At 37.5% G+C, this 72,089-nt stretch overlaps 2 long non-coding RNA genes across 2 annotated transcripts; both read right to left on the reverse strand.

Moving 5' to 3' along the window:
• Nucleotides 1-32,355: 32,355 nt before the first annotated feature.
• LOC110880633 lies at nucleotides 32,356-32,831 on the reverse strand. Its single transcript, XR_002559400.2, has 2 exons — nucleotides 32,656-32,831; nucleotides 32,356-32,555 (listed from the first exon to the last, which is right to left on the reverse strand). It is a non-coding gene; the product is annotated as an uncharacterized LOC110880633 (long non-coding RNA).
• A 30,613-nt stretch (nucleotides 32,832-63,444) lies between these two features.
• Nucleotides 63,445-63,815, reverse strand: LOC118483354. Its single transcript, XR_004870498.1, has 3 exons — nucleotides 63,717-63,815; nucleotides 63,537-63,619; nucleotides 63,445-63,463 (listed from the first exon to the last, which is right to left on the reverse strand). It is a non-coding gene; the product is annotated as an uncharacterized LOC118483354 (long non-coding RNA).
• Nucleotides 63,816-72,089: the final 8,274 nt, after the last annotated feature.

The raw sequence follows: 72,089 nt of genomic DNA on the forward strand, positions 1-72,089 counted from the left end.
AATAGCTTCCAGACGTGCAACTGGTGCATAGACTTCGTTGTAGTCGATCCCTTCTATCTGACGAAAACCTTGAACGACTAAACGAGCTTTGTTCCGAATAACCACTCCACGGTCGTCTTTCTTGCATTTGAAGACCCATCGAGTGCCAATCTTCTTGTAGTTCTCAGGTCTTTCAACAAGCTTCCAAACACCAAGCTTGTGAAATTGCTGCAATTCTTCCTGCATGGCTTCAACCCAAGCACTATCTTTCAATGCTTCTTTCCACGATTTTGGTTCTTCTTGTGACACGTAACACGCGAAGGACCAGTCATTCTGTTGACCAGATTCTCTTATAGCTGAATACAAACCAGCATTCCGGTTGTTTCTCAGCTGATTACGCGTCTGCACACCGCGATGGACATCTCCTATTATATTCTGCTGGGGGTGGGTATCATGAATCCTCATCTCAGGATTGTCTGGTACTCGTGCATTGATACCCAAATTGGTAAGATTAAGATCAACAACCAACTCCACACCAGGAATGTGGGTAGAGGTGGATGCATTCCCTTCAGCAGTGTCTACATTCTGCATATGAGGTGTATCACCAGAGGCACCCTGAACAGGAGCAGCTGGAGCTGAAGATCCTTCAGCTGCATCATGATATTCATCATCTTCAGAAGAATCATTATAATCAGCAGCATCTTCATAAACCTCATTTTGAACCATATTGTTGACTGACGAAGAAGCTTGAGGGTCAACAACAATAGGTCTAACCAAAGGCGAGTCAGTAGCGTTGTCACTTTCCAACAACATCCTAGCCGCTGCTGATTCTTCGTCAAAGGTTGGCAGATTGAAGGAGTCGAATAGCCCATCATAATCGAACATCCACGGATCACCCGGAGCCCTAACAGGACTCGTGTACCTTTGAACCCTAACTTCGCTCCAAAGCTAGATCTTTTTGGTAGCTAGATTCCAAACACGAAAATTCGGAGTAGCATATCCAAGGAAGAAACCCTCGATAGCTCTTGCACCAAACTTTCCATCCGGCTCAATCATAGTACATGGAGCACCAAACGGTTCAAGGTAAGAAAGATCCGGTTTCCTTTTCTGAAGGAGTTCGAAGCAAGTCTTGCCATGTCTCTTTACTGTAAGAACTCTGTTTAACGTGTAGCATGCAGCCGATACAGCCTCCCCCCAGAATTGAATAGGGAGTTCCGACTCTACTAACATTGTTCTTGCAGTTTCTATAATCGTCCGATTCTTCCTCTCTGCGACACCATTTTGTTGTGGAGTATAACGAGAACTGTACTCATGAAGAATGCCTTTAGAGGTACAAAACTCATCCATAACTTGATTCTTGAATTCAGTTCCATTGTCGCTTCGGATCCTCTTCACTTTCAACGAATAGAGATTCTCTAACATTGTAAGAAGATCCTTGAGGATGCCAGGAGTTGCACTCTTGTGTGCCATGAAGGATACCCAAGAAAATCTAGAATAATCATCAGTAACAACTAGACAATAGGCATCACCGAACGTTGTCTTGTGCTTCATAGGTCCAAACAGGTCCATATGAAGACGTTCGAGAGGCATGCTGACAGTGTTGATTTTCTTCAAAGGGTGAGACTTCTTTGTTTGCTTCCCCTTTTGGCACGAGACACAGATATCTTGTAAATGAAAAATTCTCACAGGCACACCATTCACAAGATTATTTTTCACCAAATGGTTCATCTTTCTCAAGTGAATGTGTCCCATTCTTCTGTGCCAAGATATAGACTCCTTCTCCGTGGCTTTTGAGACAAAGCAAGTGACTTGTGCAGATGTTGTAATCGCTTGGCTCATGTCGAGAATATAAAGATCATTAACTCTCGGAGCCGATAAGAGAATCCATTCTTGTGGAATTTTGAATCCAGGTTTCAGCACATAGCAGCCGGCATCATCAAAATGCACGGTGAATTTCTTATCGCAGATTTGCGACACACTGAGAAGATTATGATCAATTTGCTTCACATAATTGATCTTATCAAAGCACACGATGCCATTGGAGATACTTCCCTCTCCAGTGATAAAACCTCCTTTGTCACCCGCAAAAGCAACATACCCTCCTCTAATATTTCTCACGTCGTATAGGAGCCGTAAGTCGCCAGTCATGTGCCTGGATGCTCCACTATCAACAATCCAATGACTATTAATAGTTCCTCCTTGTACATCCTGCACATGTCATTTAAAACATCAGTTGAGAATGGGGACCCAAGCCTTAGTGGTCTTGGGTCGTCCCTGAGCATCACGAAACGTGATATCAATCTCTTGATGGTTTTCAAGAACAACTGCTCCCCCTGAATTGTCACCCGACTTAGGTAACCAAGTTCGCTTTTGCCTACCAGTTTTTGAAGATTCTGGTTTTACAGGTTGTGACACACTTGGTTCCCTTCGAACTGTTTTAACTTCAGATTTTAAAGCCTTTTCAACAGTTTTCATGTTCTTACGTCGTTGTTTAGTTTCTTGTTCTTTTACAGTTCGTTTATCATGTTTAGGTGAAACTGACCGACGTTGAGGATGAACTGTTTCAGGTGGAGCTTTCTCAACAAATTTACTCTTTGGAGCATTTGGGCAGTTTCTGATGATGTGCCCAATTTCTCCGCATTTAAAACATGTTCTCCTTTCAACAGATTTTGGAGAACTTGATTGACCACAAGATGTCGAACTCGTGGAACTCGAGGTACTAGCCTTTTCATCACACCCATTTGTGCGTTGAGTGTAATTGTTATCACTGTTACGCTTTAAGATTGTTACTTGTTTTACAAAATCTGTGTTAGATTTGTTCTCAAAAGTTTCAATCTTATCAGTACCCTTGGATGACACGAACTTGACATCTTTTGCTTTCTTTTGAAAACGAGCTCCTTTTGTTTCAGACTTCTTCTGAGAGACTTTATGCTTTTGAACTCGTTTGACTGGTTGTTTACCATTAGAAGCAGTAGGTTGTTGAGTGGTTGAAGATTTTTGTTTACCAAACTGTTTTCTAATCTCAGCCTTAGGAATTGGATCACATTGTGTTACCACAATTCCCGGAAGTGTTTTTCCCAAAAATTTGTTTGTGTTGTCTTCAAAAACTTTGTCAATCAAAGATTTATTTACATTTTTAATTGGGAAAACATGATCTGAGTAGATTTTATTATCTCCAACCAATGTATACAACACGTTACTGCTTTTAACAGTAGACACACATGTCTTGTCAACTTTGACAGGATCAATCACTTTCTTCTTAACAGATGGGACATCAGGAGTATCAGGATCACAAAGAATGTGATTCTCTCGTGGAATAACTACTCCTTTCATCTTGTTAAGTGATTTATCCTGTTCACCTACATCCACTTCTGATTCATCATCCGATGTCTCATAGTCCTCGATAATTGGAGGACTTTGCTTCACGGATGATGAAGTTTCCGGTTGCTCAGAAGATGTGTTTGTAGAATTGTCCGGTTTGAACCCTAGTCCAGCTGCAAATTCCTCAACATCAAGAGGCACACTGGGTTCATACCGAGGCATTTCTTCCTCATCAGGCATGTTGGTATAATTGTTCATCAAAGGGGGCGGACATTTCTTGTACCCTATGCCTTTCTGATTTCCCTTTGGTTGTTGAACATCGATGATGTGATCAAGCACAAATTGGGAGTTAGAATAACTATCCAATTTCTGTTTGATCGCATCATGCTCGCATTGGGCAATGGCTAGTTGCTTTTTAGTTTCTTCCACAATGTTAATATATTCATTTATACTTACTTGCTTGTGGTAAACTACTTTGTTAACCTCGGACACATTTTTCTTTAATGTTTCTATTACAGATTTAAATTCTTTTTCATTCCGAGTTAAAGCCATGTTTGCCTCTTTGCATTTCGACAGTTCAATAACCAAATTCTGATTATGACTATGAAGCTTTTCTGATTCAAGCTTCATATCAGCACATGATTTACAAACACTAGGAGCAGGAGGCTCAGAATATACCTGACTAGAAGAGGCTGAACCGTTTGCCATAAAGGCAGTTTGAAAAGAAAAAGCTCCATCTTCATAAAATAGCTTCTCCATTTCCTTTGATGCAGTAGCAGCCTTCCTAATCAGAATTGATTTCTGACATTTAAGCTCATCAGCTTCATTTAGTAGATCTTGAATATCATCATCTCCTTCCTCCTTCACATCAGGCTCTGAGTGATTATCCCCAGAAACAGAGCCTTCTTCATCTGAGCTTCCAGAATAACCAGAACTGTCATCACTTCCAGAAGACTCTTCTTTATGAACATGCTCGATGATCTTTGCATAACAAGCTGTTCCACTTCTCTGATCATCATCACCAAATTGCACAGACCAGTCACATCCCTCATCTGCTTGAACAGCCAGAGCCCGATTGGGATTTGAAGTTCCAGGCTGACCCTGATTGTTATTAACTGCCACCATCCTCCTCTCACGGTTCTCTTGCTGGGCATTCACATTTGTAGTACTCGTCTGGTTTCTGAAAGGGTTGTGATTGCCATGTTTTGTTGGTAGAGTGCACTCACGTTTGAAGTGCCCTTTATTACCACAGTTGAAGCATGTCACAGCGTTGATATCAAACCCATACTTCGTATCTTTCTTTCCTTCCAACGAAGTTCTACCAGTACGAGCCATAAAGTCTTTGGCCCTTCTAACCGCACTTGCAAAAGCCCACTTAATATCCATCAACTCCATTTCTTCCTTGTCGATATGTTGATAATCTTCATTGGTCATGTTGATGTTTCCAAGCTGACCTGCTACCAAACCACAGTAAGCACTGACCATTGTATTAATAATTTCCATGTGCTCCTTAGCAACTTCAATGCTAAGGTGTGAAAGGTTTGAATTGTCGACTCGGATTGTGTGAGGATTTTGAGGTTGAGGATTGTTTGTATAATGAGCCTGCTGTTGTTGTTGTTGTGGGGGTTGGACTTGTGGCTGTGTTGGGACAGGAATGTAAGACCTCGGATCGAATTGAGGTTGTGGTGGAGCAGCTGTTGACTGAGGAAACGGAAAGGAACTTGTGTTGGACACAAAAGCAGTTTGCAGTTTAGGTTGCTGTTGCTGAGCTGCAGCGGATCTTGCCAAAGCATCGAAGCCTGGAAGGTACATTTCTGTATTCTGAGGAGCTGGAGCACGTCTTGCTTTCCTGATTTCTTCATCATTTTTATGTTCTAGCTTCTGAATGAACTCGTAGATGTTAACCGTGTCTAGAGTTCCAGTGTGCTTCAACAACTCAATAAATGAACTCCATTTTGGAGGCAAAGCGTCAGCAAACCTATTCACCATGTCTTGTTGAGTAGAAACAACCCCATAAGCACACATTTCACTGATCAGATGATAGAAACGGGTTGTCATATCATTTAGAGTTTCGTTTTCCAAAAACTGAAACGATTCAAACTCTTTCTTCAACAAATCATGACGAGACTTTCGAGCAGCTGCATTGCCTTCTCCTCTAGCTACTAAGGCATCCCACAACGTTTTCGTGGTCTTGCAGTAGGAGAACTGATGATAGATATCTTTGTTGAGTGCTTGTGTAAGTGTAGCAAAGGCCTTTTTCTCCAATTCATAAGCCTTCTTGTCTTTTTCCAGCATGTTGGCATAACCTTCTGAAGTGGACGCAGCAGTTTCAAGATTAGTATTGAACGCATTGATGAAACACGTCCAAAGATCGGTGCTTTGCCCTTGGACATACGTGTGAAAGCGGTTTTTCCATGATGGAAAATCATTCATATGATTTAGCTTTGGTGGACGATTGTTGCTGCCAGTTTCGCTCTCACTGATCAAAAGGTTTTGAATGCTTTGACTTTGATTGGATACCAAAGCCCATTGACTTGGACTGATTGATGGCGGTGGAAACATACTTTTTGCCCAAGCATCAGCAGAAGTTAGTTCTTGACTAGATTGTGAGTTCAAACTCCAATCCCAAGGACTTGTACAACTCATTTTGATCAAATATTAATAGATAACCTACACAATCACAAACTGTTAAATGTAAACAGACCCGAAATGAAAGATATAACCTTGTTCGAAAGATCAATGATTGTTCGAAGGATCAACAGTGTTCGAAGGATCACTGTTGAGTTTCGAACAATAACTTCGAAAGATTGACTTCGAAGGATTGACCACACGAAGGATCCTTATCTTTCGAAGGATGATTTCGAAAGATTCTCCTTATATTTCGAACACAGATCTCGAAAGATTCACCAATACGAAAGATCCTTATCTTTCGTAGAGTAACAGTAGCTCGAAAGATGTATCCTACGACAAGATTCCTTGGCTCGAAAGATAGAACACAGGCTTCGAAGGATATTCGAAGGATGGGTATCTGTCGAGCCTCCTTGATCGAAAGATTATCTTTCGATGTCGAAGGATGTCTTTCGAATGCTCTGACACAACTGAAAAGGTGACAGGTTGGTGAAAAAGGTGACAGGTTGGTGTACCAACTTTCGGCAGAAGGGATGTTCTGCACACGATTTTCTACCAACTTTTTGACTTTCAAACAAGATTTCCCAAAAAGGCAAATCTTATCCAACAAGTCCAGTCACCGGAGATAACCGGAATCTTGGCCGGAAAATTCAAAGTCACTTAAAAACAAGTTTTCAAGTTACCCAACCCAACCTAGAACACTCCCGAAAGGTTTAGAACACGTTTTCCAGTTTAAAATGCAAGAAAAACTACCAAAAACGAGTGCTAAACCAAGTGTTCAAAACACACCAAGAACTTGAACAAACCCGGTTTTAAACAAGGTAAAGAGCCACGGCTCTGATACCACTTGTAGGTCCCTTTCCGGAGGATGACGAACCTAAACCTTGTTATACAAACCCACTAGCGAGTGCGGAATCCAAGCTAGTAAGCAAACCGGGATGAAGCAAGTATAAACACAACACACAAAGTTCACCGATTAACACCACTGTATTAATACGTATGAAGGTTTCGGTTACAAGCACAATGTTTACAAATCTAACTTGCAAACTCTCAAAGTGTGTGTGTGTGTTTCGGACAGAATGCTCTCAAGCTCTCAAGTCTATCTTTCTGTCTGTGTGTGAGTGTCTAAGTCTGTCCTCAACACACTGCATGGATATATATACCCAGCATCTGATGTCTGGTCCGAAGGATCCGACAGATGGTCCGAAGGATCATCTATCGAATACATGGCTTTCGAAGGATCAGCAGGGACCTCGAAAGGTGACCTTTCAAGGTCCATCATTCGAAACATATCGAAGCATATCTTTCGAGGAGATCAAAAGATCTACATCATCCTTCGATCTCTTATCCTTCGAGACAGACAAACAACAAACATATTCTAACTGTTGGCCAAGTCAATCCGGAGGATGGTTGACTTGGTCAACTTACAGACTACCAAGGACATCGTTTACATACAGACCGAATACAGACAAAGTACAGACACAAGTGCACCAACATTAATCGCCACGTAGGACCGTTAATGGATTGCTACATCATCCCCTTGGCTCATCCACCATGGTTCTTGTGGATTAAACCACGGCAATCACGGGTCTCCTTTTCCTTTTTGCAATATTTCCTTTTCCTTTAGACAAAAATTAATTAAAATAAGGGGATAATGGTTTAGGTAATGATCACATCCGAGGATAATAGTTTTGGATAATAGATTAGAGGTGGATGATATTACCATTTTAGTAAAGATGAAGTTCATGGATACTTATCTCAATCTTCAAGTCGATTTTTGGGAAGAAGATAAGTGGTTTACTTTCATGTGTGTTCTAGTGTGTAAGTGGTCCCAAGAAAGAACCAAGTTGATTTATTAAAATAAGATGATGGAGTTCATGTATAGTGTTTATCTTCATCATATTTTGTTGATTGAAAGGGATAAATCATCACTTGATAAGTCTCGTCCCTTGTTTCCAACTTTAGAAACTTTCAAGTAGGATGTTTAACCCAACATCCTATTTTTGAAACTTATGATGTTAAAATCATCCAATAGCATAAAAGCATCATAAATAGTTAAATATTAACTAAAACATCCAAGGTAGATTTCATTAGAAATATGTGGCTCATGATCCGGGTCATCTCATACCAATCAATATTGTTCGCTTTGCTCACTAGAAGCTAGCGGATTAGCTTTTTGTTACCCGACTAAAAACTTCTGAAGAGGTCATCCATCCAAGGATTGCCCCTAATGAAGCACGCTTAACTATTGGGCTCTCCCCCTCATCCAAAACCCCCACTGTGGCAAACAAAACATAGTGAGGGTGGCTTTGATACCATTTATAACATCTAATCTTTCATATCAACCAATATTGCGTGTTTTGCCTATTAGGGAGCTCACAAATTTGTTTTTTGTTGCTCGGTGAAATCTTTTAAAAAGATGACACATCTATGGATTACTCCCACTTAAGCACGCTTATTGTGGAGTTCTCTTCTCATCTACAACCATTAAATCTATAATACAGTTACTCATATTGGAAGTGAGGCATTCTATATGGTCTGATATCTCTCCTATCAACAAAAGGACATGAGAGATGTCACACATGGCATTAAACTGTTTTGGGTGTGGGTAAGACTCTTGATTTAGAATTTTAAAAATGGTTGGGGTATGTGATATGCAGGGATCACATGCATGGTTATGTTGAGGGAAAGCACATAACTTGTCCTATATGATCTGAAAAATGATTTTTTTTTTTTTTTTTTTTTTTTTTATAAAATTGAGCACACATCTATTTATGATGACTAACATAATCGTGTCCTACAAAGCTAAAAACAATATTTGGATAGTAAGCCGCACAACTGCGTAAGTCACAACACATAGGCTTTTACTTTAGTGGCATCATATCACAAGGTTATGCAATGAGGTGCGCATAACATGTGTTGCTGCAATTGTAAAAATAAATGAAATTTAGGTGTCACACGGCTATGTTGTGTAAATACACACAACCGTATGATGACATGTTTTGTTGAAAAATGACAATATATGTCGTACGCCCATGTAAATTTATATTTTCTCATAACAAATGACATGCCTATACAAGCTTGGAATATTACAAGTTTACCATCGTTTTGGTACTTAAACATTGACTATATAAACCAAATAAAAAACACGTGTATTGGTGAGTAAATTATGTCTTCTAGACCAATGAAAACGTGATGTGAGGATCAAGTGGGAACATATTGTGCCTAGTAGAGCACAAAAGGGAGCAACTAGCGCTTAATCTGTCTTATTTAGACTCGGTTTGCACTAGGTCTATTTACTCTCAGCAAAATTTGCTCTCACTACTCTACTCTATTGCATAAATTGCTTCCAAACATGGCTCATCCAACTCATTTTACTCCCAATTTGTCATGTGTCATAACTTTTTAGTTGACGGAGAGTACTACTACTATGACGTATTTATTTTTTGTTAGAAATTTATTGTCATTGGAGTGAAAATATTTTATTGATAAAAATAGTAAGTTAGTAGCATTCCTATCAAAAGGGCTTGTACCCTCGTTCAAAAAAAGAAAGGGCTTGTACCCTTGTGTTACCAAGAAGTGTAATAACTTGTTGCCTCTTCAAGTGATGTGTGTTCTAGTCTCATAATAAACTTTAGTGTAAAATTTATGGGTGGTTTTGATGAGTGCGAATTCAACGTTACATAAGAACAAAGAGTTAAGATTGGGGTTTTTTTTCTAAATTTATTGGGTTTCCTCCTGAATTAGTGTGTATGCATTATTGTATAGTGGAGATAAATATGATGAGATGATTACGCTGATGATAACGTGCTTCGTCGATCTAAATTTATTCCTATTTTTGTGTTTTTTACACTTTCCAAAAGTATTCTAAAGCTCACATGTTTCATATACATGCCAGAAAAGGGAATCTAAATCATTATAAGAATAGGTTTGACTTGGGACATATGTAGAGTAGAAAACAAGTTTAGGGTAGGTGTCATCATTAAAGTCAAAGAATGTGGTAAAAAGAACGGAGGTGGCCTTTTTCATTCACAAAGGGCCGAAAGTGTAATTTCGTATTAGTATTTATTAAGAGTGTGCCTATTGGCACACTAAAGTGCCTGTTGGCACATCAAACCCTAGCAAAATTAGGGTTTATCTACGCTGCGTATTGGTCAAAACGCAGCGTATAGGGTTAACCTTATACGCTGCGTATTGACCAATACGCATCGTAGATAGACCATAGATCTCAGTGCCTGATAACCAATCATTGCACAGAAAACAAGGTTCGTATACGTTGCGTATTGGTCAATACGCAGCGTATATAAAACAGCTGCTTATTGAGGGTCATTTTGGTAGGTTTGAAGTGTCAAATTTTTGCCAGGTTTGTATACGCTGCGTATTGACCTATACGCAGCGTATACAAACCTGGCAAAAATTTGTAACTTCAAACCTACCAAAATGACCCCAAATTTGCAGCTGTTTTATATACGCTGCGTAGCGGGTAACAATTACGTAACCATACTTCTTTTCCGTTTCTTGTACCCAATTCTTCAAATTAGTTAGAGACATGAAACGCTAAAAAAAAGTTACGTTAATATTTGGTCATTTTATGAAACTCATACTTCAGGGACTAATATGGTCATTATTGAAACTATTTTAACTGAATGTTTTAGCCAGGTTAACTTTCATATAAAGATTTCTTCTTTAAACACTAACTTAGTTAGCATACTTAACTGAACAGTACAGGGACCATTTTTGTCAATTTTTCAAAACTTCAGGGACCATTTTTGTAAATCCTGGAAACATCAGGGACCATTTTTGTAAATTTATGAAACTTCAGGGACCGTTTTTGTCAATTTTCGAAACTTCAGGGACCTTTTGTGTAAAAATTGAAACTTCAGGGACCAAAGTGTAAATATATCTAAAATCTGTAAAAAAGGGGGTCTTCTTTAAAGAGCCGGCCCTTGCATGGATCGAACTCGTGACCTATCGTTTAGAACCGCAACGCCTTAACCAGTTTATCCTCCGTCTCGGAGCTGTTAGAATATGAAACTTAATCCTTATATACACTAGTTATCTTATACGCTGCGTATTGACCTATACGCAGCGTATATGAACACGTTATATACGCTGCGTATAGGTCAATACGCAGCGTATATAACCTTCTGAATTTTATTTGCACACAGAACCTGTTAAATAACCTGTTATATGTAAACTTTCAGAACTTTATCTATACAACAGAACATGTTATATAACCTGCCAGAATTTTATATGTACACCACAATATATATATATAACCTTTCAGAATTCAGAATATACAAGAGTTTGATATATACAATAAAAGTTTGTGCATACATAACAAAATGATTGAATACTACTGCTGCTGATCCCATTCCGCATCCGTAATGAAGGGTAGTGGAGGTAACCCGTCATGCTGTTGCTGCTGCTGCAGCGCCGCAGCCACCGACTCCAACAGATACTTGTTCCTTTCAGCTGCCGCTGATGTGATGGGTCAGGACCGGGCCAAACATGGCGTGGGAACTGAGGCGCCCCTGGTGGTCCACGCGGCGGTGGTGGCTGCGGAATGACGACGGCCGGCTCATACGGCTCCGGCGGCTCCGGATCGTGCGGGGGATAATACGGAGGGAACTCTGCCGGCAGCTGTTCAAGCTGATATTGCGTGTCGTCCTGCTTCTTAAACCGCTTCCCGTCTGGGAAGTCTTTGGTAATGTGCATTCCGGATATGACGTTCTTCCCCATCCGCTTCGGCCGTGCCGGCGGGCCTACATTGTCGCGGTCAGTCTCCAGATGATAGCCCAACGAAAGGGCTATCCTAGTCACGTAGGCGCCGCCAAATAACTATCCGCGCTCCTGTCGATGATGCGCGGAGGCGAAGTATTGCGCCAACCCGTAGGCGAGAGCGCACGGCCTCTTGTATAAGAGGCAATATAAGAAAAATAAATCACCACTGGTGCACCACTCCCGGCTTTTGTTTCAAGCAGTGATCGAAGTGGAAATCATTTTGTGCAAATACCTGCACAAAAGGAAACCAGTCAGTAAATAATAATCAGACGACATCGACTAAGATCGTCGTTAAATAATATTTTTTTATTATTTAGTCGACGTCGCCCGTAACGCGCGTACGGGCCTAACGAGCGTCGAAACTAAGTTCGTCGTTAAAATATATATTTTTTTATTATTTAGTCGAAGTCGAACCGTAAGGCGCGTAGGTCCCCAACGAGCGTCGACACTAAGATCGAAGTTTTATATTTTAACGACGATCTCAGTTTCGACGCTCGTTACTCCTACGCGCCTTACAGTTCGACTTCGACTAAATAATAAAGAAATATATATATTTTAACGACGAACTTAGTTTCGACGCTCGTTAGGCCCGTACGCGCCTTACGAGCGTCAAAACATTTCTTTATCGTCGTTAAATTATATTTTTTTATTATTTAGTCCATGTCGAACCGTAAGTCGCGTAGGTCCCTAACGAGCGTCGAAATAAGTTCGTCGTTAAAATATAAAACGACGAACTTAGTTTCGACGCTCGTTAGGGACCTACGCGCCTTACGGTTCGACTTCGACTAAATAATAAAAAAAAATATTTTAACGACGAACTTAGTTTCGACGCTCGTTAGGCCCGTACGCGCCTTACGGACGACGTCGACTAAATAATATTTTTTTATTATTTAGTCGACGTCGTCCGTAAGGCGCGTACGGGCCTAACGAGCGTCGAAACTAAGTTCGTCGTTAAAATATATATTTTTTTATTATTTAGTCGAAGTCGAACCGTAAGGCGCGTAGGTCCCTAAGGAGCGTCGAAACTAAGATTGAAGTTTTATACTTTAACGACGATCTCAGTTTCGACGCTCGTTAGAGACCTACGCGCCTTACGGTTCGACTTCGACTAAATAATAAAAAAAAATATTTTAACGACGAACTTAGTTTCGACGCTCGTTAGGCCCGTACGCGCCTTACGGACGACGTCGACTAAATAATATTTTTTTATTATTTAGTCGACGTCATACGTAACGCGCGTACGGGCCTAACGAGCGTCGAAACTAAGTTCGTCGTTAAAATATATATTTTTTTTATTATTTTGTCGAAGTCGAACCGTAAGGCGCGTAGGTCCCTAACGAGCGTCGAAACTAAGATCGAAGTTTTATACTTTAACGACGATCTCAGTTTCGACGCTCGTTAGAGACCTACGCGCCTTACGGTTTGACTTCGACTAAATAATAAAAAAGTATATATTTTAACGACGAACTTAGTTTCGACGCTCGTTAGGCCCGTACGCGCCTTACGAGAGTCAAAACATTTCTTTATCTTCGTTAAATTATATTTTTTTATTATTTAGTCCACGTCGAACCGTAAGTCGCGTAGGTCCCTAACGAGCGTCGAAATAAGTTCGTCGTTAAAATATAAAACGACGATCTCAGTTTCGACGCTCGTTAGGGACCTACGCGCCTTACGGTTCGACTTCGACTAAATAATAAAAAAAATATATTTTAACGACGAACTTAGTTTCGACGCTGGTTAGGCCCGTGCGCGCCTTACGGACGACGTCGACTAAATAATATTTTTTTATTATTTAGTCGACGTCGTCCGTAAGGCGCGTACGGGCCTAACGAGCGTCGAAACTAAGTTCGTCGTTAAAATATATATATTTTTTATTATTTAGTCGAAGTCGAACCGTAAGGCGCGTAGGTCTCTAACGAGCGTCGAAACTAAGATCGAAGTTTTATACTTTAACGACGATCTCAGTTTCGACGCTCGTTAGAGACCTACACGCCTTACGGTTCGACTTCGACTAAATAGTAAAAAAAATATATATTTTAACGACGAACTTAGTTTTGACGCTCGTTAGGCCCGTACGCGCCTTACGAGCGTCAAAACATTTCTTTATCGTCGTTAAATTATATTTTTTATTATTTATTCCATGTCAAACCGTAAGTCGCGTAGGTCCCTAACGAGCGTCGAAGTAAGTTCGTCGTTAAAATATAAAACGGCGAACTTAGTTTCGACGCTCGTCAGGGACCTACGCGTCTTACGGTTCGACTTCGACTGAATAATTAAAAAAATTATGTTTAAAAAATAAATCTGTTTAAAAAAATTATGTTTAAAAAGCAGTTTTCTGTTAAAAAAACAATTTAAGTTTTAAAAAAAATCTATTAAAAAAAACAGTTTTCTGTCGACGCTCGTTAGGGACCTACGCGCCTTACGGTTCGACTTCGACTAAATAATAAAAAATATATATATTTTAACGACGAACTTAGTTTCGACGCTCGTTAGGCCCGTACGCGCCTTACGAGCGTTAAAACTAAGATCGTCGTTAAATTATATTTTTTTTATTATTTAGTCTACGTCGTCCGTAAGGCGCGTACGGGCATAACGAGCGTCAAAACTAAGTTCGTCGTTAAAACGACGAACTTAGTTTCGACGCTCGTTAGGGACCTACGCGCCTTACGGTTCGACTTCGACTAAATAATAAAAAAAATATATATTTTAGCGACGAACTTAGTTTCGACGCTCGTTAGGCCCGTACGCGCCTTACGGACGACGTCGACTAAATAATATTTTTTTATTATTTAGTCGACGTCGTCCGTAAGGCGCGTACGGGCCTAACGAGCGTCGAAACTAAGTTCGTCGTTAAAATATATTTTTTTTTATTATTTAGTCGAAGTCGAACCGTAAGGCGCGTAGGTCCCTCACAAGCGTCGAAACTAAGATCGAAGTTTTATATTTTAACGACGATCTCAGTTTCGACGCTCGTTAGAGACCTACGCGCCTTACGGTTCGACTTCGACTAAATAATAAAAAAAAAATTTAACGCCAAACTTAGTATCGACGCTCGTTAGGACCGTACGCGCGTTACGAGCGTCAAAACTAAGATCGTCAAAAAAAATCTGTTCAAAAAAATATTCTGTTTAAAAAAAAATCTGTTTAAAAAAAGTCTGTTAAAAAAAACAGTTTTCTGTTTAGAAAAAAAACAATTTAGGTTTACAAAAAAATATATATTTTCTATTTAAATAATAATAACTATTATTAAAATAATAATAACTAACGTACCTGTGAAGCGGATCCTTAATCGTCGTAACCCTCCCCTTGGATTGGTGGTGGTCCCTGTAATACCCCGAACCTTAATGTTTTGGTTATAAACGTGTGAAATATGTAATTTATATTTCATATATTGTTAAACGAGTAAGATGATTGTGTGAAAGGTGAAATATCTTGACAAACCTTGGCTTATATAAGAGACCGTTAATATTAATAATTAAATATATTATTTTATTTACCTTACTCCGTTTTTAATGAAACTTAGGTTAAAACGTAGATAAAAATATGCTCGTTCTAATGACATATTCGTCGTTTTATAAAACGACATATTTTAAAAGTTATACAAGAAAAACGAGTTAAGCAGCTGAATTAATATATATAAGCAAGCAAGCTAGCAGGTCAAGCAGGTAGGTAGGCACGTCAATGAATCCCACATCTACCAGAAAAGGATTTGAGGTGCCTGCTTGCTTGCTTTAAATAAGAGTCTCAGTAGTTTGTTTAGGTACCAGTTTCTTTAACAGGAATGCTCTAGTATAGAGAATCCTGAGTATACAATACCCCGTTGGGTGTTGTTAGTAGTCGTTTTTGGAGCGCGGGTAGGAGCAGGAGTAGGGAAACTCTACATCAATGTGCCGTAGATAGTTTTGAGGTATACTCTCGTTTAAGTTTATGTCTAGTTATTTATTATTTATTTTTAGTAGTTAATATTGGTTTTATTATTAGTAATATTATATTAGTAGTAGTAGTGTTAGTATTATTTTTAGGTACTAGGGTTATTGTCAGGAGCAGGTATTGGGTAGCCTAGCCTTAGTTAGGCATGAACTGATCACCCATGCTTAAACAAGGCAGTGCTAACCAATATCCAACCATGATAATGACTAGTTAGGTGTACCATTACCTAACCTAGGATTATGTAATTGTGTCAGGACCTTGAGACATAACCCAGTATTACTAGCGGCTGTTAAGCAATTGCTAATCAGGTGAGTCATCATACTTGTCTTTTAAACTGTGATAGTATACTCGTCCATAACTGGTAATAATGAGAATGCTGCAGTATGCATGTGTCAGTAGGGGTATATGGGATCCTATTATGCTTAATGAGGTGTATCACTCTGGGAAGGGTAATAAGGTGTTGTACCCACAGACACTTCGTGCTTATAAGGTCCAGCGACACACACTCATACCTATGTGACGGCCGTAGGGGGACACAGCTGGAGGACCAGTATGTCTCTTGTACGGTGGTTTGTGACAAGTCAAATGTGACCTATAAGGTTCAATGAGGTCCAACCTGACTATAATGTGGTCACATGCCCATATTGTATATGCATATAATGTAAACTGTGGTCTGTCTTTATAAAAATTGTATAGTATGAGCTCACCAGTATATATCTGACGTCGTTTTGAGTATACTTATCTCAGGTGAGTCGTGAGGAAAGCTATAGGAACTACTTGATAGTTGTGGAGTTTTAGAAGATGAAGGAGTTCTTAATTGCCAAAAGTTTGTAAATAAATAAAGTGTTGTACTCAGACTATTATAAGTTTTAATGAAAGTTTAGTTTGTTTCCGCTGTAAGTGTATCAATTGTGCACAATCACCCGGGTTACGGGGTGGGTGTTACAGTTGGTATCAGAGCCCGAGGTTTTAGCGAATTAGGTATTGCAGGAATGCCTAAGCTTTAACCTGTAGTTCTCTAAAGATTAAATAGCACACTCAGACTAGGCCAAATAACATGTACTCAGGAAAAGTACTTGCATAGTCAGTTGAGTGACGCTAGAAGAAGTAAACTATGTTGTGCCATTCTATGTGCTATATATATATATACACGTATATATATATCTCTATGTGATGTATATAGTTGTTATATTATAATGATGTATCATACATACTAGTAACTCTTTATACTCATATTCCTATAGGAAAGAGACAATGTCTGAACATAGAGATGAACAAGGTTCTAGAAATAATCAGAATAATAGAAGGAGAGAGGAAGATTCTTATAGGACTCGAACTCCCTCTCATAGTGTCAGGTCCCGGTCTAGTACAAGCATGCGTCTAAATACTGAGGATATCCACAATATAGCTGTGGAAGTGGCTAAGGTAATGAAGAATGCACAAACCGGTAATGTTAACCCATCTGGAGAACGACATGAAGAAAGCTCAGCAGCCTCCACGCCAGTTCAAAGGGAAGGAATGGGCGAAAGGAAAAACACTATTGCAACCATGCCACTAGAAGGAAAAGGTGAATATCCCAAATCAAAGGAATGTACTTATAAGCACTTCATGTCCTGTAAACCTCAGTCCTTTGACGGAAGAAAGGGAGCACTAGAAGCTCAAGACTGGCTCAACAGAATGGAGTCAGTATTAGACATATGTGAGTGTGATGACCGCAACAAAGTACGGTTCGCGGTACATATGTTTGAAGCTGAAGCCCTTCACTGGTGGAACATTGTGGTCTGAACAGAGGGAAAAGAAAAGGTTAAGGAGATGAAGTGGGAGGAGTTTATTCAAAAGTTTCTTGCTAAGTATTGTCCTCCCAGCGAGACTGAGCAACTGGAAGTGGAATTCTTTCAGTTAAAAATGGGAAATAAAACCTATCGAGAATATGTTTCTCGTTTCAACGACATATCTCGACTGGTTTCTTATTTAAGCATTGACCGAGGAACAACTGATCAATAGCTTTATTTGGGGTCTACCCTCTGAAATGAGGGTGTTTATCAAATCCAAATCCCCCAAGACTTTTGCAGAAACTGTTGAGGCTGGCGCCGTCATGGCTGCCGAGATGATTCTACGGCAGGCTGAATCTCCCGCACCAAAAAGAAAGTGGGAAGAAAGAAAGGGGGACACCCGGAATAACAACTTTAAAAGGCCTAAAACATTTCCTCAATGTCAAATTTGCAAACGTTTTCATACGGGGGAATGTCGTTTTCCTTGTCCAAATTGTAAAAAGACGGGTCATGCTCTTCAAGAATGCAAGGAAAAGAAGAAGTGTTTCAAATGTGGAGACCCTAACCACATGAGATCTGAATGTCCCGAACTTAAAAGAAATGATAGGACACAACCAAATCAGCCAAAAGGGCGGGCATTTGTACTCACCACAGAAGAAGCCAAGACCAATACAGACGTTATCACGGGTACGTATCTCATAAATGATGTATATGCACGTGTGTTATTTGATATCGGTGCAAATAGAAGTCTAGTGTCGACTACCTTTAGACCTTACTTGAACCAGGCGTCCCAAACCCTAGATCATGCCTTTACAGTAGAAATGGCTGATGGAAGTCAAAGAGAGATAGTTGACATAGTTAAGAATTGTAAAATAAGCTTAAACAACCATGTTATCCCTATAGACCTAATGCCTATGGAACTTGGAGAATTCGACATAGTCATAGAAATGGACTGGTTGACACCATATCATGCGGAAGTTATATGTGACAAAAGGATCGTCAGACTCCGATAACCCAACGGCAAACAACTAACTGTATCGGGAGACCGCACTGACAAGACTAAGAATCTCATCACGATAGCACAAGCACATAAATGCCTAAGGAAAGGGTATGTTGCTTTTTTAGCATATGTCGTAAACACTACAGAAAAGCAGAAGGTCGAGGACGTGCCAGTAGTACGAGAATACCCCGAAGTGTTTCCTGATGAGCTCCCGGGACTACCATCGGATAGACAGGTTGAGTTTCGCATTGACCTAGTTCCCGGTACATCACCGATTGCTAAGTCGCCATACAGACTAGCCCCGATAGAAATGCAAGAACTCAAGAAGCAACTACAAGAGTTGCTTGACAAGGGGTTTATCCAACCTAGTTCGTCACCATGGGGAGCACCCATCTTGTTTGTCAAGAAGAAAGATGGGACGATGCGCCTGTGCATCGATTATAGAGACTTGAATAAAGCCACTATAAAGAATAAATACCCTTTGCCCAGGATCGACGACTTGTTTGATCAATTACAAGGGGCAAGCTATTTCTCTAAAATAGACATGAGGTCTGGATACCACCAAGTGAAAGTTGCACCAGAAGACAAACCTAAGACTGCCTTCAGGACTAGGTATGGTCATTATGAATTTTTGGTAATGCCATTTGGATTGACCAACGCACCTGCAGTGTTCATGGACCTCATGAACAGGGTTTGTAAACCTTACCTCGATAAGTTTGTGATCGTTTTCATTGACGATATCCTTATCTACTCTAAGAATGAGGTAGAACATGAACAACACCTAAGAGCAGTCCTTGAATTGCTCAAGAAAGAGAAACTCTATGCAAAGTTCTCTAAGTGTGAATTTTGGATACGTGAGGTGCAATTCCTAGGCCACGTGATAAATGAATGTGGAATACAAGTTGACCCTGCAAAGATCGAGGCCATTAAGAAAAGGGAAGTACCGAAGAATCCCACTGAAATCAGAAGACTTCTGGGGTTAGCAGGATACTATAGAAGGTTTATTCAAGACTTCTCAAAGATTGCAACACCATTAACCACACTAACCCAGAAAGCCTCTAAGTTTAATTGGGGACCTAAACAAGAAGAAGCTTTTAACATGTTAAAGCATAAGTTATGTAGCGCCCCAATACTATCACTTCCTGAGGGAATAAAAGATTTTGCCGTCTACTGTGATGCATCTCACTATGGTATGGGATGTGTACTCATGCAAAGAGGCAAAGTGATTGCCTACGCCTCTAGACAGTTGAAGATTCATGAACGGAACTACACAACCCATGATTTGGAACTTGGTGCCATAGTGTTCGCATTGAAAATTTGGAGGCACTATCTTTACGGTACAAAGTGCACTATCTATAGTGACCATAAAAGTTTAAAACACATATTTGAGCAGAAAGAGCTCAATATGCGTCAGAGACGATGGATGGAGTTATTAAGTGATTACGACTGTGAGATCCAATACCATCCAGGTAAGGCAAACATAATAGCATATGCTCTAAGTAGAAAAGAGAAACCTCAACCAATAAGAATTCGTGCAACCAGAATAGAGATTAAAACTAGTCTCTTAGATCAAGTTAAGAATATACAACAAGAAGCCTTAAAAGAGAATCATATTGTAAAAGAAAGAATGATTGGGAGACTGAAGCTATTAACAATGGGAAATGATAATATCCTTAGGTTCAACAATAGGATATGGGTTCCTAATTTTGGAGGACTGCAGGATACAATCTTAGAGGAAGCTCATAAGTCTAAGTATTCCATTCACCCTGGCAGTGACAAGATGTATAAGGATTTAAGGAGAGATTATTGGTGGCCAGGAATGAAGCGATCTGTTGCCCATTATGTGGAAAAGTGTCTTACATGCCTTAAGGTGAAGGCAGAACATCAAAAACCCTCTGGATACTTGCAACAACCAGAGATCCAAGAATGGAAATGGGAGAAAATCACCATGGATTTTATCACGAAGCTCCCAAGGTCAAGTCACGGCTATGATACTATTTGGGTAATAGTGGACAGACTGACCAAGTCTGCACACTTCGTGCCAATTCGTGAGGACTATAAGATGAACAAGCTAGCTCAAATTTACATCAAAGAAATAGTCTCACGACATGGGGTGCCTGTATCGATCATATCAGACAGAGATAGTCGTTTCACATCTAAATTCTGGCAAAGTTTCCAACAAGAGTTGGGAACCAAGCTTAATCTAAGCACTGCATATCATCCTCAGACGGATGGGCAGAGTGAACGGACTATTCAGACATTAGAAGATATGCTTCGGGCTTGTGTAATTGATTTTGGTGGAAGTTGGGACACTCATCTACCACTCATCGAATTCGCCTACAATAATAGCTATCACGCCAGCATCAAAGCTGCACCTTATGAAGCTTTATACGGAAGAAGGTGCCGCACCCCTATCTGTTGGACAGAAGTAGGGGAAAGTCAACTATCAGGACCAGAAATCATTGTGGAGACCACAGAAAGATCCAGCAAATAAAAGAAAGGATGAAAAGTGCTCAAGATCGACAAAAGAGTTATGCAGATCAGAGGCATAAACCCCTAGAGTTCCAACTAGGGGATAAAGTAATGCTTAAGGTATCACCTCTGAAAGGAGTGATTCGGTTTGGAAAGAAGGGAAAGTTAAAACCCCGATATATTGGGCCGTTTGAAGTAACAAGCAAAATAGGACCAGTGGCTTATCGGCTAAAACTTCCTCAACAGCTGGCAGGAATACATAATACTTTCCATGTATCAAATTTAAGGAAGTGCCTAGTGGACGAAGCCCAACAAATACCCCTGGAAGATGTACAGGTTGACGAAAAACTTAACTTCATTGAGGAACCACTACAAATCGAAGATAGGAAGGTTAAAAAGTTACGCAAGAAGGAAGTTAGTCAAAGTCAAGTGGAACGCACGTCATGGACCCAACTTTACATGGGAACTAGAAAACATAATGAAAGATAAGTACCCTCATCTTTTTAAGTAATGACAAATTTCGAGGAAGAATTTTTTGTAAGGAGGGAAGGATGTAATACCCCGAACCTTAATGTGCTGGTTATAAACGTGTGAAATATGTAATTTATATTTCATATATTGTTAAACGAGTAAGATGATTGTGTGAAAGGTGAAATATCTTGACAAACCTTGGCTAATATAAGAGACCGTTAATATTAATAATTAAATATATTATTTTATTTACCTTACTCCGTTTTTAATGAAACTTAGGTTAAAACGTAGATAAAAATATGCTCGTTCTAATGACATATTCGTCGTTTTATAAAACGACATATTTTAAAAGTTATACAAGAAAAACGAGTTAAGCAGCTGAATTAATATATATAAGCAAGCAAGCTAGCAGGTCAAGCAGGTAGGTAGGCACGTCAATGAATCCCACATCCAAAAAAGGAGTTGAGGTGCCTGCTTGCTTGCTTTAAATAAGAGTCTCAGTAGTTTGTTTAGGTACCAGTTTCTTTAACGGGAATGCTCTAGTATAGAGAATCCTGAGTATACGATACCCCGTTGGGTGTTGTTAGTAGTCGTTTTTGGAGCGCGAGTAGGAGCAGGAGTAGGGAAACTCTACATCAACGTGCCGTAGATAGTTTTGAGGTATACTCTCGTTTAAGTTTATGTCTAGTTATTTATTATTTATTTTTAGTAGTTAATATTAGTTTTATTATTAGTAATAATATATTAGTAGTAGTAGTGTTAGTATTATTTTTAGGTACTAGGGTTATTGTCAGAAGCAGGTATTGGGTAGGCTAGCCTTAGTTAGGCATGAACTGATCACCCATGCTTAAACAAGGCAGTGCTAACCAATATCCAACCATGAAAATGACTAGTTAGGTGTACCATTACCTAACCTAGGATTATGTAATTGTGTCAGGACCTTGAGACATAACCCAGTATTACTAGCGGCTGTTAAGCAATTGCTAATCAGGTGAGTCATCATACTTGTCTTTTAAACTGTGATAGTATACTCGTCCATAATTGTTAATAATGAGAATGCTGCAGTATGCATGTGTCAGTAGGGGTATATGGGATCCTATTATGCTTAATGAGGTGTGTCACTCTGGGAAGGGTAATAAGGTGTTGTACCCACAGGCACTTCGTGCTTATAAGGTCCAGCGACACACACTCATACCTATGTGACGGCCGTAGGGGGACACAGCTGGAGGACCAGTATGTCTCTTGTGCGGTGGTTTGTGACAAGTCAAATGTGACCTATAAGGTTCAATGAGGTCCAACCTGACTATAATGTGGTCACATGCCCATATTGTATATGCATATAATGTAAACTGTGGTCTGTCTTTATAAAAATTGTATAGTATGAGCTCACCAGTATATATCTGACGTCGTTTTGAGTATACTTATCTCAGGTAAGTCGTGAGGAAAGCTATAGGAACTACTTGATAGTTGTGGAGTTTTAGAAGATGAAGGAGTTCTTAATTGCCAAAAGTTTGTAAATAAATAAAGTGTTGTACTCAGACTATTATAAGTTTTAAGGAAAGTTTAGTTTGTTTCCGCTGTAAGTGTATCAATTGTGCACAATCACCCGGGTTACGGGGTGGGTGTTACAGTCCCACTGACCGATGTCCGCGATCAGAGCCCAAAACCCTAAAAGCGTGGGTTTATCAACAATTACCAACCCCTGTTTACACGAATGTTTATTAAACGTTAAATTAATATTAAATCTTAAATTTTATATATTAAAATAATAATAATAACAATACAAAATTTGTGTTAAATGTACCGTCCTATATAGATCCGTAGCGATCTCAGCCTCCGTATACAAATCGCTATGCACCGCAAAGTTTGCAAGTGACATAGAACGCGCCTGGCCACCCATGCGAAACGAAACCTCGGCCGGCTGCGCGGGGTCCACGGCCTCATTTGGCCGACGAGGATGAAACTCGAACGACGACAGGAACTTGATCAGTATCTCCCTGTAGCTCGGCGTAAACGCTAGCTCAAACAGTCGATCCCACGGTGAATCACAGGGAACAAACTCCCGCGCCCAATCTTCCGCCCCGAGCTCCCGGAGGGTTTTCCAAGAAACCGCAAAATGGGCACCGACGTGCATCTTCCAAAGCTTGTCGCAACGGAGAGCAGCGTCGGACTCCGGAGGAAACTCCAAATACAGGTGATTCAGGAGAGGATCCGCCGGTGGACGCTTCTGCTTTTGCGGCTGCTCCGGATTAATTTCTTCTATTTCCCTATCAGCATCCATCTTTCTCGTCCTGAAAACCAAAAAAATTATTAGATAAACCAACGAGTGTTTACTATATTTTAATATAAAATAGTTTTCTGCGATTTCGCAGCCGTTTGCGGCTGCGTTTGCAGCCGTTTAGACACCCGTTTGCGTGGTCGAAATAAGTTCGTCGTTAAAATATAAAACGACGAACTTAGTTTCGACGCTCGTTAGGGACCTACGCGCCATACGGTTCGACTTCGACTAAATAATAAAAAAAATATTTTAACGACGAACTTAGTTTCGACGCTCGTTAGGCCCGTACGCGCCTTACGGACGACGTCGACTAAATAATATTTTTTTATTTAGGCCCGTACGCGCCTTACGGACGACGAACTTAGTATCGACGCTCGTTAGGCCCCACGAGTTGGTTATACATTTTCTCCATGTTTTGAGCAGTTAGCTGCTCCACTAACTTGTATTCGGCTTTAGTAAATCTTCGCACAAAAGCGTGGCCCAACAGACTCGTCATAGGTTCGTGGTTATGGTTCGCACAGTCCAGTTTTAACTCCCACGTGTCATTCGTCACGTCCCGAATGGCGAGTAATGAAAATGGGCAACCGTTTTTTTTTGCTACCAGCTTTCCTAACTGTTGCTTTACTACGGTTCTCACCACTACGGTCGCACACAAGCCATACCATCCCAGTAGTACCGCCAATATTTTTTGATCGACGGGTAACTATTACGTAACCATACTCCTTTCCCGTTTCTTGTACCCAATTCTTCAAATTAGTTAGAGACATGAAACGCTAAAAAAAAGTTACGTTAACAATAATAATAACTCTAATAATAATAATAATAATAATAATAATAATAATAATAATAATAATAATAATAATAATAATAATAATAATAATAATCATTGAAACTCATACTTCAGGGACTAATATGGTCATTATTGAAACTATTTTAACTGAATGGTTTAACCAGGTTAACTTTCATATAAAGATTTTTTTCTTTAAACACTAACTCCATTAGCATACTTAACTGAACAGTTCACGGACCGTTTGTGTCAATTTTTTAAACTTCAGGGACCATTTGTGTCAATTTTCGAAACTTCAGGGACCATTTGTGTCAATTTTCACAACTTCAGGGACCATTTGTGTCAATTTTCGAAACTTCAGGGCTATTTTTGTAAAATATGAAACTTCAGGGACCATTTGTGTCAATTTTCGAAACTTCAGGGACTATTTTGGTAATTTTGATTGTTTTTATTTGTGATTATGTGTTGAAAGCTTGAAATTTAGTCTGTTTGCTACATGAAATTTAGTCTGTACAATGGAGTTCATGTTTTAAATGTTTTAGTTGACTACTTTAGGTTTATTTATATGAACTTATTTATTGTTATTTTAACCACTTTAATTCATTTTATTTATTTAAAATGATTCCAAGGCCATAATAATTATTTTAAATCAGTGATATTCAAGTTAAATAATTAAATTGAAATATACTTTTTAACAATAATAATAACAATTATAATTATAATTATAGTATTTTAACAATAATAACAATAATAACAATTAGAATTATAATATTTTTAACAATAATACTAATAATTATACTTATAAATATAATATTTTTAACAATAATAATAATTATTATTTTAATGTGATACCTCATTTATTTGAAACGGATTGCCCGGGGTAGATGGTTCATAAAGTGATGTGTTACGGGGCTCGTAACCATATCCACCATGTTCTTCGTATCCACCGTAGCCTCCGTATCCACCGTATCCACCTTCACCCCCAGATCTATCGTATCCACTGTATCCACCTTCACCCCCGTATCCACTGTAACCACCTTCACCCCCATATCTATCGTATCCACTGTATCCACCTTCACCCCCGTATCCACTGTAACCACCTTCACCCCCGTATCCACCTTCACCACCGTATCCACTGTAACTTCCGTATCCACCTTCATCCCCGTATACCCCATAACCCGGATACGATTGCTGCGTCGGGTAATATGGTTCATCAACAGGTGCATTCTCAGCACCGTATCCACTTTGTTGCACGTACGGAGATTCATACCCGTATATGTAATCTGGATACACTTGATGCGCCAGATAATTTGGTTCATCAACAGGTGGAGTGAGAGTCTTGTTCAAATCTGGCAACTGTGTTTTTTGATCAATAGGGACTCCAGACACAACCTCCTCCTCCTCATTGGCAGCATTTGCTCCCCATGTGTCGTTAGAATAGCGATTACCGAAATAATTATCGTTCCAAAATGATGACATTTTAACAAGAAAGAATAAAAAACTAACAATTGTTTACTGATGAAGAAGATGAAAAAGAAAGAAGGGGATATTGAATTGAATTCGATGGGTAACAGATATGAATGGATGGATAAATAGACTTTCATGTGACACTTCAATACGCAGCGTATTGCTCTCTACTCACCGTATTACTTTATTCACGTGCCTGGACAACATCGTATCGGTGTCAAATCTGTCTGACATACGCTGCGTATTGATCACTACGCACCTTATGTCAGACTGATTTGACATGGTACTAGGTTTGACTGTCTGGTCGTGTACCTACCTCTTACATACGCTGCGTATAGGCCTCTACGCAGCGTATTGAGGTAACCCTATACGCTGCGTATTGGTCAATACGCAGCGTATGCAAACCCTAATTGTGCAGATAGCCTGACTTGGTGTGCAGATAGTGAGAGCCTTTATTAATACTTAAAATTATCCTTAAGAGTAGGATCAAATAGAAACCATATTTTGTATACAAACTTTAAGAATCATTTAAAAAGTGTCATGTGTCATCCAACCAATTATAGAGAAATAGTAAAATGATAACCTAAATAATATCAATTATCTTGAATTCCTTATAATTATGCTAACAAGCAATTAATTCTTTATTTGGATCTTTCTTTTATTTACAATGTGTTGATAAAGAAAGTGCTCATATCATTTCACTTATGTGCTAAAATCAATTATGTTGATTAATTTTCATGTGCTAATATAATTCAAAAGTGCTACTTTTATGTATGTATTGTTTTAGTATGTGCTAATTTAACTTTTTTTAAGTGCTAGAATCTGTTCTTACGGTTTGTAGGATAAATATGGTTTGTACTGAAACCAACCCCATTATTCTTAAAATGGGCATTGTGTGGAATTATACATTGCAAATTTTCCTTATTATTTTACAAAGTAAAATAAAAAAAGGATGTTCATTCAAAGCAATTGCACGCACATGCCTTTTAAAATCTTGGAACAAAAATAAATGAGTTCTTATTTTTGTATCTTTTATTGAGGTTTGCAGAGAATGATAGAACGAGTTAAGTGTTTGGTATGTACGAATGAGAGGTGAAATGAAATGAATTATTGTGGGGAATGAAAAAAATGGTGTTTGGTTGATCAATGGAATGAAATCGCTCATTCCACAAGGCAATCCAGTCCCTCAAAACTTCATCTAACGATTTAACCTCACTAATGATATCTTCAGCCCAAACAACTTTTTGTTGGAAAATTTAGCTTCATTCCTAGCTCGTCATATGCTCCAATATCCAATAACAATGATACCATATAGAGCCTCTTTAGCCACATCCGCAAGACTCGAAGAATGAGGTATGCCAAGTAAATCTCTGAATGAAAAGGCAAAAATATTTGGAACCTTGCACCAAGAACTCACATGTTGCCAAATAACCGAAGCCATGTAGCATGATGTAAAAATATGATCAACCAACTCATCCCCAGAGTTACATAACGAGCACGACGCATCCTCTAAATCCACATTCCGCCTCTTGAGAGCTAAATCCGTAGGAATTTTATGAGTTCCGATCGCCAAGCAAAAATATTCCACTTCATCGGGATCCACTTGCACCATTTATAAACAAACACATTACTATAGTCTGAACCAGTCGAAAGAAGTTTCTTTACTGAACCAACACTAAAGTCTCCCCTCGACTCTCCTATCCACGCCCACTTTTTGCGATCCTGAGAAAGCCGACGTTGACTAGCAGTGCATTAAACGCAAACAACTCGGTTTCTTCATCAGCCGTTAACAACGGCCTACTCCAACTCCATGTCGACCCACCTGTTTCATCCAACCCACCCAATTTATCCTTAACCGGACATTTTTTATCCAACTTAATGCTGAAAAGAGGCGGGAATCTGCAGCGTAGAGGCTCATTTACCACCTACAGATCTAACCAAAAGCAACTGCTTCACCACTTACGACTACCCCTTTACTAAAATGCTGCAAGGGCCGCCCATCGATGATCGTCTTAGAAAGAGCCTTAGCAATATTACCACAACCCCCCCCCCCCAGGATAATATCCAATGAAACTCTAGTATGAATTGTCTCAATAACACGTCTCCAAGGATTGTCTTTTTTTGCCTCATAACGCCATCCCCATTTAGTTAGAAGCGCAATGTTAAATGTTTCAGCTTACTAAGACCAAGCCCTCCAATGTTTTTGGAGTAGCAGCCCAATCCCATGCCACCCAATGCATTTTCTTCTTCGAACTCGATCCTCCCCATAGGAATCTTCTTATCATACCTCCCAAATCCAAAATAACCTTAACGGGCGCCTTGTATATAGAAAAACATGTTTGAAATCAAGCTCGTTTTTAGTAATTTAGTAAGAGTAAACTAAATGGTCCCTGAGGTTTGGTCACTTTTGCCACTTTAGTCCAAAATTCAAACCTTTTGAATCTGGGTCCCTGTGGTTTCAATTTTGCTGTCATTTTCATCCAAAATCTGGTCATATTTTTCAATTAACATCGAGTTTTTTTTTTTGTCTTTTTCTCTCCCTTTCAATGAATGGCAAAATGGTCTTTTAACGTTTTATTATAACAAATTAAAAAATCTGACCATTTTGCCCTTCTTTAAAAGGGAGGAAAAAGACAAAAAAAAAAAAAAACTGGATGTTAACTGAAAAATCTCACCAAATTTTGCTTTTCGATGAAAATGGCAACAAAATTGAAACTACAGGGAGCCAGATTCAAAAGGTTTGAGTTTTGGACAAAAGTGACAAAAGTGACTAAACCTCTAGAACCATTTTAACAGTTTACTAACTAAATTTTATAATCTTGATATTTGTTCAAAGTTGCCTTGTTTAACTTTTTTTAATATTATATATTATGTAATAATAATTGTATGTATAACACTCCTAACACTATATATGTATATATTTAACTAGTTACTTACTCGCGCGATGCGGCGGGAGTGGCAATTTACAATAGTATAATTGTTTACCGTTAGTTTATCCGTCGTCTCATGAAATATTGTATAGTACTTAAGTTAGTTTTCTTATTCGTGATATAATGGCACTGGTTTTTCTGTTAGTTTATCGATTATTTGGTGATCTTCTACAAGAATAGTACAAAACAAGGAAGTAGATGTAATTAAAAACAAGAAGAGTTCAAAACAGTCAAGTAGCTGGACAAAACAATAAAAGTACATCAATTTAAATGGTTACGATGAAAAATATTAACACTAATTTGAGTGAATATTTGCATACTAAATTTAATGTTAACATCGGAAAAGATCTGCAAAGCCACAAACCAAATTAGTTGCCGACCTATAGTTTACATGTATGGTAATTTAAGGGTTATGTTTTCTTGGTTTAAACTGATTTTTTATAAATATCTTTTAAATCATTAGTTCGTATAAAAAAATTAATAATAAAAGATCAAACAATCGGTTCATCTTAGATGATCAGTTTTAAGTTTCAACCCGAATCGACCCGAATCGTTAAATGGTAAAAACCGAATGGTGTGGATCTAAAATGGTTGACTTGCTTCGATTAGTACTGATTTTGTCTGTTTCAAATGTTTTTAAATACCCAAACATAAAATTAAAAGAAAGATTAACCCAATAATCAATAAATACCCAAATAAAAATCTAAAAGAAAGATTAACAACATTATTACAAAACATATACCTACAAAGATGATTCTTACCCAACCCAATTTTTATCACCAACTTTCCATGAATATTTATCCAAACATTTATATTTCCAATCTTAAATCTTCCATAGGTGTGTGTAGGATCATTTGAGAATCAATTAGATGATCAGTTTTAAGTTTCAACCCGAATCGTTAAATGGTAAAAACCGAATGGTGTGGATCTAAAATGGTTGACTTGCTTCGATTAGTACCGATTTTGTCTGTTTCAAATGTTTTTAAATACCCAAACATAAATTTAAAAGAAAGATTAACCCAACTATCAATAAATACTGTAACACCCGTCTAATTTACTTGAATTTAATAATAAATCATACCATTTAAATTATAAAAGATACTTATGTGGCATAGTTTTTCATAAATATAATTTAATAGTAACAAAAAGCTTAATCGACTAACGACTAAGTTAAAACATCCCTAAAGTTATTTAACAATTTGTTTACAATTCAAAATAACAATCCTTTAAAGTTTAGGACATTTGCGGAAGCTTGTAAATAGTGTTCGGTTCTTCAAAAGCTAGCTCGATCATCTTCCGGTTAGTTCCAACAACACCTAAGATCAAAACCACAACAAATGTTAGTTTTGATGAAGCTAAAATGGGTATGAACAAGTTCTAAGGGCCAAACAATCAAGAAGATAAAAATTTCTCGGATCAGGGGGCGTCGCGTGACGCGTAGGGCCTTGGCGTCGCGCGACGCCCTGTTTTTCACAGAATGTTGTGGTTGCTACTGTTGTATGTTCCCAGCTCCAATTATTTTCAATCCTAACTTCAATTTGCCATAACTTTTGACTCGTAGGTCCGTTTTAAGTGATTCTTTTTCCTATGCGTCTATAATTTCATTACCGACATGTCTATTACCAATTCCATTTCGAAAAGTTTGTTTACGAACCAAAAGACTATATGTCCATATGAAATTATTCGACCCATTCTATCTTAGCCATTTTACCACCATTTAACTAGTAAACCTAAGGCGCTTCTTACCCAAACTCCGGGGCTTATTATCACCGGCACTTCAATACCAAACCTATGGCTTCGTGCTCTTGTGACCATTACCGCCACTTCTTTCTACTTACAATATTGACATTACAAAGTATCATTGTTCGACCCGTTTGGTTCATCTACGGATAATCCTACATTTTGATGACTACCAAACGACTACAAACCAATTCTTAATCTACGGAATTAAGTAACGTACATGATTGCTATCACCAACACAATTTTATCAACAACACATAATTTAACAACAATTCATCAATGTAACGTATCAAGTTACATACCTTTAGTGCACTCCCTTCAAACGCAAGTCGCCACCGGCTTGTCCACTTGGAGCTCCGGTATCCTTTCCTATTGAGTTCAACGGAAACGCGTTTAGAACTCTTTTTAATACACAATTCGCATATTTTGCCTAGACATCACCATCATACGGTTTAACTCAAATTTTCAGATTTAAGTCTTCTTTGAGGCATTATGCGAACACCTAACGGGCAGAATTTTATATCATTCATATTTCAAGTTCATAGTTTGCTATTTAGCTATACTTATTTATCACTAAAGCTTTCATGTAACTTTTAAACATCATAATTTTCAGAAATTGCTTTCTATGACCAATTCACACTAGAATAATCCTTCTAAACCCTAGTGTTTACTAGTTTTCCACAAAACCCATGAATCATCTTCATGGTGTTCATGAGAATTTCAGGAATTAGTCATAATTTCACATGTTATTGTCTAGGTTTTTACTCCTAGACACTGTATCATCCCTAATCAAACCAAGTAATCTACATGCATTCACAAATTTCAGAATTCCCAACTTCATGAGAATTTCAAGTAGGAGGTTTTCAACAAATTTTACATACCTTATAACCCCCTTGCTATGAGGATCAATAATCTAAGCTCAGATTTCGTTTTTGATCAGATTTGGACCTTCAATTTGGTTGTTTTGTGATTGTTAGGGTTTTGGAGAGCTATGGTCGCCCTCCCCTGGCTTCTGGTCGATCCCACCAACTCAATTTCTATTGAGTTTGTGTTTTAATAAAATGTTTATTAAAACTAGTTTCCAAGTTTGACACTTCAGTCCCTCTAGTTTCTTTTATTTTGTTTTGATGTCTTTAACTACTCATAAGTGTTAAACTAACTAAGTTAGTACCACTTCTAATTAGATTACTTTACTTAATTTATTCACAACTTAATTGCAAATTTAAAAATTTGTATTTTCGGGATGTTACAAATACCCAAATAAAAAACTAAAAGAAAGATTAACAACATTATTACAAAACATATACCTACAAAGATGATTCTTACCCAACCCAATTTTTATCACCAACTTTCCATGAATATTTATCCAAACATTTATATTTCCAATCTTAAATCTTCCATAGGTGTGTGTAGGATCATTTGAGAATCAATTATGCAATTGAGAATCATGAAATTAATCTGGGTAATATTTTTTGTTGACCCGCAACGTGATGCTTAATCACCGGTTAGAAACACCCAAAAGTAATTCAACACGTGTAATAAAGGTTTTTAAAGATATATTGTTTTATTATTTAGTATGTAAAACCATATTTTTTTTCCTAGTTGACAAATAAACAAATGTAAACAGACAATTAGAAAACAGTTATATCAAACAATCAACCTTTAACCGATAAAATTTTGACAGGATTTCAACCCTTTCAATTAAATAAAAAACAAAGAGGCAGTTAAACAATACATCTGGATTCAACAACAAAAACTAATTAATAAAAAAAACAAAGAGGCAGTTAAACAATACAGATCCAAAAACCACAGTTATTTCAACATTTACAACCTTCTAAAGTTAAAAGCCACAGTTAAAAGTTACAAAAAAACCAAGAAATTTGGAAGAACTTACAACAATGCAAGAGGCAGATGTAAAAAGCCGACAAAAAATGTGAAACCTTGATGTGAGAGCCGAGAAACAACGCAAGATCCAGATGCAAAGAGTCAATATATTCTGAAATCGAAGTAAAATAGAAGTTGTTAGGTTGATGTTTTGAAGGTTTAATTGATGCAAGATTTAAAAGTAGGATTTAGTTCAACTAAGATAAACTTACAATTTGAAAGTTTAATTTGTCTCAGTTGAGTGTTTGTAGAGTGTTGAGCTTGATGAAGTATTTGTAGAGACTGAAGCAAGCATGCTCTCTTTCAGACAACAGTAAAATCTTGCTTTACAGCTGTAGATGTAAAAGCAGTACGTCAGTTGAGTGTAGTTAAGGGTTTGTAGAGTGTTGAGCTTGATGAAGTACTTATAGAGACTGAAGCAAGCATGAGACAACAGTAAAATCTTTCTTTACAGCTGTAGATGTAAAGCAGTACACGGTAAGTAGTAAAAAAAACAAAAAGGACAAAAGTCAAACAAAAGATCCTGACATGACTTGGTTTTTGAAAAGTTTGAGATATATTAAAAGATATTATTCTAACTAAAGACTTATTAAGAATATCAAAAAAGTCTTTGGATTATAACTTGAAGTTGGATTCTAACTAAACTGTTGGATCTGAGTTTGATTTTGATTGTATTTTATGTTTGTAAAGAAGATGAAGATGGATGAGTGTGTAGCGGAAATTAAGATGAAAACAAACTTTGCATACAATCAAACGAGAGTAATACTTTTATCAAACATCTTTACACAATGAACCGAAAGATTGAATTTATTTCAAACACGATTACAATGATTGATGAATGAATGCAAACTCCCCCTCAGCCAGAGCTCAGTAGTTTGTTCGTGCAAAGAAGACGAATGATGCAAAGAGCTAATAGAACAGTACAAAGTACTGAACTATTTATAGGCACTTGCAAACTACTGAGCATCATTGCTGACGTCACCATGAAAGTGACATCTAACCTCCTAACAAACTCTAACCTCTGATATATACAGACACTACTTGTGTTAACTACTGCTAATACATTCTATTACAAAACAGACTTTAGAACAGCTGCTGCAACCTTCTACTGTTGTGAACCCAGCAGCACTTGTCCGGATCAGCAGTGCTTGACTCAAGGCAGTAGATTGAATCACCAGGACTTTAGTCTTCCATCAGATCTTTAGTTGAGCAGCAGTTATGGGTCAGCAGTTTAGCAAGATCAGCAGATAGGAGGTCATCAGTAGTTGTAATCACTTTCAAGGGGAGAGATTTATATATCAACATCTGCTTATTCAGGATCCACTGCTCTGATCCAGTTTTGGATTTAATTATCTGTTCCTCTGATGGGGTTCAATCCCAACAATCTCCCCCTGGAACAGATAATGCCAAACTCTTCATTATTTGTGGACATTTTATTTCCTCATTAACAGCTCCCTTATCTGACCTTTAAATTGTAATTCAAAGTCAAGGGCACCTGTATCTTCATCATCCCTGCTAAGTGGAAGATCAAGGAGATCCTGCAAATCTTCAAGACTCAGGCCAAGAGCTTGTTCCCTTGATATTTTCTCCACTTCTCCACCAGACCTGAGCAAAGTCAATACGCAGGTCTGTTTGTCAGTTTCCCACTTTTGTATTTTTGAGCCTGGTGGGTTTCTTGGGAGATGCTTATTTGCAGAAGTATTTGGAGAGGCTGGCCGATTCATTACTGGCTGGACAGTAGTTGCAGATTGCTTTAATTCAAGAGTTTCTCTAATCATTCTTTGTATGCCTTCTTTCACAAGGTCATCCCCAGCTATTAACTCTTGAATTGTTTCGGCATCCAACTGTTTTTGGCTCTTTCTTTTGTAGATGGCAGCACCAGTAGGAGCAGTGGTTCTTTTGACCTGCAGATTTGGTGGTCTTTTTGAGACTGCTGCTTCAGGATAGTTAGGTTTTTGAGGAACTTTTGGATCTTTCTTTCTTAATTCCTCCAACCTTTTGTAGGTTGTCCTGACCACATCTTCTTTCCATCTAGCAACTTGTCTTTTGGTACCATAATAAGTAGCAACCAGTTCTTCTTTCATTCTCTTTAGTTCCAACTGTTTGTCAGGTACATTCTTTTTGAACTTTGCCCAATCAGGAGGAGTGTGAGTGACTTTACTTTTTATCATGTCTTGAATTCTTGCTGCTTCAATTTCAAGCTCAGGAACAGTCCACTCTTTGTACATGTGTCTCTCTCCTTTGTATCTCTTGTGAAACATAATGCTTTCAATGTAGTCTTTCTTCAAAGTTTCAGCTGCTCTTTCTGAAATTTGTTGACTGACATTCTTTGCAAAACGTTCTAGGGAACTGACTTGTGTGAGCAGATATTGGTAGTATCTTGATACTTCTTTGTCAGATTTCCCTTATGTGTTTCTTTTCGAGATATCCTCTACTTGCTTGGCCTTTATCTTCAAATATTCATCAATATTTTTGGGCCAGGGATATCCTTTGATTGAAGGCAAACTCCTTTTGGCAGGGTCATCCTCAGTATAAAAGGATTTTATTTCTTCTCTAACTGCTTCCAGTTCAAGAGGAAATTGAACACCTGCAGGAGGTAAGGGCTTGTGCATTGGAACAGAAGAGAGTGGAACTGGTTTTGGTATATTGACAAGAGCTAAAGGTTTTGAAGATGTTTGGGATGGTGAAGTGACATCATCTTTAGGAATTAGCCTTCTCCTCTTTATTTGAGGAGGGACTGATGATGTTTTGGATGGAAAGGTGGTTGTAGTGGCAGTGGTGGATGATAGACTAACAGCTGTTGAAACAACTGGTGTTCCAACCACTGTTGTAACAACTGTCACTAAAACCATAATTAGGATGGTAATTAGCTATTAAGGAAACCCTAATTGAGAAACCCAAGTAATTCTGCACTAACCCTAAAATTTCCAGAACAATCAGAATCAGGATCAGGGCCCCTAAAACTCAGGGCGGGCAAAACCCTAGTTACGATTATCTAAATAACTTGCTGGCCGTTTTGAATTTTTACAATTTCATCAACTCAGCAAGCCTAGTTAGGGACGTGGCTACCTATAGAAACTAGGTTACCCCTCGCGTAGCGCGACGCCCATGGGGGGTACCCCTCGCACTACGCGACATGGTCAAATTTCGTGTATAAATAGTAGAGGTTGGGACTTGAATTCTGGCACAAAATCGACGTTAAAAGTCGAATTATACACGGAGTTATGCTCTGTTTACCACAATTAACACACACAAACCTCGAAACACTGCCGCAATCAGGGTAATAACTCGATCGCTATTACGATTCAACGTCCGATCGATTGTAACTATCCAACGATAGTCCAGGTGCTGCTCAATTGAGCTTGTACTTTGATTGTTCGTCGTGATTTCGACTTGAATATTAGAGTGCTGTTCGAATTCGGACTATGCTCTGTTATTCGTTGTGAATCCGATTGAATTATCGAGTATTGCACTGATTAATCGTTGTGAAGGTTTAATCTCGTGAATTGTCGTAATTGCTGTATTAGTTACAAACCCGTTTGTGTGAATTAGGCTAATCAGTAGACTAGACTCTGCCCAAATTGAATCAGCAGTATATCAAGAATATCTGTAGACTAAACTTTGCCCGTAGAAATCTGCAATGTGAGTTCATTTCTCTTTTCTCACCGTTTGTGAGTCTATACTCTTTTATCAAAGTTTTATCACCTTTTTGTGAAACAATTATATTACAAAATGCTTTCTAAAATCCTAAATAGTTACCAGTTATACTTACAGTGATTAAGTTATTATATTTTACTGGTATAGGAGGTATTATACATTATTTGATTCTCATTGCTATTATCCAGAAAGTTAGCATAACCATAATTATTATATATAAATCTAAATGGCAGATACCATAACAAAGTCAAGTATACTGTATTCTATTTGTAGTCAAGTTATTATATCATATTATTACAATTTGTGAATTAACATATTTTGATAAGTTATAATAATTGACATAAAATGTCATTATTCTGAATTGCATGATTTGGTGCTAGAAATAATATATTTGACAAAGTAATAAGACATCATTATGTCCAAAGTCACTAGCTGAAAGAATGATCAGCAGTGACATATCCAGAGACACTAGTTGAAAGAATGATCAACAGTGTTATGAATAGAATCACTAGTTGAAAGAATGATCAACAGTGATAATGACCAGAAGCACTAGTTGAAAGAATGATCAACAGTGCCATGAATAGAATCGCTAGTTGAAAGAATGATCAACAGCGATATGACCAAAGACCTTAGTTGAAAGAATGATCAACAATGATAATGACCAGAAGCACTAGTTGAAAGAATGATCAACAGTGCCATGAATAGAATCGCTAGTTGAAAGAATGATCAACAACGATATGACCAAAGACCTTAGTTGAAAGAATGATCAACAGTGTTATGAACAAGTGATATGGTCAGAGTCACTAGTTGAAAGAATGATCAACAGTGATATGACCCAGTCATAGGAATTGCCTAATGATAGATAAATTGAATAACAGTAAAGTATAGTTATTTGATTAATTCACTATTGGATGAAAGTAAACCAATGAGTGATATTATTGCTGTTATATTGGAATTGCTATTATGTGACAAAATACTGATTGAGTAAGGTAAATGCAAATAAATATAAAACCTTAATACTGTAAGGTATAACAATATATTTGTATAAAAATGGAATGAATTCACTCAGCATTTCCCGCTGACAAAACCTTTTTCAAACATGTTTCAGGTAATTATCATAAGGCTGGATACGGCACTGAAAGGCATCAAGAAATGGCTTATTAAAGAAATATTGTTTTATAAAATAAAACTTATCTTTTTTTAAAATATGGATTTATCCCATCTATTTAAATCAAATCCGGTGTTTTCTAAACTCTGATATTTTTCCTAACTCACGGTCCTGATGAAAATTCCGCTGCAATGTTTTTCAAAAATAATCACCGGTACCACGGGACTGCTCACGGCACCCGATTCCGTCCAGGGTGGGTCGGGGGTCGTGACAGAAGGTGGTATCAGAGCCACTGATCGAGCCATTATTCTGAGCCTATAAGTGTTGTATTTAAACTTAAATAAAAGAGTTAGGAAATTACTATTAACTGGTAGCACATCTGATAATATTCAAAGGTTGAATAAGAAAAGATGCCTTAGTATAAGTTAAGCCACTTGTTTAAGCTAATTAGGTGTTCTTTAATACCTAAAACAATAAAGTTAGAAAATTAATACAAATTAACTTATGTGTTATACATGAATATGTATATGTCAATATGCACATATAATATCCTGGAGGTATTATTTTGTGATATTAATAAGTGAAAATATTTGCAATCCAGATGTCAAATGAAGTATCGCATAATCCAGAAGTTCATGCTAATAATGAAAATCCTTTGGATAAAAATGCTATAGAAAATCTAATAGCTCAAGGAATAGCTAATGCTTTACCTTTAATAATTAAAGCTGTTAAAAATCCCATAGAACCCACCAAAGCTATGAACAGTAAGCATACACGGTACGATAGTTTTAACCGTAGTGTCAATAGTGATAATAATGATATTCCCAAAACCCCATTTCCCAAGAAGAAGAAGGCGATGACTCTCGGGTGTACCTACAAAGAATTTCTAGCCTGTAAACCAACCGAGTTCGCGGGCAGTGAAGGTGCCACGGCTGCTCTGCGATGGTTGGAAAAGACAGAGGCTGTTCTTACGATCAGCAAATGTGCTGAAGAAGATAAGGTGATGTATGCATCTAATCTCTTTAAGGAAGAAGCCTTAGAATGGTGGAATACTATTCTTCAGGCAAAAGGAAGGACCATGGTTTATGCCATAAACTGGGAAGAATTCAAGGAAGTAGTAGAAAGAAAATTTTGTCCTCCTTATGAAAAGGAACGAATAACTAACAAGTTCCTAAATCATAAAATGATAGATGTGAATTGTCGTGAATATACGACAACATTCTTCGAATATGCAAGAATGGTACCAACTCTGGCTTCGCCAGAATCCGTACTAATTTCTCGTTATATTTGGGGATTAGTTAGCGAAATCCGAGACATAGTCAAGGCCGTTAGACCACAGACTATTGAGGAAGCAGTTGAACTAGCTAACATGCTGACAGATGGACTAATCCGCACAAGATAAGAAAATAAGAAGAAAGAATTAGCCTAGAAAATTTCCCAAGAACTCAAGAAGAAAGAAACTGAACCGTCATTGGAGCAACCTATCTGCAGAAATAGTAACAAAACGCATTCAGGACGATGTCGTTTTAGGAACACACCCTACTGTGACTTCTGCAAGATGACCGGGCACATAGAGGAAGAGTGCAGAAGAAAAACTAACATCTGTTACAATTGCGGGGAAACCTGACATATCAAACCATATTGCCCGAAACTAACCAAAGCATCTGACAACAAGGCTAGAACAACAGACGGAGCTAAGAAAAACGCGCTAGCATACGCACTTACTACACAAGAAGCAGAAATGATACCAGACGTAGTCACCGATATATATCTAAGTTAAGTTATTATTTGACCCTAGTACAAATAAAAGTTCATAAATAAATACATTCCGTCAAATATTTCCTCTATTTCAGATCCATACCAAACTTGTTTGGTTTTCACTTTCGTTGAATCATTTATTTGGTCACGATCACCTTGTGGTGACGTTCTCACAAATTTGAAGCTTGTGCTAATCTCGTTGCACCTCTTACATACAGGTTTAATTATTCATTCATATTGAATCGCTTTGATTTATTCTATCAAAACAATCTTAACACAATCGTGTGCTAAGATAATGATACACAAATTCATTTCATATTTCCGTGTATCTATCGAGCACTTCGCAATCTTTATTGCTTTATCATCTTTGGTCATTTCAATTTCAATCCAAAATCCTAATGTATTTATTTGAGACATTCGGATTTACTTCATTTGATTTACATCATGGTGAAACTCGTTTCATTCACCACTACTATGACACCTTGTGGCGTCATAATAAATTTATAGCTTGAACTATTTTCAATTTCACTCCTAATATACGAATTTTAATTTTTGGTTCATATTCTTAACCAATCTTAATACAACTATGTGTTAAGATAAAAGTACACAAATTCGTATCATATTCCGGTGTACTTCCTAAACGTTTCTTCTATCATCGAAAATTTTATAATATTTTATTTTGTCTTTTCATCATCAATTGAAACTCCTATTTGAAATGAGTATCCAAGTTTTCTTCATTTAAACTTTCAGTTGATTATACGGTGAAATTGTTCGAGCACCGTAACTATTGAAATTATTCCAATCATTACGACACCTTGCGAAGTCGTTACAAACTTGTAGCTTGGGCTAATCCTAATCATACGAACCATTCAAAACCACGTATGCCTTCCGTTTGACTCATCATTTGAAAATAGTCTTGATACAATTGTGTATTAAGACAATGATACACTAAACTTTATTGCATTCCAGTGTATCCTTGCAATGTCAACACACTGATTTTTCTCTTGATATGATTCGATAAATAACAATGATCTTCGTGCTATTATTCTGACCTTATTGATTCTGAGTTTTCCTCAGTTGCCAATCAAAGTAAGTCTTCTTTTGACCATGAATTTTATTCTAAAAAGTCATTTCACTAACTGTAAACAGATATCTATTTGATCATATATCTGTTGACTTGAACCTAGTCCCATTCGAAACTGTATCATTTCATCTCATTCAGTTGTCACCAATTTCTTGAACTATTTCAGTTGGATTTTTTTAAACTCTACTGATACAACTAGTATTCACAAAATTTGACTCTGTGTCATTTACCTTAAAAGAATCCAGTTCCATTGACTAAATTATGACATAAATCTAACAGAAATATCATAACCCAAATCTCGAGGACGAGATTTTTATTAAGGTGGGGAGGATGTAACAACTGTCACTAAAACCATAATTAGGATGGTAATTAGCTATTAAGGAAACCCTAATTGAGAAACCCAAGTAATTCTGCACTAACCCTAAAATTTCCAGAACAATCAGAATCAGGATCAGGGCCCCTAAAACTCAGGGCGGGCAAAACCCTAGTTACGATTATCTAAATAACTTGCTGGCCGTTTTGAATTTTTACAATTTCATCAACTCAGCAAGCCTAGTTAGGGACGTGGCTACCTATAGAAACTAGGTTACCCCTCGCGTAGCGCGACGCCCATGGGGGGTACCCCTCGCACTACGCGACATGGTCAAATTTCGTGTATAAATAGTAGAGGTTGGGACTTGAATTCTGGCACAAAATCGACGTTAAAAGTCGAATTATACACGGAGTTATGCTCTGTTTACCACAATTAACACACACAAACCTCGAAACACTGCCGCAATCAGGGTAATAACTCGATCGCTATTACGATTCAACGTCCGATCGATTGTAACTATCCAACGATAGTCCAGGTGCTGCTCAATTGAGCTTGTACTTTGATTATTCGTCGTGATTTCGACTTGAATATTAGAGTGCTGTTCGAATTCGGACTATGCTCTGTTATTCGTTGTGAATCCGATTGAATTATCGAGTATTGCACTGATTAATCGTTGTGAAGGTTTAATCTCGTGAATTGTCGTAATTGCTGTATTAGTTACAAACCCGTTTGTGTGAATTAGGCTAATCAGTAGACTAGACTCTGCCCAAATTGAATCAGCAGTATATCAAGAATATCTGTAGACTAAACTTTGCCCGTAGAAATCTGCAATGTGAGTTCATTTCTCTTTTCTCACCGTTTGTGAGTGTTAGTGCAGTGATGTCTATCGCCTGCGTCAATCAGAACCGTAGCTGAAACTGTAGTAAAATAGGCTTTATATTGTAATTATAAGAAATAGGCAAGGTGGCAAACTTGTAAATAAGAGGGAATCTCTTATAACCTTGTGCCTATAAATAGGAGCCTTAGGTTTAGAGTTAAAGACTTTTGCCACATTAGAGCTTGGAGAAGCTAGGTGCATAGAGAGAGAAACTAGAGAGAGAAAGTGGCAAAACGTGATTCACGGAGCTTGTACTTGTCAGATTATCAATAGAATCACGTCATTCGTACGATCTCGTGTGTTCGGTCACGCACGTTCACGGATTCCGCACGTCGAACGTGTCGTTACGCAATCGAATCGGTATCGAAACCGGACCTAACAAGTGGTATCAGAGCAGGTGCTCGGTTGCGAAGATCAAACTCACAGATTCGTACAAGTTTCGAGCAGATTCAGAGCCAAAAATAATTCAGATTTGTCAAATTTCTTCATATTTTCTTGTTCTTCACGTTTTTAACTGAATTTTGACTGATTGAACAGGTTTTCACGGTCGAAAATTGCTGATTTTTGGATATGTTGTGCGAAACTATCAGATCTATAAGCCTACAAATTTTCAGATCTTAATTCGAAGCCGTTTGAGAGAAATCTTGAATTTTCTGGTTCGAAAAAGTTGAGACGTTTGCTGTTGATGTTGAAGATGCCAACCGATCGGCTAGCCTAACCGAACGGCTAGCCTAATCGATCGAATAGCAGTTTCTGACTTTCATTAAAAACTGTTGACCTGTTGACCTAGCCGATCGGCTAGGACTTCAGTACTGTTTTACCGCCTTTAACATCCAATCGAACAGCTTTATATCTGACATTCATTAAAACCGTTGACTTGTTGACCTAGCCGAACGGCTAGGAATCACCACTTTTGTCAACCAATCGAACAGTTCCACCGATCGATTAGCAAATAATGTTACAACACATCTCAGTCAACATTCTGCAATAATCTGAAAACCTTATCAGTAAAAAGAGTTGTGTCGGCATTAAATCATTGATCATATCGATGCACCAACCGTTCGCTTAGCCAATAAGTTCACCACACATCACCGTTCACACATGCACATGTTTCAAGTGTGATTTGATTTGTTATTAATGCACCGACCCACTTATAAGTTTGGAGAAATAAAATGAATTGTTAAATATATGTGGCCAAATGAGATTAAAGATGAATATAATTGTCAAATGCATGTGATTGAGTGATTCATATTTGCAGGTATTTTGACTTGAAACAGGATTGTCTCTTGATCGGCTGGCATAGCCGATCGAACAGAAGTCTTACGTGTCACTTGAATCGGCTGGTATAGCCGATCGAACAGCAGTTTTGGTTTTGTCTTGAATCGAATAGGAAGTGTCTTTGATCGAACACCCCATTCGATCGGCTAGCAAGTTCGATCGAACACGCCGCTCGATCGAACACCTTGCTCGATCGAACACCCCACTCGTTCGGTTAAGCCACTCGAACGGCTAGCATACCTTTGAATCGAACAGCTGTTCGATCGATTGGCCTAATCGAACGGCTAGCACCTCCTGTTCGATCGAATAGAAACCTCTAACATTCATTAAAAAAACGTTGACTGGTTGACCTAGCCGATCGGCTAGGAATCACCGCGTTTATCAACCAATCGAACAGCATAAAAAGTTGACCTTTTGACCCTGACCGATCGAACAGAAACATCATCTGACATATGTTTTGCTCACCGTTCGAATAAGCTAATCGTGTCATTACACATCATTCAATTCAATTTACTAAGTCAACCTCATTAATGCATGAGATCAAAAGGTGACTTTATCAGAGTAAATAAAATTGTTTGTCGGCCATTTGCTAAGTGAGGTTCAATAGAATTAAAGTTGCACTGAACCACCGCCCACTTACCCAATATAATCTCATTGTCACTGCCCCATTGCATTTAATACCCACATGTGATTCACCGACCCACCGCCATAATCAACCAATCAAAGTTCTTGAGGTCAAATCATTGTTTGTGAGTCAAATACATTTGTCGGCCACTTTATTGCATATATTTTTGAGAGTTGTTTTGATTGCACCGCCCCACTTACCCAATATAATCTCATTTTTCCACCGCTCAAACATATTTTAATGTTACCATTCAACTCAATCAAAGCAAAGTGTTCCATTTAAGTTGTTTGATATTTTTAAACTGATTGTTTGGTTGTTGATTTGCAGGTAACACAGAGGGAATTTACAAGGTAATTCACAAATATAAGTTCATGGCGAAAAATGAACCTATTCCGTGGAAGGATAATCGTACAGAACAACAAAAGTACGAATATCGAAAAATGGTTGCTGAAGCAAAGATCATCCGACTCTCAGGTGTCTATGAGGAAGCAAAACGTGCAAACCGATGGGATCCAAACAGAGAGTGCTACCTTGATCAATATGGCAACATCGCAATTGATCACAAAACGATAGATATCGAAGCCATCATCAAGGAGTACAAAGAAGAGGATGATTATTGGCAGAAGAAATGGTGGGGAGATGAAGAGGAGAAAAAGAAAAAGAAAGAGTTATTAAATGAAATAGAAAGAAACTCAGAAAATATAAGTTTGGATGAGTTTAGTGAATTAATCAACAGGGTTAGAAAAGGAATAACAAAGATTGAAGAATCTAAGAAGGATGAAACTTCAAAATGTGAAGTTGTATGCTCGAAATGCGAAAAATCAGAAGCCGTCAGTGTGAAACTCTTGAAGGATGTGGAGAGTTTGACAATGGAAAACAATACCCTGAAAAACGAGAAGAAAGCTGATGACGAACAGATTCTGGAAGTGAGATCTGATAATGACAAACTCTTAAAGAGTCTTGAGAGTTTGTTATTGGAAAACAACAATTTTAAAAAATTGGAAAATGATTTCGAAAGTCAAATGAAGATTTTACAAGATGAGAGAGATATTTTTGGCAAGAATAATTTAGAAAAACAAAGCGAAATAAACTCTCATCTTGCTAAAATTATTCGACTTGAGCATGAAGCTGGAGATGCTCAAAAGAAAATTGCTGTTTTTGAAAAAGATTTTGAAAGCAAAAGCAAATCTTCAGAATCTGAAGATTTCTGGATTAAACTGGAAAACAAAAATTTAAAAGAGAGTGAAACAAGATTTCAAGAGCAGTTAAAAGTCTTGAAAAATGAAAAATCTGTTCTTGAAAATCTTAAAACTGAAAATGAAAAATCAATCAAGTCTTATCTTGAGAGAATATCACAGCTTGAAAATGAAGCTGAGAATTCCAGGATCAAGATTGATGAACTTGAAACGAAATTGAAAGGTTTTGTGACTTCATCAGACAAGTTGAATTTTCCTTGTCCAAAACCGATCAATTCTGTTCCAATAAGTGACAAGGTCACAAATTTTGACAAAGTCAAAATTGAAGATTGTGATGAAAAATCTGATGATGAAAAAGAAAAGGAAGAAAAAAGAAAAACATTTTTGAAATTAAATGAAATGTTTAAAAATACTGTTTTACATTCTACTGAGAAAGGTGAATGCTCAACGCAAAAACCTGTAAAGAAGAATGTGGAACAGAAACAAAAAGATAAAAATTTGAAAAATCCTAAAAAGGAAAATAAAAGCTCATCAGATCAATCATCCAATCATTTTCAAAAATCACAAAAAGTTAAAAATGAAAACTCACAAAATGTTGGTAATAAGTGGTGCAGGTTTGACCACAGTGCTCCAAAGTCAAATCCAACATTGAGGAGGAATGCAGATTACTACAAAGCCAGACAGTGTTATGATCTGAGCGTTTGGAGTGAAGGTGATATATGGTATGATAACAGAGTGTGTTACTCTTGTGGAGTTAGAGGTCACATTGCTGTTAACTGCCAGAATTGGAGTTATGAAACGCGAAGATGCTTTAACTGTCAAATTCGAGGACACATTGCCAGAGATTGCCCAAGGAGATCAATGGGAAGATCGAGGGCTGAATCTCAAAATAAGGCAAAGAAACCAGTCAAAGTCAAGCCCAAAGAACAGAAGGTTCAACAACCTAAAGTTCAGGAAACAAAAGTAAAACTTTCTCAGGGGCAGAAAGACAGACTGCGTAAGAAGAGGAAGAAGGCCAGAGAATATCTGGAAAGGATTTTGTCCCCGGGTTCTTCATTTGGTAAGAATAAAAGTACTGATGAATCGCTTCAATCGACTGCAAAGTCAAACAGGCCGAGTTCATCAGTTACAAATTTGAGGACAACAGAGAAAAAGGAGAAAAAGAAACGTGTCGGCGATGTATCTGACAGGTCAAAGTCAGACAAGCCACACTCAGGCAATGATTCTGGTTCGACAAAACCAGAAGAGCCAGTTGTTGAGGTAAAAACTACCAAACCCAAGGCTGGTCAGGCTTGGGTGGATCTTTTCAAGTGAAAAACCCTGACTTGCCGGAGTTCCCAGGTTGGTAAGCGTGGAACATGAATCGGCACATTTCTTGAGAAATTTCACTATGGTGATTTTTCGTCTTTCAAAAGATAAATCAGGGACATTAAGTTGTACTTGATTCATCTTTCCTACAAGTGTTAGTATAAAAACAATGTGATGAAACCCCGAGTTTATGAAATGTCACATAAAACTAATTTTCCGGAAAAACCATTTTGATTAAAACAAACTTAAGTGTTTTGAAATCACAATGGGAAAATAGTTTGTTGTGAGGGGGAGTTCTGATTGTTTATGCCAAATGAATGGCGAATTGAAGTGATTCGATATCATTTTGTCATTTTATTTGTACAGTTTTCAAATTTTCCAGAAAATCAAAATTGAAACATATTTTGATTTTAGGGGGAGAAAAATTTTTAAAAAAAAAAAATTAGAAAATTTGAAAATTCCAAAAACATTAAAAAAAAAAAAGCAAAAATGAGTTTTGTTGATAAAAGAGGAAATGATAGTACATCAGTGGACTATCACAGCATGCTAAAGAAATGTAATGTCAAATGTGATAAACGGTCTCACTGATGATGTGACGATAGGTTTTCGTACATTTAGTAGATTTATTCGGGATATAAACCTAAAATTTCAAACTTGCGAAATTTGTGGGGAACACTACTTGGATATATAGGTAACCCCTGAAATCTCGTTTGAAAGGTCTCGTATTCTGATATACTAGGTGCTTGTACTCTATGATGTCTGGGGTATTATTCCGGGACTTCTGCTGGACGGTAGTTCTGACCTAGTCCCTGGCTAATACTTTCACCAAAATGCTTGAAACATAGCATTATAGCCCTCAGATTGATTAGACAATAAAATTGATAATCATCTGTTGTAGCTGAAAAGATCCTCTAAAGGGGACACACTGCTAAGTCGAAGCTGATATCTCTCTGCTGAACGGAAGTTCTGACCTGAGATCCCTCAGTTCTCGCATTTAACCCCTAAATTATGTACAGACATCATTGTAGTATTCTTGCCTGTAAGACTGAATATTGAGATTCTGGATACGGGAGTATATTCAAGAGGTGGGACACATGAATTGAGCTAAGTTCCTAAAAACATCTAAAATCGTATCCTGAATAGATTGAAAATTGTGTGAAAATTTAAGAGGACAACTATATCGTCAATCAAGGTGAATCGTTTAGAACTTAAAATGATTAAAGCTTAACGGTGCTAGTGATTTGTCTCATGAACTGATATGATCCTCTTACACAAACTCACAAAAAATATTATTTGTATATTTTTGTTTACTGCATTTCTTTCAAAAACAAAAATCCAAAAAGATTTTCGGAGTATTTTAGCATAAAATTTTTGAAAAATCCAAAAAGATTTTCGACAACTGATATTGAAGAGCTGATATTCAAAATTTGAGCGCTAATCATGATGAACAGGTTTGGGAGAATATGTTGAAAACTTTGAATGTCATATACAAATATTTTAAAAGATTGTGTATATTGGTTAATCAAGGTCATTTATTTGAACTTGATGTAACTAATATGTTTGTTGAAAATGATATCTACCAGTAAGTTTACGGGAATTAATTGGTTATAAATTTGTGAAACTTATTGTGAGGTAGAGGATATGCAGGTTAACCAGGTTTCAAATCCTGAGCAGATGCATAACAAAGCCAGGAATTGATCCTGAACTTGTGAACCAATGAAAGCCAGACTACGATCCCGACAGCCGAGTCTAAGGGGGAGTCTGAAGACGAGCTCAACGCAAACGAAAGCGTGAATTCAAAGAGACAGGTATCGTTCCTGGAAGAGCTTGTAATCGGAAAGCAGGTGTCGATCCCAAAAGCACGGAAGCTTGATGAAAGGGGGAGCCTGAAGAAAAAGAGTCTAAGCGAGAGGGGGAGCAACGGAAGCTCAAAAACAGATCCACGGGGATTTTGTTCAAGAAAGAGGAAGTCTATGGTTGCTAATACCATCAAACCTTCAAGAAGACTCAGAAAGAGAGAGAAAGTCAAGTCGCTACGAGTTTGACTACAGATTGACTGCGGCAATATCCAAGGGGGAGACTGTTAGTGCAGTGATGTCTATCGCCTGCGTCAATCAGAACCGTAGCTGAAACTGTAGTAAAATAGGCTTTATATTGTAATTATAAGAAATAGGCAAGGTGGCAAACTTGTAAATAAGAGGGAATCTCTTATAACCTTGTGCCTATAAATAGGAGCCTTAGGTTTAGAGTTAAAGACTTTTGCCACATTAGAGCTTGGAGAAGCTAGGTGCATAGAGAGAGAAACTAGAGAGAGAAAGTGGCAAAACGTGATTCACGGAGCTTGTACTTGTCAGATTATCAATAGAATCACGTCATTCGTACGATCTCGTGTGTTCGGTCACGCACGTTCACGGATTCCGCACGTCGAACGTGTCGTTACGCAATCGAATCGGTATCGAAACCGGACCTAACAGTGAGTCTATACTCTTTTATCAAAGTTTTATCACCTTTTTGTGAAACAATTATATTACAAAATGCTTTCTAAAATCCTAAATAGTTACCAGTTATACTTACAGTGATTAAGTTATTATATTTTACTGGTATAGGAGGTATTATACATTATTTGATTCTCATTGCTATTATCCAGAAAGTTAGCATAACCATAATTATTATATATAAATCTAAATGGCAGATACCATAACAAAGTCAAGTATACTGTATTCTATTTGTAGTCAAGTTATTATATCATATTATTACAATTTGTGAATTAACATATTTTGATAAGTTATAATAATTGACATAAAATGTCATTATTCTGAATTGCATGATTTGGTGCTAGAAATAATATATTTGACAAAGTAATAAGACATCATTATGTCCAAAGTCACTAGCTGAAAGAATGATCAGCAGTGACATATCCAGAGACACTAGTTGAAAGAATGATCAACAGTGTTATGAATAGAATCACTAGTTGAAAGAATGATCAACAGTGATAATGACCAGAAGCACTAGTTGAAAGAATGATCAACAGTGCCATGAATAGAATCGCTAGTTGAAAGAATGATCAACAGCGATATGACCAAAGACCTTAGTTGAAAGAATGATCAACAATGATAATGACCAGAAGCACTAGCTGAAAGAATGATCAACAGTGCCATGAATAGAATCGCTAGTTGAAAGAATGATCAACAACGATATGACCAAAGACCTTAGTTGAAAGAATGATCAACAGTGTTATGAACAAGTGATATGGTCAGAGTCACTAGTTGAAAGAATGATCAACAGTGATATGACCCAGTCATAGGAATTGCCTAATGATAGATAAATTGAATAACAGTAAAGTATAGTTATTTGATTAATTCACTATTGGATGAAAGTAAACCAATGAGTGATATTATTGCTGTTATATTGGAATTGCTATTATGTGACAAAATACTGATTGAGTAAGGTAAATGCAAATAAATATAAAACCTTAATACTGTAAGGTATAACAATATATTTGTATAAAAATGGAATGAATTCACTCAGCATTTCCCGCTGACAAAACCTTTTTCAAACATGTTTCAGGTAATTATCATAAGGCTGGATACGACACTGAAAGGCATCAAGAAATGGCTTATTAAAGAAATATTGTTTTATAAAATAAAACTTATCTTTTTTTAAAATATGGATTTATCCCATCTATTTAAATCAAATCCGGTGTTTTCTAAACTCTGATATTTTTCCTAACTCACGGTCCTGATGAAAATTCCGCTGCAATGTTTTTCAAAAATAATCACCGGTACCACGGGACTGCTCACGGCACCCGATTCCGTCCAGGGTGGGTCGGGGGTCGTGACAGAAGGTGGTATCAGAGCCACTGATCGAGCCATTATTCTGAGCCTATAAGTGTTGTATTTAAACTTAAATAAAAGAGTTAGGAAATTACTATTAACTGGTAGCACATCTGATAATATTCAAAGGTTGAATAAGAAAAGATGCCTTAGTATAAGTTAAGCCACTTGTTTAAGCTAATTAGGTGTTCTTTAATACCTAAAACAATAAAGTTAGAAAATTAATACAAATTAACTTATGTGTTATACATGAATATGTATATGTCAATATGCACATATAATATCCTGGAGGTATTATTTTGTGATATTAATAAGTGAAAATATTTGCAATCCAGATGTCAAATGAAGTATCGCATAATCCAGAAGTTCATGCTAATAATGAAAATCCTTTGGATAAAAATGCTATAGAAAATCTAATAGCTCAAGGAATAGCTAATGCTTTACCTTTAATAATTAAAGCTGTTAAAAATCCCATAGAACCCACCAAAGCTATGAACAGTAAGCATACACGGTACGATAGTTTTAACCGTAGTGTCAATAGTGATAATAATGATATTCCCAAAACCCCATTTCCCAAGAAGAAGAAGGCGATGACTCTCGGGTGTACCTACAAAGAATTTCTAGCCTGTAAACCAACCGAGTTCGCGGGCAGTGAAGGTGCCACGGCTGCTCTGCGATGGTTGGAAAAGACAGAGGCTGTTCTTACGATCAGCAAATGTGCTGAAGAAGATAAGGTGATGTATGCATCTAATCTCTTTAAGGAAGAAGCCTTAGAATGGTGGAATACTATTCTTCAGGCAAAAGGAAGGACCATGGTTTATGCCATAAACTGGGAAGAATTCAAGGAAGTAGTAGAAAGAAAATTTTGTCCTCCTTATGAAAAGGAACGAATAACTAACAAGTTCCTAAATCATAAAATGATAGATGTGAATTGTCGTGAATATACGACAACATTCTTCGAATATGCAAGAATGGTACCAACTCTGGCTTCGCCAGAATCCGTACTAATTTCTCGTTATATTTGGGGATTAGTTAGCGAAATCCGAGACATAGTCAAGGCCGTTAGACCACAGACTATTGAGGAAGCAGTTGAACTAGCTAACATGCTGACAGATGGACTAATCCGCACAAGATAAGAAAATAAGAAGAAAGAATTAGCCTAGAAAATTTCCCAAGAACTCAAGAAGAAAGAAACTGAACCGTCATTGGAGCAACCTATCTGCAGAAATAGTAACAAAACGCATTCAGGACGATGTCGTTTTAGGAACACACCCTACTGTGACTTCTGCAAGATGACCGGGCACATAGAGGAAGAGTGCAGAAGAAAAACTAACATCTGTTACAATTGCGGGGAAACCTGACATATCAAACCATATTGCCCGAAACTAACCAAAGCATCTGACAACAAGGCTAGAACAACAGACGGAGCTAAGAAAAACGCGCTAGCATACGCACTTACTACACAAGAAGCAGAAATGATACCAGACGTAGTCACCGATATATATCTAAGTTAAGTTATTATTTGACCCTAGTACAAATAAAAGTTCATAAATAAATACATTCCGTCAAATATTTCCTCTATTTCAGATCCATACCAAACTTGTTTGGTTTTCACTTTCGTTGAATCATTTATTTGGTCACGATCACCTTGTGGTGACGTTCTCACAAATTTGAAGCTTGTGCTAATCTCGTTGCACCTCTTACATACAGGTTTAATTATTCATTCATATTGAATCGCTTTGATTTATTCTATCAAAACAATCTTAACACAATCGTGTGCTAAGATAATGATACACAAATTCATTTCATATTTCCGTGTATCTATCGAGCACTTCGCAATCTTTATTGCTTTATCATCTTTGGTCATTTCAATTTCAATCCAAAATCCTAATGTATTTATTTGAGACATTCGGATTTACTTCATTTGATTTACATCATGGTGAAACTCGTTTCATTCACCACTACTATGACACCTTGTGGCGTCATAATAAATTTATAGCTTGAACTATTTTCAATTTCACTCCTAATATACGAATTTTAATTTTTGGTTCATATTCTTAACCAATCTTAATACAACTATGTGTTAAGATAAAAGTACACAAATTCGTATCATATTCCGGTGTACTTCCTAAACGTTTCTTCTATCATCGAAAATTTTATAATATTTTATTTTGTCTTTTCATCATCAATTGAAACTCCTATTTGAAATGAGTATCCAAGTTTTCTTCATTTAAACTTTCAGTTGATTATACGGTGAAATTGTTCGAGCACCGTAACTATTGAAATTATTCCAATCATTACGACACCTTGCGAAGTCGTTACAAACTTGTAGCTTGGGCTAATCCTAATCATACGAACCATTCAAAACCACGTATGCCTTCCGTTTGACTCATCATTTGAAAATAGTCTTGATACAATTGTGTATTAAGACAATGATACACTAAACTTTATTGCATTCCAGTGTATCCTTGCAATGTCAACACACTGATTTTTCTCTTGATATGATTCGATAAATAACAATGATCTTCGTGCTATTATTCTGACCTTATTGATTCTGAGTTTTCCTCAGTTGCCAATCAAAGTAAGTCTTCTTTTGACCATGAATTTTATTCTAAAAAGTCATTTCACTAACTGTAAACAGATATCTATTTGATCATATATCTGTTGACTTGAACCTAGTCCCATTCGAAACTGTATCATTTCATCTCATTCAGTTGTCACCAATTTCTTGAACTATTTCAGTTGGATTTTTTTAAACTCTACTGATACAACTAGTATTCACAAAATTTGACTCTGTGTCATTTACCTTAAAAGAATCCAGTTCCATTGACTAAATTATGACATAAATCTAACAGAAATATCATAACCCAAATCTCGAGGACGAGATTTTTATTAAGGTGGGGAGGATGTAACAACTGTCACTAAAACCATAATTAGGATGGTAATTAGCTATTAAGGAAACCCTAATTGAGAAACCCAAGTAATTCTGCACTAACCCTAAAATTTCCAGAACAATCAGAATCAGGATCAGGGCCCCTAAAACTCAGGGCGGGCAAAACCCTAGTTACGATTATCTAAATAACTTGCTGGCCGTTTTGAATTTTTACAATTTCATCAACTCAGCAAGCCTAGTTAGGGACGTGGCTACCTATAGAAACTAGGTTACCCCTCGCGTAGCGCGACGCCCATGGGGGGTACCCCTCGCACTACGCGACATGGTCAAATTTCGTGTATAAATAGTAGAGGTTGGGACTTGAATTCTGGCACAAAATCGACGTTAAAAGTCGAATTATACACGGAGTTATGCTCTGTTTACCACAATTAACACACACAAACCTCGAAACACTGCCGCAATCAGGGTAATAACTCGATCGCTATTACGATTCAACGTCCGATCGATTGTAACTATCCAACGATAGTCCAGGTGCTGCTCAATTGAGCTTGTACTTTGATTATTCGTCGTGATTTCGACTTGAATATTAGAGTGCTGTTCGAATTCGGACTATGCTCTGTTATTCGTTGTGAATCCGATTGAATTATCGAGTATTGCACTGATTAATCGTTGTGAAGGTTTAATCTCGTGAATTGTCGTAATTGCTGTATTAGTTACAAACCCGTTTGTGTGAATTAGGCTAATCAGTAGACTAGACTCTGCCCAAATTGAATCAGCAGTATATCAAGAATATCTGTAGACTAAACTTTGCCCGTAGAAATCTGCAATGTGAGTTCATTTCTCTTTTCTCACCGTTTGTGAGTCTATACTCTTTTATCAAAGTTTTATCACCTTTTTGTGAAACAATTATATTACAAAATGCTTTCTAAAATCCTAAATAGTTACCAGTTATACTTACAGTGATTAAGTTATTATATTTTACTGGTATAGGAGGTATTATACATTATTTGATTCTCATTGCTATTATCCAGAAAGTTAGCATAACCATAATTATTATATATAAATCTAAATGGCAGATACCATAACAAAGTCAAGTATACTGTATTCTATTTGTAGTCAAGTTATTATATCATATTATTACAATTTGTGAATTAACATATTTTGATAAGTTATAATAATTGACATAAAATGTCATTATTCTGAATTGCATGATTTGGTGCTAGAAATAATATATTTGACAAAGTAATAAGACATCATTATGTCCAAAGTCACTAGCTGAAAGAATGATCAGCAGTGACATATCCAGAGACACTAGTTGAAAGAATGATCAACAGTGTTATGAATAGAATCACTAGTTGAAAGAATGATCAACAGTGATAATGACCAGAAGCACTAGTTGAAAGAATGATCAACAGTGCCATGAATAGAATCGCTAGTTGAAAGAATGATCAACAGCGATATGACCAAAGACCTTAGTTGAAAGAATGATCAACAGTGATAATGACCAGAAGCACTAGTTGAAAGAATGATCAACAGTGCCATGAATAGAATCGCTAGTTGAAAGAATGATCAACAGCGATATGACCAAAGACCTTAGTTGAAAGAATGATCAACAGTGTTATGAACAAGTGATATGGTCAGAGTCACTAGTTGAAAGAATGATCAACAGTGATATGACCCAGTCATAGGAATTGCCTAATGATAGATAAATTGAGTAACAGTAAGTATAGTTATTTGATTAATTCACTATTGGATGAAAGTAAACCAATGAGTGATATTATTGCTGTTATATTGGAATTGCTATTATGTGACAAAATACTGATTGAGTAAGGTAAATGCAAATAAATATAAAACCTTAATACTGTAAGGTATAACAATATATTTGTATAAAAATGGAATGAATTCACTCAGCATTTCCCGCTGACAAAACCTTTTTCAAACATGTTTCAGGTAATTATCATAAGGCTGGATACGGCACTGAAAGGCATCAAGAAATGACTTATTAAAGAAATATTGTTTTATAAAATAAAACTTATCTTTTTTTAAAATAGGGATTTATCCCATCTATTTAAATCAAATCCGGTGTTTTCTAAACTCTGATATTTTTCCTAACTCACGGTCCTGATGAAAATTCCGCTGCAATGTTTTTCAAAAATAATCACCGGTACCACGGGACTGCTCACGGCACCCGATTCCGTCCAGGGTGGGTCGGGGGTCGTGACAACTGTTGTCTTTACAGCAGAAGTTATAACAACTGCTATCTTCTGTCTTTTGACAGGAGGTGATTTTGATATTGGTGGTGATGGTGGTAAAGTAGTGGATGTAGTGTGTGTTGAAATGGTGTGTGTTGAAGTGGGAGCAGATGTTGAAACTACTGAAGTACCAACAGCAGTGGATACAACAGGAGTTACAACAGCTGTTTTAGGTGGTGGTTTTTAAGCAGACTTTGAACGTCTGACCGGAATGGATTTGGGTAGCCTTACTCTTCTTGTAAGCTTCTTCTTTTCATCAATAAGATTTTCATCATCTCTTGACCCTGAAGTACCCTGATCCGGATAATCCACCCTAGCTTTCTTTTTGGCCTCTCTATCCCTTTTCACACATGCAAGTGCTTCTGCAAGTGCATTTGTGGTGACATCAATTTTCTTACTCCCATCTGGCAAAGGAATCTGTTTGGTCATATTTGAATTTTCTGGTGCAAGGTAGAGACCATCTGTTATTCCTTTCCTTCTCCACTCCTGAATTTTCTCCCCCTTTTTGGCATTATCTTCAGGGAGGTGATCAATGAAAAACACAGAAGGAGGAGCAGCGCCAGTGGAGTGCAGGATCTGAGGTTTGAGAGCCTTTAGATCAGCCTGAGTGTCTTTGAACCTAGACTCCATAGCATTTCTTAGCTCTTGAACATGTTTTTCATGTTGCTGATCTGCTACTTGTGCTTGATGATGGAGAAAAGGTTGAAATAGATTCCATAGCTCATTTGTAGCAGGTGCCTGTTGAAGAGCAGGTGCTTGAGGTGGAACAGTAGTTGATTGTACCTTTTGTACTTGTAACAACTGTTGGAGCATATCTTTGAGCTCTGCAACAGAGTTATCAAGTTTTTCAACACGAGCCGTCAATTTCTGGTACTTTAAATCATCACCCAAGTTAATGGGATCATCTGATTTCCCACTAACAGTGGTTTTATTAGTGGTTGAAGTAGGGAGTTTACTCCAAACATTAACCACTGATGCCCCTTTTTCTTGGTACTGGGGTCTTCTTCCTTCAACACTTGACAACCTTTTGATGTTGCCAGTAGGATAAATAAATCCACTGGTGGTTGGCAGAGGTGCTATAAAAGGAATTGCCTCCAAGGAAGTCTTATTGATGTAACCACTGTCCAACTGTAAACCAGTGGGTTCAACAGTTGTAGTGGCTGCTTCACTTGGATTACCACAAAGAGTTATTTGTAACCCAATGGGTGTAACCTCCTCAGGTTGTGTTGGTGGGTTAGCAATGTATGATACAGCAGGCTCAGTCATTTGTTGAGGCATATTTTCATTGAGAGGTGATTGAGAAGGACTGAGTAATGCCTGGTTCAAATCAATTGCATCCAACAGTAGTTGTGTTTTTGGTGGAATTGGAAACTGGATTTTTGATGATATTTTCTGCTGCCTGGCTATCCAACATGAGTGGTGTCTTTAAGGCAGTGATACCAAAATCCAGCAACTGATTTTGAAGCCACAGGAGTTGGGCTGTACAGCTTGCAGCAGCAATGTATTCAGCCTCAGCAGTGGATGTTGAAACTGCTGCTTGCTTTTTGCTTTGCCAAGAGACTAAGCAATCACCTAGAAACTGGCACCCTCCTGAAGTGGACTTCCTTATGGTATGACATCCAGCAAAGTCACTGTCTGAAAAACCTGAAAGCTTGATATTCCCATTAGCTGGATACCAGATACCAAGTGTGGGACCACCTTTTATGTATCTGAGAATCCTTTTTACAGCAATGAGATTTGATTTTCCGGGAGCTGATTGACTTCTTGCACAGACACATGTTGCAAACATGATGTCTGGTCTAGATGCAGTTAGGTACAATAAAGACCCAATCATGCTTCTATAAAGTGTTTGGTCAACCAGCTCATCCTTTTCATCAGACATGACCAGCTTATTTGTTGCCATGGGTGTGCTGCATGGTTTACAATCATTCATATCAAATTTGGTTAAAAGTTCTTTAGCATATTTGCTTTGATGAATGAAAGTTCCATTTTGCAATTGCTGTACTTGGAGACCAAGAAAGCATTGCAGCTCACCCATTGCACTCATTTCAAACTCAGCCGTCATGAGTTCTCTAAACTCTTCACACATTTTGGTACATGTGCTTCCAAAAATAATGTCATCCACATAAATTTGGACAATCATTAAATCTTTCCCTCTCCATTTAAGAAACAGTGTTTTATCAATGGTACCTCTTTTGAAACCATTTGAGAGTAGAAAGTTGGAAAGAGTTTCATACCAGGCCCTAGGTGCTTGTTTCAAGCCATACAAGGCTTTGTTTAGTCTGTAGACATGATCAGGATAAAATGGATCCTCAAAACCTGGAGGTTGACATACATATACCTCTTCATGCAATGTACCATAGAGGAAAGCACTTTTGATATCCATCTGAAACACCTTCATGTTGTGGTTGACAGCAAAGGCCAGGAACAGTCTAATAGCTTCCAATCTTGCAATAGGGGCGAATGTTTCATCATAATCAATCCCCTCTTCCTGTCTGTAACCTTGAACTACAAGCCTGGCTTTGTTCTTGACAACAATGCCCCTTTCATCTGTTTTGTTCTTAAAGACCCACTTTGTGCCAATGGGACTAACCTCTTTTGGCAGTGGTACAAGCTCCCATACTTGTTGTCTTTTAAACTGTTGGAGCTCCTCTTGCATGGCTTCTACCCAGCTGTTGTCTTTTAGTACCTCTTAGTACTTGACTGGCTGATGGAGTGATAGAAAGCCAGCAAAAAGACAAATGTTTTGGGTTTGGCTTCTTGTGAGCACCCCTTCATTGATGTTGTCAATGATTTGATTAGGTGGATGAGATCTCAAGAAGATTAGATCTCCTTGGTATGGTATGATGGCATTTGTTGGTGAAGGCTGCAAATGTGTATCATCTGAGCTAACCACTGCTGGTGACTTTGATGACCCAACAGTGGCTTCAAAAGGTGGTGGAATGGGTGGTAATGAAGTGGACCACTGCTGACTTTTATCCACTGTTTGAGGACTTTTGTCAGCAGTGTTTGAGGATTTGGAAGCAGTGGTAGATGGGCTACTTTGGTCAACAACTGTTGAGGTAGCAGTGGTTGAGCTTTGACAGCTGTTTTGAACAACTGATGCTTTTCCATTTGTGGCAGACCTTTGAGGGATGATGATTTCATACCCATAGTCTGGTGTTGTATCCTCTGTTGGACCTGCACTGTTAGTCTTGACAGCAGTGTTTTCAAAAGTGAATTTTTCAAGATCAAACAGATCAGCAGGATTTGCTGGGATTTTCATTGATGAAAGTTCATTGAACTTTACATCCAAAGTCTCCTCCACTACCTTGGTCCGTGCATTGAACACTTTGTAGGCCTTGGCAGTGGTTGAGTATCCCAGAAAATAACCACAATCAATTTTGGCTGCAAATTTTGAAATGGGATCTTTTAAGTTCAAAATAAAGCATGGGCAGCCAAACACCTTGAAGTATGAGATCAGTGGTTTGATTTTATACAGAATTTCATAGGCAGTCTTTTTGTGCCTGGGGTTTATTAAAACTCTGTTCTGGACATAGCAAGCAGTGTTTACTGCCTCTGCCCAGAAAGTTAGTGGCAAACCTGAATCTGCAAGCATGCTTCTGGCAGCCTCAATCAAAGTTCTGTTATTTCTTTCAACAACCCCATTTTGCTCTGGTGTTCTAGGGATGTTGTACTGCCTTACAATCCCTTTCTTCACACAGAAGGCATCCAACTCCTTATTTTTAAATTCTGTGCCATTGTCACTCCTAAAGCTTTTCACTGGAAGGTCAAATTGCTTTTCAACCTATGTCACAAAGTCTTGCAAAATGCCTGCAGTTTCATCTTTAGAGTGCAAAAAGAAAGTCCATGTAAACCTAGAAAAGTCATCAACTATAACCAAACAATATCTTTTCTTTTTGAGGCTCATGACTTGAACTGGGCCAAACAAATCCATGTGTAGCATTTGCAAACACTGGGTTGTTTTGGACTCTTCAATGGACTTGTAAGAACTTTTATGATGTTTTCCTTTTAAACAGGAAATGCAATGTTCAGGACATGAAAACAATTTTTGTGGTAGGCCTCTCACCAAACCATTTTTTGAAATTTCTGTTATTGTCTTAAGATTTGTGTGCCCCAGTCTTTTGTGCCAAAGTCCTGTCTCTTTGTTAGAGGCAGCTGAGAACAGACAGGCATCAGCTCTGGGACACTCTTTTGACATGTCAACAGCATAAATATTGCCACTTCTTTGAGCAACAAGTTTAGTTTGACCATTTTTGATTATTGCTTCAATCTTTTTGACCATTTCTGGTCCAACAATCCTACAACAATCTTTTGTGAAGAATGACCCAAACCCTTTGTCACTCATTTGTGATACACTCAGAAGGTTGAATTTTAGATTGTCTATTAGATTGACATTTTCAAATTTTACATTTCCAGATTGCACTGTCCCAGACCCTAGAACTTTCCCTTTACTGTTATTCCCAAAGGATATGTCACCCCCTCCATGGATTTTAAAATCTTTGAGGAGGGCTTTACATCCTGTCATGTGCCTGGAGCCTCCACTATCTACATACCAAAGACTATCAAAGCATGCAGAAGCATCCCTGCACATGAAGTAAAAGGATTAGTTCATTAAGGGCTCCAAAGCCAACAGGGCTTTGGATGGGGATTCAGCAGTGTCTGGTATGGATGCAGAGTGATGGACAGTGGTTAGGTCAGGGGTTTGGACAGTTTTAGTACTGTTTCTAGCTAACCACTGTTGGAGGTCTTGGCCAATCACCTGCTGATAACCAAAAGGATGCCTGTTCACTCTGGGTTTAGAGGGCTTTTTGTAGACCTCATAAACGTGTGGAATCCTTTGGTAAGACTGTTTTTCCTTGCCTTTTCTGAACTGATTGGCAGGAGGTGCATCAGTAACCTGAACATCTCTTTTAACAGATGTTTGGTTCAACTGTTTTGTGACAGCTGTTTGAACTGGTACAAACAGTGGTTGTTTCTTTGTGAATTTTACAGATGGTGATGCTGATGGACTCAAGGATGTTTTAGCACGGTACTCATTCTTTTTGATATCAAAGTTTTTGAGATACACACATGCTTGAGTTTTGTGGTTTGTTTTACCACAAACAATGCAACTTTCAGCTGAAACTATGACACTTGTTTTGTTTATATCATAAGCTTTTAAGTGGAAACAATCTTTTGTTAGATGGTTCCTTTTTCTCACAGAATTCACAAAACAAGTTATCAATTTTTTCTTTCTTCTTTCTCTTATCAGACTCCTTTGTAGCAGAGGCTTTAACCACTGCTAGAATGTCCTTAAGAGGAATGACTTTAGCTTTTGGAGCTTTAACACCATCAGTTGATGTAAAGTCCATTGGCTTGAAATTTTCAAGAATTTCACACTCATCAGACCATTTTGGTTTAAATTGATGATTTTCAATCTCCTCAAAAACGGAGGGGCCCATTGGTCTGTCAAGTGTGATTTTGTTACCAAGTTTGTCAGTGATTTTCACTTCTTGGCCATTCTTGTTTGTGGGGATGAACTCAGCAGTTACATCAGTGGTTGAAACAGATTTTCCAAAAGCAGTGTTTTCATCATCATGTTTTCTATAGCCAACCCCAAATTTCACATTGCTTTTTATCTGTTTCTCAAGCATAACCTCATACCCTTTGCATGATTCCACCCATCTCTCACATGTGATCTGGGTGGATTCTAACTCCTTTTTGCAATCTTGGTATTTTTCTACCAAGGTTTGAAGTTAGGTTTTGGTTATGCTCTGCTCTTCTTTCATGCTGCAAATCTCCTTTTCCTTTTCAGCCAATTTGTTTCTAAGTTCTTTTAGAGATCTTTCAAATTTGACTTCATCAAATAAGATTTTATCACGAAGGTTTTCATTCACCTCTTTGATGTTAGCAAAAGCAATAATGCAATTGTCAGAACACAGTTTTTCAAGAACTTGAGGTGATACCTTGGCAGCAGCCATCATTGCACAATCACATTGGGGATTTTCTTCATCTTCAGCTCTCTCTTCTTTCTCACCTGCCTTTTCTTCTTTGTTCTCTTCTGACCATGGATCTGTCAGTGGTTCAATCAGGGAGCCTGAACTTTCTTCCAACAGTACCTCATTAGCTATAGTAGTAACCACTACTTCAATCACCTCATCCACTGTTTCAGAGACCAGCTGTTCCTCTTCAGATTCAACACCCTCCTGTATTGACTCTGTGCTTTGTTGAGCGAGGATGTGACCCATCCTCCTTTGCCAGATGTTGTACTCATTTCTTTTTAGCATAGGTGGTTTAAAAAGAGAGCCGATGTTGTTTTTATCGTCCTGAGATTATGACGTCATTCTTGTTGTTTTACAGATACTGAGAAATCAACTTTAATGGTGATTACCCCTTACTCTGTTTTTCAACGACGAACAAACGATCAGTATCAACTGTTTTGAGCTGAACTATTTACGTCAAAATGATTGTTAAATCAAATTTGACTGTTCTGGCTCTGATACCAATTGTTGGATCTGAGTTTGATTTTGATTGTATTTTATGTTTGTAAAGAAGATGAAGATGGATGAGTGTGCAGCGGAAATTAAGATGAAAACAAACTTTGCATACAATCAAACGAGAGTAATACTTTTATCAAACATCTTTACACAATGAACCGAAAGATTGAATTTATTTCAAACACGATTACAATGATTGATGAATGAATGCAAACTCCCCCTCAGCCAGAGCTCAGTAGTTTGTTCGTGCAAAGAAGACGAATGATGCAAAGAGCTAATAGAACAGTACAAAGTACTGAACTATTTATAGGCACTTGCAAACTACTGAGCATCTTTGCTGACGTCACCATGAAAGTGACATCTAACCTCCTAACAAACTCTAACCTCTGATATATACAGACACTGCTTGTGTTAACTACTGCTAATACATTCTATTACAAAACAGACTTTAGAAAAGCTGCTGCAACCTTCTACTGCTGTGAACCCAGCAGCACTTGTCCGGATCAGCAGTGCTTGACTCAAGGCAGTAGATTGAATCAGCAGGACTTTAGTCTTCCATCAGATCTTTAGTTAAGCAGCAGTTATGGGTCAGCAGTTTAGCAAGATCAGCAGATAGGAGGTCAACAGTAGTTGTAATCACTTTCAAGGGGAGAGATTTGTATATCAACATCTGCTTATTCAGGATCCACTGCTCTGATCCAGTTTTGGCTTTAATTATCTGTTCCTCTGATGGGGTTCAATCCCAACATAAACCATTTGGTATTTGAAAGGGGTAATACTTCTAGCTATAAATTGCTTCTCTATTTAGCTGGTCAATCTGAAAGGGGTAATACTTGACTGGTTTTAATTGTTTTCATAAAAAAAACTTCTCTATTTGCAAATTATTGTTTTAGTAATAAAAACAATATTGTACATGTATTCCCTTACATTTGTAGTGTAAAAGAGAACAGATAAGTAATAAGCTTTCTCAAATGTAAGCAAATGACTTTAAACAGAAGCTCAATGCTTAAAAGACTAAAATAATTTCAAATCAAGATTTAAATTAAAACAATACAAAAGCTCAAAATCTAAAAATTCCAAACTCGGTTGATTCCAAATCTCTTTGCATTAATGCAAGCTAATATAACAGTATAAATAATAAAAAAAAATATATGGGGCGATGCTAACAAAAATTACCTCTAGATTGCTCAGCATCTTTATAGTTGCTGGATTAAAATAGAGCAACAAAAAATTATAATCAGATATTGTATAAAAGAAAATAAAGTTATGTTATCGGATATAAGGCTACTGATTATAGAACAAGCTACCTGCATAATGAACTCCAAGTACTTATTAATAGCATAGAGAAGTGCCGGAACAGCAAGAAGCACATTGTTCCTGGTCTCGCAGCCCGATCTCACACGATTTAGCAAGGTAGACTTAAAATACACACATCAACAGTGGCATTACTTATAAGCTCCTAGTTTGGACCCATATCATGTACCAGCACAACACGGGCCTGTTCTTGGGATCCCGTATCGTCCCTCCCTATACAGATACAAAAAAAAAAGAAGTATCAAAATTTGAGAGCAGATAAAACCGTAAAAGTAAATGTGAAATTTATCATAGGATTACTAACAGATGGATTATGTGGAGAAAATGTAGAAGCAATGGCTATGCGATAATATATGGCATATGACTTGCGGATATGCTTCACCTGCAAAGCAAAAGACACAAATATTAAAGCAATATATCTTAAACCTTGAGGATATGAAAGTTACTTTCTCATGAAAACTTTCTGCGTAAGAAAACTCACGGGTCAGATTTCTGCGTAAGAAGACTCGTAGGAAGATAATGAGCTGGGCTCCTCAACAAGCAGTGCTAGCTCGTCCTTCTATTGCTTGTTGTATGTGCCTCTCGACTTCTCGTTGTCCCTTGCTGCATTCCCAGCCAACTCCAATAACTGAGTTGTCGATCAAAATAAAATTAGATTAAAAAACAAACAAAGAGATATGAAAAGAAGCCCTAAGTGAAGCTAAAAAACCTCAGCAGCGAAGTACTCGAGAATGGCAGAAAGGTCAACAGGGGCTCCGACACCACCAAAATTAGAACCTTAAGAAATAAATATAAATAAAACTATACTTTAAATCAAATGAATGAAATGGAAATGGGTCAAAAGTAGTTCAAATAAATTGATACGCCATTTCTAAAACATCTAGGTATAGTTGAATCACGAGTGAAACATATCAATATAGTCGATAATCAAGGATACGTACCTTGTCGAACGTGAAACATCGAAAGCCGTCCATGTAGTCGATATCTATCCATATGACATCACACGGTATACCTTTATGACTTTATCTCTAAATGTTTTGGCAATCTATTGAAAATAACAAACATTTAAATGTGGTAACTTGAAATTCTTTTTATTTTAATAGTATATTTTAACGTACCTCACGGACACGCGCATCTGAGTTATAGCTCCAACGACACTGTTGATATCCTAATGACCACTTTGGTGGCATGAAAACGGTTCCTAAAATAATAATACCATTACCAGAGACGTCACCTTTAGTAAAAAACACTATAACTATAATCATATATTCATATTTCATTCATAGTTCAGAAATTACCAATTGCGTGTGACAACGATGTCAAAACATTGGTTGCGGAAGCAAACGGACCAAACGTAATCACAGGATAAGGTGACGGGGCATTTAGCTTTGCTGTCGATTCTTTACATAGATCTATCTGTTGAATATATTTAAAAAGTACACTTATATAATAGCTATCACAGCAAAATATTCAGAAAATAAAACAGTGAAATAAGCGAGATATATTAAGCACCTCACAACGTTTTGTTGTATCAGCAAGAATTCCTAACGCGTCTCCGAGAGGAAGAATAGCTAAACCCAAGGATGTGACTGGTATAAGGATGTGGTTCCACTTCGTCAATACCCGACCCGACCCGAACCAAACAAAACAAGTCCAGTTATTAATTTATGAAAAATAAATAAATAATTGAAAAAAAAGTAAAAACCAACCCTTTTTCCTGTTCTTTCAAGCTGTCCACTAACTTCCCCTGTTCCATAAAATGAGGTTCCTGCTGGAAGCTAATTACCATATTCATAACCTTAAATAAGATGCATAAACACAAAATCTAACAAAACAGAAGTTAGCATCAGCAGAGCAATCAAACCTAAAAACACCTTCTTCAAGAATCGGTTCATATACCATTTGACCAGGTTTGACCTCCATAGATGCTTTTCCACATCAGTTACTATGCTTTTCCGTAACTTGAAAAAGCATCAACAGTACACACATTTACAGAAAACAAAAACAGTAGATCCGTTCACAAAACATTAAGAAAAACATAAAACCAACATAGATCTGAAAGTACTATAACAGATCTGACAAAGATGTTTAAAAAAAACTTAAAAGATCTAAAATTTAACAAACAAAAACGATAGATAGGGTAAAAAACGGTACCACTAAGGCTGAATTTGAAGGTTCTTGAACCAATCCGCAGTGTTCTTGTGACACTCCAGGTTTTCCCGAGTAACCCTCTTGTATTAGCAATGTGTACGTACGAATTATTAAATGAAAGTTGTGATTATCTTGTTATGCTATGTGTTGTATGTATGTATAATATAAGTATGTGTGTATAGTAGTGAACCGAGACCACAACGAACCCGACTCGAGACCACTCGGTCTCGAGTAAACAGTAACGGTTGGGCCGGATTGGGCCATACACCCCTTTGAGCCCACTCGAAACCCTTCTAGGGTGCACCACCCAAACCGGGTATAAAACCCCCATCCACCTTTTCCCTTACACTCTCACACACTCTATCCCTCACTAAAACCCTAGAACTACAAGACCTCCTCTCCTTTCTCTCGGACCAAACCGGTGACAACAAGGACACTCGGCTCGATTCAAGCTCGGAATCATCATTCGGAAGCTCACCCATCGACTCTTCATACCCTCACACTTTGAGTCTCTACCGGTTAGTGTTCTAATGTGTCCTAGGTGTTATATGTGTGCTAGATGTCATGTGTGCTTGATGAATGAAACATATGCTTAACCTCTTTTGTATGATCTTGATTGACCTAGTGAGTAAGAAGCATGAAATACATGAAGATTGTTGTTGTTCATCTATGATGTAGATGCTTGATTTCTAGATAAAGTCATGGTTAGGAAGAATAGAGTGGTTTGTTAATGATCATGCTAACTTGACATATGAAAAAGTAGAAAAATGTTTGAATATGGTGCTATTATGTTCTCGGTTGGGTGTGTGAATGATGATGATCGATGGTGCATTAAACTAGGTGGATTATGCTAGCATAAATCGGTTTAAATGAGCATGTTTGTTGAGGATGAAAACCCTAAAGATGAACTAGATGAATATGTGTTGAATATGGTATGAAGATTGGATAATATTTGAAAATGCTTGTTTTGATCCATTTTGGTTAATTGTTAGACAAAGAGACATGTTTGTGAAACCTCATTGGATAGTACATAAAAATCACAACAGTGGAATTCTGTTGGATTGTACAATGCGGGCAGATGCATCAGAATCAGCAGGTAAACGAGTCGAGACCACTGGTCGCGACTCGAGACCATGAAGCTACAACTCGAGACCGCAACGGTTGCGACTCGAGACCCAGACCAAGCAACTCAAAAACGGACTTCAGGGACTCAAGACCACATCGTGACAACTCGAGACTGGACTCGAAACCTCTGAGGTTGCGAGTCATGCCTGCACCACTCGAGACCAACCATTACAAGTCGAGACCTCCTGGTTGCGATTCGAGACCGCATGTTCTCGAGTCGAGACCACCTTGTCTCGACTGGGCTGCTCATTTTAGTTATTGGGCCACAACGTGATTTGTTTGGGCTGCCTGTTTAACTGAACTATGTGTTAGTTGTTACTGTTGACTGATCCAATAGTAGAGCAGGCCCAATAACTCAACATATAACTGTATGCATGCTATGTGTTAGACTATGTGTAAAATATACGTGACATTCTCTGTACCCAAACCTGACCTATACTGGTAACCATGTTAGGATGTGGTGACCGGCGTGCTTGACAAGTAACCTAATCTGCCGAGCAACCCAAGGTGAGTTCACACACTAAAAGCATGCGTCCCAGGGAGGGACACGGACAACTGCCAACTTTGGGAAAAATACTTTTGAACTATTACTTCCGGGGGAAATCCAAATGGGTATTACTATCTCCGGGGGAGATACGTTTGGATACAATTCATAAATCACAACTAGCCAAGCTAAACGAAACTCTATCACCTTAAGTCCCTGCTTACAGTACCGATTAATCGCCGGGGGCGAACGGGTTATTAGTTGATAGCGCTATTAGGTTTGACAACCTCACACCGTGACCGGGGGAGATCGGGTGTGAACTAGTAGACCTCGCATCTTGGTCAATGACGATAGACATTGACTCGGGGCACAACAACTTTCCGTCAACAGTTTCGGTATCTAGAGTTTAGTGAGCTTACAGATGGGGTAGCTCCCCACAACGTGATTATAAATGCTTTATCTAAACAACTTACGTTTTCAAAAACTAAAACTTGACACCCCGTGGACTCGCCAACATTATGTTGATACCCTACTGCATGCTTTGCATGTACTCAGTGATTCAGGAGCTTGCAGCTTGCGGATGTGTAGTAGTCGTCTAACCCGTGTGTTGAGTTCTAAACAAACTTGAACTAAGAATCTTTTGTTAAACTATTTTGTCTATGCTTCCGCTACTTATCTGAACTATTTCTTGACCTTAAAACTTTTGAACTTTGACTCTGATATTGGCTAACCTTAAGGTTGGTGAGTATTATTTATGTTATTAATTACACTGCTCAGTATAATTGGTGGCTGGATCCTGGTCAGTCACGCCTCCAAGCGGTGGTTCTCCGCAGGTGGATTTTGGGGGTGTGACAGTTCTCTCTTTCAACTGTATTCACATTTCTAGAAAACAAAAACCCTAATCAATACAAAAATATATACTCTCTCCGTAGATCCATTCACAAAACATTAAGAAAAACACAAAACCAACACAGATCTGAAAGTACTATAACAGATCTGACAAAGATGTTTAAAAAAAACTTAAAAGATCTAAAATTTAACAAACAAAAACGATAGATAGGGTAAAAAACGGTACCACTAAGCGATTGTTGGAGTGGAGAAGGGGAGAAGACGGTGATGGCGACGACCGGTTCCATGGATGAGCGGTGGAGGAGCGGTGGAGGATCTAGGGTTTGTAGAGAAAGGTGGAGCGGCAGGATGGATAAAATGAATTTTGTGGTTTAGAATGAGTGATAGAATGTTTATATTGGATCCGTTAAAGTAAAACGGGTCAAGTTGATCCGGGTAAGATCCAAGCGGGTATCAGCTTTGTTGAAAAGAAGTTTTCAACACCTTTGTGCTTAACAGGTTGTACAATGGGCTTTAAAGACTTGTAAAGTGGCAAATGAGCATTTCTGTCCTTCCTATATGCTTTATAAAGTAGTATAGATTTAGTTATTTAGAAAGACGGTTTAGTTAATTTAGTTAACTGCTAGCTTTGGATGTGAAAAGATGCAAGCTAAGTTATTATCTTGGGTCAAATAAAATATTAGTAATTCTTTTAAGTGTAAAGTACATAAACGGTTCCTGTGGTTTACCAAAATTTTGGATTTGATCTCTAGATTTTCAAAAGTACACGGATAGTCCCTGTGATTTGCACTTTGTAACGCATTTAGTCCCTAGCCAAAAAATCTAAAGGTTTTAGCACGTCCAAGTTAAGGACTAAACGCGTTACAAAGTGCAAACCACAGGGACCATCCATGTACATTTAGAAAAGGCTAGGGACTTAATGCGTTACAAAGTGCAAACCAAAGGGACCATCTCTGTACTTTTGGAATGCTAGGGACTAAATCCAATATTTTGATAAACCACAAGGATCATCTGTATACTTTACTCTTCTTTTAATTTATAAAGAAAAATAAGTTGCAATTAATATAGGATAATAAAAAGCAAGTAAAATATTATCTGTTATTGATCAATTATATGAGTATACTCATCAAAATTACAAATGAAACCTAATAAAATATTACGGACTTTAGGAAAAAAAAAAAAGAAAAACAAAATGTGTAGGTATATAAAATAACATGAAATCTTCAAAGAAAAGGAAAAAAAACATAAGGGTGTTAGGAGTGGTTAAACACTTGAGAGTGACAAACTAAAAAATCAACCAATCAGAGTGCGTTACGTCAATCAGTGAAAAATGTTTAAACTTTGGTAAAAAGTGTTGGCAATGGTTTAGACATTTGGTAAAGTGGTAAACTTTTTAAATAAAAAAAAGGAAAAAAGTGTGATTGGTTGAGATGGCATGGACCCCACCACACCCCCCCTCTCTTTCCCCTTCACTCCCTTCGCCGAATCGGTTATGCTTCACCGAATCAAATACCATTTCGTCAAACACTCATGCGGCAAAGGGCTTGGCATTAGTTGCCGATTGATGAAAGATCTGTGCCGGGTGGGTTTGCCGCCCCCACTCCGGACACCCTAAACTATGGTGGCAATGAATCTAAAGCTATAGTGGTGGCGGCAAGAGGCATGACAATGAGGCTATGATGACAGTAGATATAACTATGATGAACTGAGCTACGGCTTTGATTGCACAATGACAACATAATGACATGAGCTACGTTTGCAGCAATACATAGATGACATAAGAAATATCAATAAAACATATTTCTATATATGTACAACGTGTCCAAAGGACATGAGATGAGAAGGGCATAATCGAAAGAAAATCATCACACAAGAAAGACGTTGGATGAAGAGGACTAGGAACCAACTAAAATGTGATGGAAAAAGCGGTGAATAGGGAATAAAAAGGAAGAAAAAAGAAATAAAAAACCGTATGTCTCTGATATCATATAGAACAATAAAACCCTATAAAATCAAGTGTATAGTTGGTCAATTATTCATAGGACTACAATGATGATAATTATATAAAAAAAAAACCAAATCAAATCATATATTCTAATTATGATAATGTTATGAAAGTGTGTTTTTAGTATGGTTTGCTTATAAACCCTATAAAATCAAGTGTATAGTTGGTCAATTATTCATAGAACATGATGATAATTATAAAAAAAATTAAATCAAATCATATATTCTAGTTATGATAATGTTATGAAAGTGTGTAGTATAGTTTGTTACTTTGCATCGAATTGGTTGATTTTGTTATGAAAGTGTGTTTTTAGTATTGTTTGCTTATAAACTTGTAATAGTGTAATTTGTATGTTGAGTATTGATGTTCAAATAAGTTTGTGTGGATGAATTGGGCCTTTCTAAGAGGTTATTCATGTTAGATCTGCTTTGTTTATATGCGGCCATATATCGATCGTTAGCCTAAGGTTGGATGCTTAATAGGCGAATGACTAACTTGTTTGAATGTTGGTAATTCATATGGATCACCTACGAGAAAAACCTGATTATAAGGGTTTGGATACTAGATAAGGGTTTGCTTTAAACTGAGTAGTCTAGATAGTAATTTGCTTGGTTCGTTAATCTAGGTTGCTAGAACATTATAAGAGACTCTTAGATCACACGGGATGAGTAAATGTCTTAGTTACTTAGAACCGGATAGTTGGGCGTGTCTATAGCCTGGTTGTTTTGGGGCATGGGGCTAACCCGCGGGTGCTCTAGCTTTTTAACACTACACCCTCGTTACTAATGTCAATTGTGACGAGTTTTTCAAAAGAACCATAAATCAACTATTTTGCAAAAGTAATGGGATGATTCTGAAACTATTTCTTTAATTTCTTATCACTGTTTTTCTAAACTTAATTAAATAGATTGTTTGTGTTTTCTGATTATTAAAAGTACTTAGGTTAAATATTACGAAAGAGATAGGTTAATAGTTAGTGTCCACGGATTGATACTTGGGTACTTACCTAGGCTATACTATATACTGATAGGTATGCTTGCCTAAACGTGTGTAGTTAGTATTAGTGTTTTTATCCTTAAAACTCAGTTGTGTTCTGTGTCAATTTATTTGTTATCATCTAAGCACGTCAGCTACATAATTGGAACGAGAGATAAATAAAAAAACAAAAATATAAACTAAAAGGATATCATAAGAAAAAGGTAATGTTTGAGCTAGAGTAATTGGTTATTTAAACTATTGCTAAGTCATTAAATATTAGTTATATTCAAAAGTGAATATTAAATGGGTTGACCTAAAACACGACCAGAACTTGATACAACTATAAATGTTCGACACGATGTGACACGAACAAATCTATACATTCAGTGGCAGAGTTTGACTAAAAGTTCCGCGGTGACGGAGAGTTATAGGACCCAAAAAAATTTATATCATTATGTTTCGGGTTATATGTTTGGGTTGGGTCAAATAACAATAACAAACAAAAGACCAAATATTTATAATGATGTGAAAACATGTATAAGTGATCGAAGATTTGAAGGCTTCATGAATGAACCCTGAGAACACATAACTTTTTTTCTTCTGTTGAAGTCGAACAACAAAGATGGGACGCCTCTATCCTCACGTATTGTTCCATTTTTTTAGTTTAAATATCTTTCAATTAAGACAAAAATGAACACTCAAGTTTCATTTATGTAAAAACTAGTTTCAAACTTTATTTAAACTCACTTCAAGTTTAAAACAATTTCAAAAAAATACTAATACCCCTGCTATTCACGTTTTTTTTTCTTTTGACTCAATACGAAAATTTGTATAAATTTTTTGGACAATAAACTTGGTAGGTGCAGGGAATTTTTAGGCAAAAGAATTGACGGGGGTAGACATATATAAATTTAAAAATTTCGGACGAAAAATCGAAACAATTACACTACTAGCCGAAACACTGGCTGAGAAAAAATAAACATTAACGAGAACGGATGCATCACTTTGCCACTTAAAAGGTGTGCCCCTATATACATCGTATTCGGTTTTAACAATTCAATCTGCAAACACTAATACCTAAATTTTGTGAACTATATCTTGGACCCTAAATGTTTGCTTCGTTAGCACACACATGGATGGTACAGTGGGGCACTTCAGCTGGCGTTGTCACGTGAATTAAGATAAGACTTTCACGTGATTTTGGAATAATCAAATTTGTTAGTATTTAACATCAAACATCCCATCTCATAATTTGCTTTGCTTTGTTATCCTTTGAGAAAGAAAAAATATAAAATTATTTGTTTATAAAGTTGTAAAATTTGTAGGAATAATCTTTTAAATCATTTATATATAATAAAGCTATTTATCAACTTTAAGTTATTTGTTTATTATCATACTTAATAATTAATAATTATTAAGCTTAACACTACTTTATACATGTGTTCTGAAATATCATGTGTCTGGGAATACTTATGCATTTAATGTGATTATATGTGTATTGTATCCTTATGGTCATCATATATAGAACATATAAGATACTTTAGAATAGATCTATAGTGTATATATCATTACTCACGTATCTTTTCTATTACCTATTTGGGAATGAATAGTTCTCCCCTTTGATTGGTTATAAGGGCCGATTAACCAATCGGTGGACTAGTTTTTTTTTTCAACATCTGTATTTTACTATATATACACATGGAAACAGTTAAATAACACGAATGTGCACCTGGTAAAATGGTTTCGACTCCCGCCATAGGAGCTGGTAGTCATGGATTCGATTCCTAGGGAGGGCCATTTTTTAAGGAAATCACAAGTTCATCCCTTTAGCGAGAAATTGAAGCCGTCTTCTTAGCTACATTTTGGTGGATCTGGAAATCGAGAAATGAAGTGGAGGAGTTCAACAACAAGTTCATCCCTTTAGCGAGAGTTGTGGAAAACATTAAGGGGGTTCGTTTCTTTGGGTTAGAATTAGATAAAAACTTAACGCGTTGAATTGAGAGAGGGGATGTGAGTTTTTTTTTTTTTTTTTGAAAGGAAAACTTCATAAACAAACTCGTTAGTCTTTAAAGCAAGGAC

The sequence above is a fragment of the Helianthus annuus genome, chromosome 10, assembly GCF_002127325.2.
Source record: "Helianthus annuus cultivar XRQ/B chromosome 10, HanXRQr2.0-SUNRISE, whole genome shotgun sequence".
NCBI lineage: Eukaryota > Viridiplantae > Streptophyta > Magnoliopsida > Asterales > Asteraceae > Helianthus > Helianthus annuus.